Source organism: Adiantum capillus-veneris, chromosome 21 (assembly GCF_014529385.1).
Source record: "Adiantum capillus-veneris isolate H3 chromosome 21, ASM1452938v2, whole genome shotgun sequence".
NCBI classification, from domain to species: domain Eukaryota; kingdom Viridiplantae; phylum Streptophyta; class Polypodiopsida; order Polypodiales; family Pteridaceae; genus Adiantum; species Adiantum capillus-veneris.
This window is the reverse complement of record NC_140951.1, coordinates 5,795,934-5,868,022: the sequence shown is the minus strand read 5'-3', so window position 1 is coordinate 5,868,022 and position 72,089 is coordinate 5,795,934. Positions and strand designations below refer to the sequence as shown.

At 41.8% G+C, this 72,089-nt stretch overlaps 1 pseudogene; it reads left to right on the top strand.

The window, feature by feature from the left end:
* The first annotated feature begins 23,315 nt into the window (after positions 1 to 23,315).
* LOC147430491 (uncharacterized) lies at positions 23,316 to 53,954 on the top strand (annotated as a pseudogene).
* Positions 53,955 to 72,089: the final 18,135 nt, after the last annotated feature.

The window sequence follows — 72,089 nt, the reverse complement described above, 5'->3', positions numbered from 1 at the left end:
CTTTCTAGATGTTTGAATCTCTACCAATAATCTTTGCTGGTTGTAGTATAATTCATACATAGCAGCATGGTGTAAAGGTCGATGACATGACGTGACCTAACACCATATGAGCGTGAGTACACAGGCAGGAAGGGGTGAACGCCTTGATGGACATTCTGAGTTCTCGCGGCGGCATGGTTAGTATTAGGGTTTACTCTTTTCTATTTGTTGTATTGTTTTGTAGATTATATGTTTATACTTACAAGAAGCTGTCTTATTGTTTTCTTTTGCAAAATCGGACAGATACGCCTGTCGGACACGATGAGACGTTTGATTAGATGACGTCAGTCTAGCTGTAGCTAGATAGCATTAGTTTCCTTTTGTCATAGCATATGTATCATGAGATGCGTTTATACGTCTTTTTGTAACTATTGGAAAACCATGTATATTTTCTCAATACTGACAATGGTGTTGTAACTATTACATTTGCAAAGTTTAACAATGAAGTGATTTTGCCTATGATGTGTACAATTGTCATTGATTTATTTTCATCAATTTACTCTTGTCAGTCTCATATTTTTATTTTGCAAACAATACTATGGATGATGGAGTTGATGGTTATATTGTCTTGTGGGTGACTACTTTGGGTCTATATCTAAGCTTGATGGTTATATTGTCTATGGATGATGGAGTTGATGGTTATATTGTCTTGTGGGTGACTACTTTGGGTCTATATCTAAGCTTGCACTTTCTTTCAAAGGTGAATCTGGGCTTATCTTGGATTCATTTTGGTTTACTCTATCATTGAAAAATTTAATATGCTTGATGGGTGAATGCCCTGCCACCAAATGTTTTTACTCTCGGGTGTCTCTATAAGCGTCGCTACATAAGGCTCTACAGTGTCGCTATGAACGTCACTATATGTGGCCTGTAAGCAGTGCTATGATCGTCGCTATATGCATTGCTATATAGCTATGGCTATAGCGACACATATAGTGACAGTTATAGCGATCCTCGTAGCGACGTTCCGTATCGATGCCGTTAGTGGCTGTCTTAGCGATGCCACGGAGTATAAAAACCCAATGTATTTCTCTCGCTAATTAACAGCGTCACAAGTGCACACAACCTCTTGTAGTGAGATAGCTTAGGGAGTCTATAGAAGGAGCTGGTGGGCTAGAGAAGAGGCACATTAGTTCACTTCTGGCATTACATTGGTACTAGAGATTATAATTCCTTGTACAAGCATGGGAAGGATCGGAATGCTAGTGATAAAAATAGCACCTATGCCATGTTTTTTTGAGCAAAATCTATGGCATGAAAAGCGTTTAGTGAGGAGGGAGAGATATGTGATAAGTAGAGAGGCCTCGTAAAGATTGCTCAACGAGTCTAGAAAAGGAGGTGGTTGGGTGGAGAAGAGGCACATTAATTCGCCTTTGGCATTACACTAGTATCAGAATTCCTCCTACAAGCATGGGAAAAGATGATGGTGTTTAAAATAGCACCTAAGTCATGTTTTCCAAAGAAAAATATATCGTATGAAAAGCCTCTAGAGAGGAGGGAGAGAAGTTAGTGACCTGCAGGGATTAAGGCTCCACATGTGCCAAATGGGGGGTTGCCCCTTGTAAGAAACATGAAAAGAGTAGCATTCATGTTTGTGCAAGCCAATTAGCTCAAGCCAATTAGGTTCACAGGTGGGAAACTTGGAGACTAAGGTGAGTGATCACAATGTCACATGAGTAATCACAAGTTCAAAGGTGGAAAACTTGGAGACTAAGGTGGGTGATCACAAGTTCACATGAGTGTTGCACTCAATTAAGGAAAACTTGGATGATGCATGGGACAAGTAGGCATGTTGGATTATTCCTCTCTTCTCACATTCACTCTCAAAATCAGACTTCCACATCCCCCTGCTCACAAGAGATCTTGTAACTACAACGACCTCCACCAATGTATTTTAGCAGCACATGAATAGCATGCATAAGCTTTCTTTCCTGTTCTCATGTTCCTAGGTTGAGAAATGCCATGGACGCTGATTATCTTCTCAAATGCCTGCCCACAGTTTGGGTTGTTGGGCAAGTTCTATAGTAAGAGAGTTTCCCCACTGGTTGCAAGGGATCAAAAGGTCACACAATTTTTAAAATTTTGAGGGCCAAGGAGTGCACAGTTAAAAAAAGTACAAGTTTTTTCTCTCGTTTTTGAGTTTCTTTTATTGGTAAGAAAGCTCAGCTTAACACTAGAATGGTAACCTAACAGGACATAAAAGTGTCCTTTCAGGGTTTTGGGAAAAAATTCCAAAACCATAGTAGCTCCACTCATTTTGAAAACTCCTTTTTTGAGCTTATAGTTCAATAACTACTATATATGGAAAAAATGAGAAACTTGTAAGTTTTCTCATCCCTTGGTCACTACAAGCCTCCAAAGTTGATGGACCAGTGCAATTTGCCCAAAACAACAATTTCTTACGGTTGATTGCATATAAATAAGAGTGGGGATTTTTGTAGGACATGAGATAAAATGCCTCGTTAACTTCAATGGGTTGGTGACCAACACATATGGTTGCTTTTATCTCACTACTTTTTTTTTGGGTAAAAAAAAATAGGTACAAAAAAGTTGCATTTTTGCCATTCTGCAGACCTATCATCAAAGTTTCTATAGTCACGCTCAATACAGATACTATATACATGTTTTCTTAGTTCCCTTTGGGGATTTGGATTCAAAAGGAGCCATGGAGCATGTCAAAAGGATAATGGATCTCTTACAATTGGAACGTTGGGGGCAATGATAAAATGCTAAATACAGCAAGCATGAAAAACCTGGGTTTAGCATTATGACCTCTAGAAACCCATAGAAACTACTCAATATCTAGCCAAGTTTGTAGTCTATGATTAGATATGGTTACTACCTACAAAATACATACAATTGGCCTAAGAAACTAGCAATATTGAGAAAGTTATACTTGCTACTCTAAAACGTATCGTATTCTTCAGCAATCAAAAAAATCAACCATCATCATATACTATGCTATATAGCATATTAGGTCCCCCAAAACTCAAGGAAGATGAGCTTTATGTTATAAATTACACTTACTCAATCAAAATTGAATTTGGATATCAAGAAAGCCAGCAAAAAATCATAAAAGTGCTAATTTTGGCCAAAAAACAGGATTATGCAATTCTTGTAAATTGGTCATAGCTTTCAATTTTAACACTTAGCTCTCCCTACAAGCATCAAAACATGTTGAGAACTATGAAGTCCTAACCTCTGGCCATCTAAACTTCACAAACATGAAGTTTAGAGTGGTATAGTTGCCAAAAATTGAAAAAAAAGCCAAAAACAGGACCCGTTTTTTAACACAGTTTAGGTTCAAAAATGTCGTGCAAGAGTAAGGTTAATGGTGAGATCGATACTAAAAAAAAAAATGCTAAGGATTTTTCAGCTCATAAGGGTGAAAGCATGTTAACTTGTCATGCTTTTTCATGTCCCAGACAATGCTAACTAGCACAATTTTGACATATGCTAACTAGTACAATAACTTGAGCTACATCTCCAAGATCTAGGACATATGATATATCAATAGAAAGCACTTGAAACAAGGAATCCAAATATACAACCTCCGGAAAATTTTGATATTGTTTGTAAAAAATTTATCGGACGCCCAACTTTTCGAAGATTTGCTAACTTGAAACTGCTAACTAGCACAAAAAGTGCAACATGTTAACATGCTTTCACCCATAAGGCAAATTCGTGGATATATAGCACCTAGAAATTCATTTTCATACTCTTCAAATAATTGAAGCAAAATGGTCACTTAACAGGACACAAGAGTTTTCAAGGACATAAAAGTGTCCTGTTACCATTCTAGTGTTAATGGTCGAGATATATGTTGATGCATAACATAGAGAATCACACTATTTTTAGACTGACTACTTCAATGTTTTAAAGTTGTCATTCACGTTTATGACTGAGATTATGACATGTTGGATGAGCCTTATTATGTCAGGAACATAATATATATAATTTTTTTCTATCATAGACTCAATGTCGGGAAACAAGTTTCAAAGGGTAGAGGTTCTTTGTACGAGATGGTTCCCACTAGGAGAGTTTCTAGTTGAGGGAATTTTGACAAGTGTTGAAGTTTCCTTTTCATGAGGAAACTATAATAACCAATTTTGCAAACCTATGTACTTAGCACCAATAGCACCAAAACTTTTGTCACCAAATTTTATTTTTGGTCTAATTAAATGAATTTTTTCTCTCTAGAATTGGCTATTCTAGTGAGAGAAAATAAAAATAGAAGAAGGACCAATTATGTACAATGGGCAAAGGAATGTGTTTGTGAACTAGTTTTGGTGTTCTAATTTTTTAGGAAAAAACAAAATAGATGTAGGAAGGGAAAAATCAAAATAGTGAAAAAATATACACATAAATAAAACTAGTTTTTTTGGATTTTGTTGGGGTGGAGTTACACCAAATATAAGAGAAGCTTACATGAAAATATTTCTATATGGAATAAAGAGTATGAAAAATGGTAAGAGAAAATTGTGGTAATGGTGAGGCAATGTACAGAGCATAAATAACACACACCTAGGTAGAAATATTTAAATAAATACCAAAATAATTATGAAAAAATATTTTATTTAGGCCCTATATATAAAAAAATATTTACATATGCATGGGCCATAATATACTTATATATTTTTTTATTTTTTTATTTTTTTTGGCTCAACTAGCCCAATGACTAGCTAATTGAGGGTTTTTTAAGAAGATATGGGAAAAGTCCCGTGACTCACGCACGCCTATGTACAGTGAAATGGTAGGGATAGCCAGAGTGTTTGGGTGATTTTGGTAGGGTGAGGTAACTCACTGTGGCAATCACAGAGAGCCGAAAAATGGCTATCATTAGCCCTCCCCCTGGATGATGGTATATTCATGTACCATCATAGAGCATCTTTTCCAAAGAGAGTGCTTCAGAGTCCTTGACGAGATCTTTATTGTTTGGCCCCTCAGAATTTTGGCTAGAGTTACACTCATGCTTCATGTAACAATACTTACATGAGACAGTGGCCTTTTGACAGATCTTTGGTAGATCCTTTGGTAGAATGCGACTCAAATAGTGCTTCAAGCGATACCCGTTTACTTTCCTGGGGTGCTCTTTACCATTCAAGTCCATAAGTTGATAGTAACTTGAATTGAAAGCCTTCTTGACTATGTATGGCCCTTGCCATCTTGTTTCAAATTTGGCATCAAAACGATTATCGAGTCGATTGTCATACCTTAGCACAAGATCTCCTTCATTGATGCCTTTGTCCTTCAGTTTCTTGTCAAGCTTCTCCTTTGCCTGTGTGGCTTTCCTCTTATAGCACTCGTATGCTGCTTCTCTTTTCCACTCAAGCTCAGCTAAGGTAAGCAGTCGATCCATCCATACCTCTTGATCATCTTGTGCTCCTTTGCCATGAAGTCGCATTGTTGGAATGTTGAGCTCGATAGGCTGCAAAGCCTCTTGACCATAGACCAAGTGAAATGGTGTGAACTCCGTGGCTTCCCTATATGTGGTTCGATATGCCCACAAGGCACCATCCAAGAAGTCATCCCACAACTTTGTCTTGTTTTTCACCATCTTTCTAATGATGCCTGCAATGACACCATTAGCTTTTTCTACCAAACCATTTGATTGGGGATAGTAGGGTGTACTGTGACGATGTAGAATGTGAAGTTCTTCACAGACTTCTGTGAGCAATCCCTTTCTAAACCCTGGACCATTATCAGAAACAATCTCCAAAGGTGTGCCAAATCTACAACAAATGTGAGTGTAGACGAATTTTCTCACTGTCCTCTCATTTACCTTTGCCACACTTTGTGCTTCCACCCACCTAGTCATATAGTCTACAACCACTAGAATGTAGAGTTTACCATTTTTTGTCCTAGGCAGAGGACCCATGGCATCAATGCCCCACTTTTCAAAGGGTCCATTTGCAATCACTATTTGCCTCGGGCCATGCACCAACCTTCTATTTCCATTTATCTGACAATTGTGACAGATTTTACACCAATGTTGGACATCCACATGCAGACTTGGCCAAACATACCCCGCAAGCAAAATCTTCTTCACAGTTAATTCTTGGGCAAAATGACCACCACATACTTCTTCATGCAAACCTTTTAGAATGGCTGGAATTTCCTCAATAGTTGGTACTCTTCTGCATACTTGATCCCTCCCTCTTTGATAGAGGGAGCCTTCTAGGAAGAGATATGCGCTTGCCTTCTTCATGAGTCTCCTCTTCTGAGCCTTCGTGAAGTCTTGTGGAAACTCGCCCTCCAAAATGTAGCTAATAATGGGAGTCAATGACTCCAATCCCTGGTATCTCGGTTGCTTGACAGTTGCTGCCACCATGATGACCTGCACTTCTTTCTCAACACATGTAACTACTTGCTGTGCAAGTAAATCGGCATCTTCATTCTGTTTCCTAGGAATATGATATAGTTGCACTTCTTCAAACTGATTAAACATCTTACGAATGGCATGAGCTTTTGTTCTTAAGCTTTCATTCTTGCATGCCCAAATGCCTAAAATCTGTTTAACAATGAGAAGTGCATCTCCCTTTACCATGAGACGTTTTATCCCTTGGCCAATGCACATCTTCAAACCATGAAGTAGTGTGTCGTATTCTGCTTCATTGTTGCTAGTTGAACCTGGTAGATTGACCTTCTCTTTCATGACCACCTCTCCACTTGGGTTGAGCAACACTAGCCCTCCCCCTGCTTTTCCTGTGGCTCGACGAAAAGCTCCATCAAAGAACAAGGTAAAAGCATTAGGAATACTTTTTGGTGGCGGCAATGGTAGGGTCTTTACTTGAGGCACCTTAATTTCTTTCTCATGTACCCTATAAGTGAGAATCCCTGCCAATTGTGCACGCACACTATCTTCTACCTTGAAAGAGTATTGAAACTCTTACAACTCCATAATCCACTTTGAGATCCTAGTACTAAGATTCATTTGAGATGACACCCAAGGGAACAAATTTTCTGCAGTGAGAATTACAAAAGGTTTTGGTAGTAGGTAGGATCTAAACTTTCTCACCGCAAACATGAGAGAAAGCATCATGAGTTCTGCTTCTGTGTAGTCTCTCTCAAAAGCATTCATGACCCTACTAGCAAAGTAGATGGGTCGCATCCTTGTACTGTGGGGATCTTGTTGTAGCAACACAGCACCAATTGTTTCCCTCCCAACACTAGAGCTAACAAAGAATGTGTACTCCCAACAAGGAGGCATGAGTGTTGGTAGCTCTGACAAAATGACTTTAATGTTACAAAAGTACTCTTCAAGCTCATCAGACCATGCAAATTCTACTTGTTGTGTCAACTTTTTCAAAGGGTGAAGTAACTCCGAGGCTAAGTGAATGAAGCGTGACATATACTTCACCTTTTGAATGAATGAGATGACCTCCTTAAGACTCTTGGGTGATGGTAGCTCAATAAGAGCCTTTGCCTTCGAAGGATCCACTTCAATGCCTTTGTAAGAAACTTTATGACCAAGCAAGATTACTTCATCCTCACCTATATGGCACTTGTCAGGGTTGAGTTGACCTCCCATGTCGTAGAGTTTCTTTAAACCTTCTTCTACCCTTTGTAGATGCAATGATTTTGAGCTATAAATACAGAAATCATCAATGAACACCCTAATTGACTTTCCAAAGAATGCTTGAAACACCATATTCATGAAACGTTGGAATGTTGCAGGAGCATTTGTCAGACCAAATGGCATGACTCTAAAAGCATAACAACCCCAAGGAGTGATAAAGGTTGTTTTCAATTGATCCTCCAGTGCAATCCCTATTTGAAAGTAACCTGAGTAACCATCGCACACAGTGTACTTCTCATGACCAGCTACCTCATTTAGTATCTCATCCTGGAATGGGAGGGGAAAGTGATCTCTCTTTGTTGCCTCATTGAGGGGACGGTAATCCACACACACCCTCCACTTGCCGTTCTTCTTAGGAGTGACAACAATAGGAGAGACCCACTCTGAATTCTCCACTGGATAAATGAACCCTGCTGCTAGAAGCTTTCTTACCTCCTTGAGTAAAGCCTGCTCCTTGATGACTCCTATCCTTCGTAGCTTCTGAGCCTTAGGTGTGGCCTCTGGTTTCAACTCAATTTTGTGTTGAACAGCATCTACTCCACGCACATCGGTGTAGTCTTTAACAAAAAGCCTAGGAAACTTCCTTAGCACACATTTGAACTCCTCTCTTTCATCCTTTGTAAGTGTTGTTGATAACATACCTTCTAACATTCCTTCATCTTCCACCTTTTGGTTCTCTTGGGAACCTACCTCTTTCAAACCTTTACAAGAGGTCTCTTGGTTGCTTGGCTTAAACCTTACCCCCATGACTTCGATGGAAGACTCCTCTTCAGTAATGCTGCTGCTACTTTCTTCTTCTGAAGTGCTATCGGTCCAACCTTCTTCCGTCTCACTTTGAGATGATTCTTCATGGAGCTCCTCTTGGCGTTGCTCCTTCATGTCAAAGACAACCTTCTTATGATTGTCATTCCTGCAAATTAATTTCCCACTCTCCCAATCCTGCAAAGCTCGCATTTTCATTAGCCATGGTCTTCCTAGGATAAATGAATAACCACTTCCCTTGGTCGACATAACATAAAAATCCACTGCCTTCTTAATGCCAAAGGCCTCCACAAAAACATTTTTACAAATGCCTACGCACCTAGCCTTGCTATTGTTTGCCATTTTCACTTTGATTTCAGGTGTCTCATGGATGTGCATGCCTAGTCTTTGCATGAGCCCTTCTGTCATGATGCAAATTTGTGCACCCCCATCCACTAGACCTTTCCTAACCAATCTTCCTTTGATGTAACAGTCTAGCACCGGTGTAATGTCCTCATTCATTTCAGCATGTGCAATTTTTACAACAGGAAAACTCTCTTTTACCTTTCTCCTAGTGCTAACTGACTTTGTTAAATCCCTCCTAACTTGTGGGCATAATGCAAGAAACTGAGGCCATGAGATATCAGGACCCTTACCTCGCATGTCTTCCAACAGGTTGTATGGAGCCATACCATGTCCAAGAGGGAAGTCTTGGAGATTGATACGACGTCGAGTCCTCTTAGCTTCCTTGGTCTCCTTTGCCTTCTTGCCTTGTCCATGGTCACTCTGTGATGGGACACCCTCTTTCTCTTTACCTTTTCCTCGGCCACGCTTAATGCCATTGGCTTCCATGTCAAACTCATTTGAATTTGTCACCTCTACCACATGTACATTTGGATCTGGCAAAGGTGGAACTCCTTCTACCCCTTGTGGAGGTGGTCTTGGTCCATTTGGCCTTTGTAGAAGCCTTGGTTGTTGACCACTTCCTTCACCTGCATTCATCACTGGGTAATTCAAGCTAGGTCTCCCTGGCTCCCCACGGGGCCAAGGACAATTATACATCCCATGTCGAGACTCTCCGCAATTCCAACATTGCAAGACTCTCCTAGGTCGTGGATCTTGCTCTTCAGACTTCTTTGCTTGTCCCTTTGGACCTACAGCTTGTGCAAGGTGAATTGACAGGCTGCTTAAAGATTCGTTTAACTTCTCAATTACTTCCGCCGTTACCTCAGGAAGCTCCCTCGATGTTGATTCTTGTGACTTACCTTTGGGTCTAAGACCTTCTATTGGAACCTCTCCCCTTAAGCACTTGAGTTTCCTATACTTCTCAGCAGCCCTAGTTTCAGCTGCATCAAAAGTAGCAGGTGCACCCGCCTCAACTTTTACCTTAAGGTCAGGAAAGAGTCCGACTATGAACCTCTCCTTCTTTAAAAATTCTACACCATCACCAGGGTTAGCAACATTTCGTATCCATAGAGCCCAAAGACGTAGAAACTCTTGCTTGTACAAGTAGTAGTCATCTAAGTCTTTTTTCTTATGAGAAACAATGTCTTGCCATAGTTTTTGAGTGTTTTGGGGATCAAAAAAGTATCTCTTAAAACGATTCAAAACTTCTGTGTAATTCCCCTTAACTTCCTCAGGCAAAGAGTCAAACCAAGTACTAGCATCTTTCCTAAGGACCACCTCAAACATTTCTACACGTTCTTGATCGGTTACTATCCTCTTGATACGGCAAGACATCTTGAAATTTGCTAAAAATAATTATGCATCCTCTCCAGGCTCTCCAAAGAAAAGAGGATATCCAGACATTTGGCGTTGGCTCTCCATTGAATTGATTTCAAAGTGACACCCGTTTTTGTTTTTCTCTCTTAAAAAGATTTACACAATAATGTTTTCTAGCTTGCAATCTATTCTACAACAAAATAAAGATATTCACGTCAAACGACCTATGATAATCAATAAGAGGTAGGATGACAGGGTTTGGTGATGCGAGAATTTCTCCTACTCTTTGGGCACCAAACATGAACACCATACGTTGTTGAAAATGGATTTTCCTACTAATTGCAATGTTTATTCTAATGTGTGGAGTGAAATGGAAGGGGAAAACCTCTATTCCTGGGCCATTATCCATGGTCTATGCATGACCTAATGCTTAAAACAAAACAAAAATATAGACGTCCAAACTAAGGTCGTACCTAATGAGAGGCAAAATAAAAGGATTTACTGAAGCGTTTATCTCGGCCAACCTAAGAGGACCTAAAATTCTACGAATGACACGTTGAAATTGCAACTTAGTACTAACAATTATGTGTACCTTTTGCCTTGCAATGGGAATGAAGGGATCATACAAATTTTCGTGATTCATGCAAACTACTTGATTATGCTAAAGGTTGAGACTTCACAAAACATACACAAGCCTGTTCCTCAGTGGGGGCACCAATTTGAGGCGGTCCGGGGCGGGCAACAAGAAGAGCAACCTCTAGACACCCTTCAAAGCTCCCGTGCTGCTCAATGGGGCTGGGGCACAACACAACACAAACCAAAACAACAAACCCACAGCCAAATCCCAACTACACAAGGGGCACCACCTAGTTTAAGAGCGAACTAGGACGCAAAAGAGGAGAATCGTTAGAGCAACCCACAAACAAGCAAGGAATTTACACTAACCCTAACACCAATGGAACACTCTCACACACACTAAAACAAGAGAGAGAGAGAGATAGTGCTCGGGCTGCTTTGAAACGTATCGGCAATGATCAAGCAAACACAACTATATATTTAAGAAAAAGAGAGAAAGGGGGAGGGGGTGCTTGTTGCATTAATACCTTCTTACAAATCTGTCATGACAAATCAAAGTGAGATTAGTATTTGTTCAACATAGCTTGCGTAAATTTCACCATAACACATCACAAAAAAAAAAGCCACCCCAATCACTGTTTTAAAGCCAGGGGAGTCCTCTCCACCCTGTCGCCCTCTTACAGTATGTGGGATTTATGGCTAGATTGATGACAACACCAGAGACAAGCTATCAAGAACTTAATAAAAAACACCAAGACACTTACGCATCATTGTTGTCCATTACTTCACGTTGGAAGGGAGACAAAGTATCCAAGCTTAGTCCAAATCCACCCTCCTTGATTCAGCAAATGTTGGGCTTACACTAGTAGGAGAAATGATAGATTTCCTACTCTCAATTGAATGATCACTCTCTCTCTTACAATGGCATAGAGTTCCCTTGCTAATCTCCTATTACAACACATGCACATGCATAAGACAATGAGCTTCCACTCAAGAGCTCCTTCTAGAGAGGTTGAGCTTGGCTTCTCAAGCTATAGCATAGTGCTCTTGCTTATGGCTCTCCCCCTTTTGTGCTAGCTACACCCTCCTTTTATAGCAATTTTGAAGGCTAGGGCTACTCCTCTAACCATGGTTGGGTTAGATTTTCAGCAATTCATCTAATTTGTTTTGCTTGGAATTATCAAGAAGTTGGTGAGGAAAGAGAGAGGAGAGAAATGGAGGTGATAGGACTTTTCATAGTGGGTTAGTGTTAGTAGAGTTAGTATTAATTTACAAATGGAATTGGATATTTACAATGGGAGTATCCATGTAGGATACAAATAAGGAAGAAAAAAACTCTTAAGAGGTAAGAAAAGGTGGCTTTCTTACAAGGTTGATGCTCCAAGTGTCTTGAGTAGGGCCGATTTTGACGCCTGTTGACGGTCCACTAGCTTTGACGGTACATTTTTTCTCCACTCTTGACCTTCCTTGAGAGACAAGATAATTGAAGTTGAGTAATCAACCACCATGATGCTGTCTTTTAAGAGAAGAGGCTGAATTTTGTGGTTTTTTTGATAGATAGGGGTAAATTGGAGGAGGAAAAATGAGACTAGGTGGTCAATTTTGGAATGGAATTGTGTGTGGGAGGTATGAGTTCACCATGGTTTCTCTTATTCTTCAAGGTTGAGGAGAAGGTGAGTAGTGTGCAGAGAGGAGTGGTGAGAGAGATGGGGATGATGAGTGGAGAAGTGTGTGTGAAAGAGGAAAATGATAAAGTGGAAGAGAGAGTGTGGCTGCATAGCATGGGAAAACTGGGGTCCACTAAAAAAATCATAGCTCACAGCTCGTAGCTCAAAAAAATATGAAAAAATTTGAGGCAAAAGTTCAGCCCACGAGCTACAACTTTTGTTTGTATCACCTTTTCAAATTTGGAGAGCAAGTAAACTTTAAAAATTCAGCAAAACCGACCTTTTTTTTCCACTGCAAAGGTCCTTGTGGGGTCCTTCTTTGGATGATTCTTTTGAATACCTCCAAGAGTGAGCCCTCCATAGTGCATGTATGCATGCCACCTACCCTTGACCTTATTTGGTAGGTCTATAATTGAAGATATTGTTGAGATTAGGATATAAGTGAATAGTACAACTAAGAAAATCAAATATTGAGGGGTCTAAAAAATATGTACATGTCAAATATAAATAATATAAGTGGAAAAAATATAAAGGGGTCAAAAGAAATCTCTCTCATTATGAGGCTACCATAAAAAGATAAATATTTTTGGTGTTATAATTTTTTAGGAAAAAACAAAATAGATGTAGGAAGGGAAAAATCAAAATAGTGAAAAAATATACACATAAATAAAACTAGTTTTTTTGGATTTTGTTGGGGTGGAGTTACACCAAATATAAGAGAAGCTTACATGAAAATATTTCTATATGGAATAAAGAGTATGAAAAATGGTAAGAGAAAATTGTGGTAATGGTGAGGCAATGTACAGAGCATAAATAACACACACCTAGGTAGAAATATTTAAATAAATACCAAAATAATTATGAAAAAATATTTTATTTAGGCCCTATATATAAAAAAATATTTACATATGCATGGGCCATAATATACTTATATATTTTTTTATTTTTTTATTTTTTTTGGCTCAACTAGCCCAATGACTAGCTAATTGAGGGTTTTTTAAGAAGATATGGGAAAAGTCCCGTGACTCACGCACGCCTATGTACAGTGAAATGGTAGGGATAGCCACAGTGTTTGGGTGATTTTGGTAGGGTGAGGTAACTCACTGTGGCAATCACAGAGAGCCGAAAAACGGCTATCACCGGCTAAAGTTGAAGCTATTCAAAAGATGAAGGAAACGTGCTCTTTGGTTACTGAAGTTCGTCGATTATTTTTGTGTGCATGTGTATTCTATCTTATTTGGCTTCCACATTTTTCTCATGTTGCAGAAGTGCTTCATCAACTGTTGAGAAAAGGTAAAAGGTTTGTTTGGGAAGAAGTTCACACATGAGCCATCAAGAAGTTGAAGAAGATGCTTCTCAAGGCTCCTCTTGAGGAAAGTAGACTACAAATGTGGAAGGCCAGTAATTTTAACAGTTGACACTAGCCCGACAGGAATTGGATGGGCTATAGGTCAGGATGATGAAGAAGGGCATAGGTATGTGGTTCGATTTGGAGAAAAAGTTCTCAATGCTCGCCAAAGAGGCTACCCACAGGTCAAGAGAGAACTATGGGGCATTGCTACAGCTCTAAAGTCGGATAAATAATACTTTATTGGAGCTTTAGTCATGGTAGAAACAAATTGCTTTCCAGTGATAGGGATAATTGCAAACTGCTCTACTCCGGATATTGCTATGTTGCAATGGATAGGCTATATTAAGTCTCTTAACCTTAAATTTTGTCATATTGCAGGTAGACATAATCATGTTGTAGATATGTTATCAAGAGCTAGGTTTGAAGATGAAGAAGAGTGTTAGGTAAAGGCGGTGTGCCTCACCGTGCTTTGCTCGTGTCCGTCGGCCAGTGTCCGGCTACCCACATTTATCTCCCTATTCTTTATACATACAAAGAATAAGGAGCTCTCACTGACATCTCACATGGTGCTCACACATTGAGATTTGGGAGCTCCACCCCACATCCTGTGTCGTGCTCTCTCTCTCCCTCTTTCCCCTTTGCACTCTATGGGCACACGCACCGCATCCGCGATGGTGGCCGCGGAGAGCACGACAGCCTTAAGAGCTTCGAGGCAATAGCTCACTCGCTCTTGGCGGTGGAGAGATTAAGAAATCTTGGAAGATTTGTGAGAATGCAATGGGAGCTTGTGAGCTCAATTGAGAGTGATGTATGCTCTTGTGGAAGCTCAGAAAGGAGTGTGGAAGATTGTGTGTAAGTGAAGGTGCTGCCCTAAAAACTGTGTGAGCAGCAGCACTGTTTTCAGATTCTTTTTTCTCCTTGTAGAATGCAGATCTGAGAATTTTTTTCTCCATGCCCATCCATTTTGACATGGTCTACAACTTTACAGAAGAAATGTTTTGCAAATTCCTCACTGTTTTGATGATATTCATATCAGATTGCTGTATACAAAAATTGCAGGTTTTTTGTTTTTGCATAGTGTGAGAGTTTGATGCATTTTTGGAAGCACGGAAGGTGCTCGAAGTTAGGTGCATCAATTCTGAGCTACAGATGCAATTTCATCTTGTGCAGAGCTTGTGGTTTGAGGGTTCTTGGTAGATTTGGGCAACGAAGTACGGAGGCGTTTACACACCATCGAAGCGGTCTCTTGAGAGACACGGTCTTTGGAGCACACAGGTGGAGCTTCTTTCACTGGTTTTCACAGGATACTTTGGCAGTTCCTTTGTGCTTAGATTCATGGTCTATGTGAATGGGTTTGCATATGGTTATGGTGCATAGATGATGCCTATTATACATGCATTTTGGCGAGCACTTTCAAGTGCCGCTAAGCTCTCTTGAGAGCATTGTTTTTTCATTGATCAAGTTTTTGGATTGCAACTCTTTTGGCACTTGCCTATGCACGGTCACTCCGTTGATGTACGTTGAGTGCGGATTGCCATTGTATGTGAAAATGTGGAGCCATTTTGGCATTTCTACTCATTGGAAATCAGTAGTGTTATAGTTTATGGTAGAGATTGTACTTGCGTTTTTTGCTCAGTTTTGAAGGGAAACTCTACCGGATTTTTCCCAGATTCTTGCCGTAGTTTGTGATCGAGTGTTTACTCTCACTTTGACAAGTTTTGTCAGTTTGGATTCAGTTTTGTGTTTTTGTATCCACTCTGAGGAGTTGTGTATCCTTCTTTGCTTGAGATAGTGGTTTGCTCTCGGGTGGGAGCGAGAGCGTCTTGTGATCTCGAGCATTGTTTTCCATAGTTTTGGCAAAGAGACGCTTCAGGTTAGAGGCAGTTCTTGTTGACGATCGTGACTGACATGTTGGCACTGCGGCCATGATGGGCATATTAGGCGTCGTTGCTTTCGACGTTGTGAGCGGGATGAAAACACACACAGCGCCTCTATAACGACTCGACAAACACTCTAAGAATGATATACACACGCACTATGGGGCACCACTCGGCTTCCACAACACACCTGGCCGAGACAGGGAACACACCTCTGGAGTGAGAGGAGAGAGATTATCAACTTGTCCACTCCACACAGACACACACACACACACACCCAAAAACCTCAGCTCAAAAAAGGAGAATTTCTGATGTTTATATACAATTGAGCTTGGGCCAACACCAATGGGGCAAATAGCTCATACAATATGGATAAAAGATACCAGATACAATCACAAATTGGAGTAGAAGCTTCGCTCATAGGAGAAACTTACACAACCAAAACAACAAAAAAAGATTGAGTAATTTGGCAAAATGGACAGCTCCATCACGTCCAGAACGGCCCAAAACCCCAGTCTACAATGTCAAAATGCTCAAATCCAACATCGGATGAGCAGTTTACGACCAAAACAGGCTCCAAAAACCCCAGAAACACACCTACGGCTGTTCCTCCTCTCTTCTACACGTTTTTTCTCGTCTTCTCTCTGTTTTTTCAGTTCCCAAACTTAGATTTATTATTTGGGAACCCTTGGCCTTTTAGATGACCTCAAACGGACCCCGAACAGGCCAAAAACTGACCTCGCAGTGCATAGTTGTCACCTTTTTGCATCATCCGCACACCTGGCACTCATTTATTTTCAATAATGCATCCCGCCACCACGTAGAGTGGCCCCAAAAATTGATCCTCATGATTACCTTTCTGCATAATTATCACAAGAAAACACCCAAGTTGTGTCTGTACTCATCCACATGCAAATATTGACCCCATTCGGCCTCCTGACGCCACTAGATGCCATCTGACGCACTCGCTTACCTCATGTCGTCGGCCCGCGGATAGATTCCTCGAGAATATTTACGTGCTACCAACTCCTCATTATTGTAGAAAAAACACACTAGTACTGGTAATAGTGAAAATAGATGCACTATGTACATGTTGTCCTACATGTACACATGTGGGCCCCACGTAACCACCTGGCTATGGAAAATGGGCAATCCTTTAGTCGATGCACCATGCATGGATATGTACATATGCGCAATTCCTTGCTCCAAAAAACTCCTGACATAATTTGCCACCAACTAGCCTGCTAGAGCATTCATGCTTAGCAGCAGCACTAGTAGATGTTGATTCCACCTGGATCAAAAGGCCAAAGACATATCTCGCCTGATTCACAAGAAGCATCATAACACCACACATATATTTGTCACCAATCAACCAAAATGCACCCAAGGAATATCCAACTAACACATCCGCCATGTCTGGAGTGCCAAAAGCATAAATATTGCATGCCACATTCAACCCAACCAATAGAGACAACTCAAGTGACTCATCACCTGGCATCTTGGCTTCACCAGTCATAGCAACAACCTGCAAATCATGCACCCAACTAGCTAAAATCATTGTGTGAAGGTAAAGTTGTTGATATCCAAAGCACAAAAGTATCCCCGCAGCACACATATCCCTAGCATAGGCATGCACATAGCTGAGATTGGACTCATATATGCCAAACCCCTTCTCATCATCATAAGAATACTCAGCATCACACATGACTTTATCCACATCATAATCATGGCTAGCACCACTATCCATAGCTTCTAGCATGGGTTCATCAGTCTCCAAGAATACAGATCCCTGCTCTAAACCACAATCATGCTCACAAATCGATTCAATCATTGCACATACATCAAAATATGGCTTCAAAACAGGCTCCACATCCAACAAATCCACAAAATGTCTCTCAACCTTGCCCTCTTCCCTAATTTCCAAGGAACTAGTATCCAAAGATACGTGCTCATCATCAATAACCTCGACCTCACACTCACACCCAGAATCACAAGGTACACAAGTAACCAATGCATCCTCTTCAAGACTTTTCAATCCTGTATCCAAAGCATTACTCACCTCTTTAGGCTCTTCTAGAAACCTGTCAACCTGCAAGACCTCTTTACGCTTCACAATAGACCTTGGGAAGAAACGAGAAACATCATAGGATAGGCTACTTTTCACCTGCTTAGTCTTAACTTCATCTTCCATGTCAAATCCATCTTGCACATGCATACCTGTATTGATACCATGTTCCTCAAGACGCTTAAACTTCCATTCCTTGTGCTTTGCAATGCATACCTCATCTTCAAAAGACTCGGGCGTCTTCAACTCAACCTCGAACCGCAACCAAGGTGACAAACCATCAACAAAAGAACTTTTCTTCAATGAACAAGGGGGGGTCTCATCCTTAAGAGCAACACACCAACGAGTCCATAAATCTATAAAACCTTGTACATAGGCATCAACACCTTGACAAGAACCTTGCTTAAGAGCATTGAGCTCATTCCATACTGCATTTGCATCTTCCACAACCTGGAAACGCTCTAAAAAAGCTTCTATAAACTTGTCAAGACTCAAACCATAAGAAAAAGCCACTGCTTCTTTAGCTTCCAAATCCATGAACCAAACACGGGCCTCATCTTTCAAAAGAAATCCAAATAGCCTCAAAATCTTCTCCTCATCACACATATTGTTGCTTATGCATGCCACCTCGACTTGCTCCAAAAAGTCTTCCGCATCTTCACCACTTCTTCCACGAAATTCCGGATAAGAGAAAGCCATGGCTACCCAAGTTTAATGCTTTGAGAACCCCTTCGAATACACGTGCAAGAACCCAAAACTTTTCACTACCCAATCCCCAGAAACTTCAATGGAGCTCAGCTTTAGATAAGGACAAACACATGCACATCAAATGAGTTTTCATAGTTGGTCATCGAAATTACAACAGGAAAAGGACATTCCAGTATCTCCCTTAATCTTCATGGCCCGAACATAAAGACTATACGCTGCTGGAAAAAAATCTTCCTGGACACATGAACATTAATCTGGATTCTTTGAGTTAAATGAAAAGGAGTGAACTGAGGTCCATTTTGATCATCCATTAAAGCCAACCATGCAGCTCCCAAGAAGGCACACCTGTCTTATCCTCTGATTTTGCCAAAATTTCAGCAGTATAACAGCATAAATGGCTCAAAAGACCAAAAAACCAGCCATCACAATTTGGAAAAATTTTGGCAGAGTTTCCCCAGAAGTAGAGCAGTGTGAACCCAAAATATAGACTGTATATGTATGCATAAACTGCTAACAATAGAACCCGAGCATCAAATAAGAATCACTAATACATAGCCTATGGCGAGGTCAGGAAAAGGGTGCTCCAACTACCTGTATCACCGAAAGGATATCCACATTTGAGAATCCCCCAGCTCAATAAAACCTCATGCTATCGACCCTCACACGAAGGCTAATGCAAATCGCGTATAGTCAAGTCTCATAAATGACTATCTTCCAGACCAAGTCTCAGAAATGGTTGGGATTGACAAATAAAACCAAGTATGGCTCCACAAATGCGTACAATGGCAGTTTCTACAAGTAACGTACAATCCAGCAGACAATGCGCTCAAACAGACGCCAAGTGATGCATACCCACAACAATTGCAAGTGACATCACTGCTAGTATATCACTGTACTCCAGCTACCTGTACCTGTGTGAATCACCTATACCTGTACCATTACCTGTACCTGTACATGTGCCTATCCCTGTAACCTGTAATCTGCAACCTGCAACCTGTAATCCCGAATCTCGAAGCTTGAAGCTCGAAGCATAAGGTACTCGAAGAAGATCCTCGTGGGGGCGCCAAAAGAATGTGAGCGGGATGAAAACACACACAGTGCCTCTATAACGACCGGACACACACTCTTGGAATGATACACACATGCACTATGGGGCACCACTCGGCTTCCACAACACACCTGGCCGAGACAGGGAACACACCTCTGGAGTGAGAGGAGAGAGACTATCTACTTGTCCACTCCACACAGACATACACACACACACACACACACACCCAATAAACTCAGCTCAAAAGAGGAGAATTTTTTATGTTTAGATACAATTGATCTTGGGCCAACACCAATGTGGCAAATAGCTCACACAATATGGATAAAAGATACCACATACAATCACAAATTGGAGCAGAAGCTTCGCTCATAGGAGAAACTTACACAGCCAAAAGAACAGAAAAATATTGAGGAATTTTCCAAATGTACAGCACCATCGCGTCTGGAACGGCCCAAAACCCCAGTCTACAATGTCAAAGTGCTCAAATCCGACATCGGATAAGCAGTTTACGGCCAAAACAGGCTCCAAAAACCCCAGAAACACACCTGCGGCTGTTCCTCCTCTCTTCTCCAAGTTTTTTTTGGTCTTCTCTCTATTTTTTCAGTTCCCACACTTAGATTTATTAGTTGGTCACCCTTGGCCTTTTAGATGACCTCAAACGGACCCCGAACAGGCCAAAAACTGACCTTGCAGTGCATAGTTGTCACCTTTTTGCATCATCCGCGCACTTGGCACTCATTTCTTTTCAATAATGCATCCCGCCACCATGTGGATTGGCCCCAAAAAATTTTCCTCATGGTGACCTTTATGCATAATTATCACAAGAAAACACCCAAGTTGTGTCTGTACTCATCCACATGCAAATATTGACCCCATTCGGCCTCCTCACGCACTCGCTTACCTCATGTCGTCGGCCCACGGATAGATTCCTCGAGAAGTTTTACGTGCTACCAACTCCTCATTATTGTAGAAAAAACACATTGGTAGTGGTAATAGTGAAAATCGATGCACTATGTACATGTTGTCCTACCTGTACACATGTGGGCCCCACGTAACCACCTGGCTATGGAAAATGGGCAATCCTTTAGTCGATGCACCATGCATGGATATGTACATATGCGCAATTCATTGCTCCAAAAAACTCCTGACATAATCTGCCCACCCCCTAGCCTGCTAGAGCATTCATGCTCAGCAGCAGCACTAGTAGATGTTGATTCCACCTGGATCAAAAGGCCAAAGACATATCTCGCATGATTCATAAGAAGCATCATAAGACCACACATATATTTGTCACCAATCAACCAAAATGCACCTAAGGAATATCCAACTAACACATCCGCCATGTCTGGAGTGCCAAAAGCATAAATATTGCATGCCACATTCAACCCAACCGATAGAGACAACTCAAGTGACTCATCACCTAGCATCTTGGCTTCACCTGCCATAGAAACAACCTACAAATCATGCACCCAAGTAGCTAAAATCATTGTGTGAAGGTAAAGTTGTTGATATCCAAAGCACAAAAGTATTCTTGCAGCACACATATCCCTAGCATAGGCATCCACATAGCTGAGATTGGGAAAGCACATTGTCTACACGTTTTCTACTAGACGAACATGCAATTTTTTACGTGACGCCATGTCCTGATTTGTTTTTCTATTTCTCTATTGGGAGACTTGGTTGTGTGCAGTTTGTTGATGGTTCAGCATATGACATAGAGGGTGCTTGAGATGTATACATGTCTTTACCTAGCGGTGCATTGCTTACGCTACGAGATATACGTTATGTACCAGGACTCAGTCAGAGTCTCATTTCAGTGCGTCACTTGCAGAGTAGTGGACTTTGTGTATTGCTTGGAGAGTGGTCATTTCAGCTTCATAGGGGATCACTGGTGATAGCCATAGGTGCTAGGATTGGTCTGGTATACCCTTTGCATATTTCTGACATGAGGCGGTGTAGTATCTATGTATTTGCAGCCATGTTGGGAGCGAGAGATGAGGCGTGTCTCTTTTGCAGATGTGCTGCATGGAGAGTAGGTTATGCATTTGTCTTGTGGTGACATTCACTAAGACAGTGGTATCTCTGGGAATGCACAGCTTTGTCAGTCATCAGTTGAGGTGACATCAGTTGAGCCAAGGACTGGTGCATTGTTCTATGATGCGTCTGATACATTTGAGGGCGACAGTGTCCTTCAAACAGCTGCGTGTGATTGCAGTGGTGCTGATTTTTTTGGTTTTGCAGTCATTCTCAGTGGACATGCCTTTGCCAAATGATGCTGACATGGTGATGCATAGGCAGGTGGTTCCTGATGAGGATTCATATGGCACTGAGGTTGCTGATAGGGATAGGTTGGCACACATAGTGCATGTTTCATCGGCTTTTGGTTCTCTCATGTCTGACCTTTTGGTTTTGAGGCCTGATCTTGCTTATGCGGTTGGTGCATTTGCAGTGGGAGTTGTCAGTCGTGCGATGGCTGACACTGGCACTCTGCATTGTGGAGCCATGCACGTCGTCACTCGATACCTGCATCATGAGTGTCATCATAGCTCTAGCCCTAGTGGTATGCATGTTGCATCTACACTAGAGCATATTTGGAGTGAGCCAGTGGGCATAGGTTGAGAGTCGTCTTCTCTCACCTCTTGTATATACTAGCTGTAGGCTAGTCTTCTCGCCACTTACCGGCACACATCCTTTAGTGGGAGAATGTTAGGTAAAGGCGGTGTGCCTCACCGTGCTTTGCCCGTGTCTATCGGCCAGTGACCGGTTGCCCACATTTATCTCCTTATTCTTTATACATACAAATAATAAGGAGCTCTCACTCACATTCTCACATGGTGCTCACACAGTGAGATTTGGGAGCTCCACCCCACATCCTGTGTCGTTCTCTCTCTCTCTCCCTCTTTCCCCTTTTCACTCTCTCCACACACGCACCGCATCCGTGCACTCACAAAGAGATGCTGACAGCAAGTGATGATTTTTGCTTGAAGTTCTATACATCTTCTTATCTACATGCAAATTGTGGTAATATTGCTCATATTTTTGAGGTATTTTTTAAGGATTTCTATGATGGAGAGGGGATTTTGATTGGTCGCTACCTTAGCACTCTTACTAAGCATGAAGGGTGGACTGATCAAGAGTATAAAAGGATAAGAAAGGAGGCTTATTGATTGCTTACGACTATTTTCTGAAGGATGGAAATTTATGGAAGCAACCAAAGTTCCCATGAGGGGTACCACAATGGGTTATTTGTGATAAAGCGACTCAACAACAGGTTATCAAAGAATTTCATGAAATTTTATGGATTGGACACAGATGACTCTGTGAAACTTTTGTCAAGATTAAGGATCGTTATTCGTGGAAAGGTATGTATAAAGATGTGGCTCAGTTTGTGGAGACATGCTTAGTACGCCAACAATATTCTAATGTGCGTAATCAAGATGGACTGCATCCCACTTATCCACTGGCTATGCACTACAAGTGGATGGTGGACTTGATTACCATGCCAATAGGTGTTTGGGAGATGTGGTACATTGTTCTTGCCAGAGAAGATCTTACTAATCAGGTAGAAGGTGGAGCTTTGCGTACCAAAGCTACACTTCTATAGTCAAGCTCTTGCTTGAGTATGTTATTTCCAGGTATGGATGTGTTGGTAGAATTACTATTGATACAGGAGAGCTAGATGCAACTAAAGCTCGAGATTTCCTTGCTCGTTTAGGCATTAAATTGGCTTAAAATCTAGAGCGTAATGGTAAAAGTGAAACAGGGCATCCGCCTCTTGTTAAAGATTTAACAAAGGCATGCCAGGGACATAATGGGGATTGGCCTAAACTCCTACCATTTGCTTTACGGGCTGATCGAACTACACATAGTTTTATGCAATTTGAGCTAATACATGGGCAAAAAAACATTATTTCTTGGACTATAATGCCCTAAGAAGAAGGCATGTCTATAGAAGATTTGCTTGCTTTGTACATTCGCCAACTTGAAAGGGATCAAGAAGATATTAAACAAGCTAATGTGAAGCTTAAGGAAGCAAGGTTAAAGAACAAAGCTGTATTTTATGGTAAGCCTAGACTACAACCTCATGCTATTAAAGATGGAGATTGGGTCCTTGTATATGACAGTAGCTTGGAGAACCAGTACACTACTATGTGAAGGATGGTTTGGACCATATGTAGTACTTCATGTTTATGATAATGCGACATATAAGCTATGTGATCTAGATGGCACTGAGCTCCAGGTGCCTATTGCAAGAAAAAGAGTTAAGTTGTTTAAGTAACAAGAAGGTGAGATTAATATTGAAGATTTCAACACAGATCAACCTCCTGAAGATAATTATATGTATGCATCAGTCGATGAGTCTGATGATGCTCTTAATGATGATGCTACTTAAGTGCAGTTTGCACAGACTGGAGGCTATGTAGGTTCAGAGGGGGTGGATTTTGTGAAGCTCCGCTCCCATGCTAAGAAAAATATGAGGAAGATGAACATTGAGCTTACTTGAAGCTTACCTGATCCTTTATCAATGTTTACTGCTTATTAACAAGCTTCTTTTATGGTTAATGTATGCCAAATTCGGCTTTAAAGGGCCAACAGATGCCTTATTGATGCTAAAAAAGAGTATGATTGAAGTGACCACGGATAGGAGTTTATGATCTAGAACTGCAGTGCTTGAAGTGCTCTATCGGACTATCTTTACGGCTCCTAGATTGGAGTAACGGTAAAGAAGTTATGGCAGTTTGAAGTCGAGATGTTTGAAGATCTGTACCGAATTGGGTAGTTATTGATGAAGGGTCAAAGTTGATATGAATGCATGGGGCTGAAGTGCTCAATTTGTGGAGCACGTCTGTCAATTCATATTAGCAATCAAAGTTATGATTGCCAAGATATTACAGGTTAAAGATTCACCGGGGCCAGTTTTGTATCAGTTTGTTCGCCTCGGTTAGTGTGCCATCTGGGAGTTTTAAGATTCATCCAAGTTTTGGAATGTGGTACATTAAATTCTCAAGGAGAATCTTGTCCGAAATGTCATCTCTTGAAGTGCATCGAAAGAGGGGTATGCAGATGGATCGGTGCTCGGCACTATCGAGGTCGATATGGATACATTTGATAATGCTTTCCTTGAACGTATATACAAAATACTGGATATTGGAGAAATATATTGTTCAAGGAAACTCACTCGGGTGTTTCTTTTGTGAGATCACATAAAGACTATACAATAAACAAGGATTTGTACCTAGGAAACGTGATATCGACTATATTCGCGATAGTGGGTTACTTGAAAATAACACATATTAAGTCAATGCATTACTCAGTATGTATGTCGAGTGTGGTGTACTTGTCGTAGAGCACCAAGTTCTTGATGAGATTTCAATCAAGAATGTTGTCTCCTAGAGTGCATTGATTGCATTGGCCGGCATGTGTACCAAATGTGGCCACCCATTGAATTAACAAAAAAAAGCACATTTTGTGTGAAGGGAGGGAAAACAAAAGAAGAGCATGGCGCAGGCAGCAAGGGGAGAGGCAACGAGCAAAAGAACGGCTCGTGGCGGGCGCTACAAAGCTCGACGAGAGGCCACTAAAAAACAAAACATACTCAACTAGGCATGGCTCGCCCATGCAGCACCATTTGCAGCGGATTTGGGGCACCTCCACACCATCCTTGCCATGTCATCAAAGAAATTGATGCGCCACATTAGTCATGGCGCCGTGACTAATGGAATTTCAAAAATAGCGTGAAAAGGAAATAGGGGAGCATAAAACAAAAGGGTGTGTTACGAAGGGAGAGGAGGCAAGTATTCAAAATAAGAAGCAGGAGAGAACTCTCTCTCTTGTGCATGAGCAAGAAGAGGCCACTCTCTCGCTCGCACTCGGAGAAGTAAAGCCTCTCTCTCTCTCTCTCGCTCTCGAATAAGCAAGGAGAAGGGAGGATAACTTGAGAAGTCGAAGGAGGAGAAGGCAATCTCTCTCGCGTGCATGAGCAAGGAGAGGACGCTCCCTTTCTCTCGCTCTGGGACAAGCAAGGAGAGACCATTATCTTATTCTCGGACACGATCAAGGATGAAGGGAAGTCTCTCTCTCTCTCGCTCTCTCTCTCTCTCTCTCTCTCTCTCTCTCTCTCTCTCTCTCTCTCTCTCTCTCGCTTTCGGATTGAAACAAGGGAAGAGTTGAAGGAAGCTCGGTAAACCAAGGCTCAAGAAGATAGGATGGAGTTAAGTAGGCCTGAATCTGGAAGCCCAACATAGAAGAAATTTAGATCATCGACGTCAACTTAAGTTTAATTAATCCGTTTTGGTGAATCATGGAGCCATTAATGGCCTGGCAAAAGCTATAAGGGGAGTTTAAACTCCTAAACCATCATTCAAACTAAGTAATAGGTGTCGTTAACAACACTGTCTCAATAATTGTGCATCAGATTCGTCAATGTTATCATTTTTCAAGGGGTTTTTGTGTGTGGTTAGCATTCCCAAGTAAATTATAATTACCATATTGTGTGGCATGGTGCGGTAATTCTTGGCTCTCAATTTTCCCAAAGCCAATAGCGCGGCACTCACCTAGCTCATGTTTCGAACCCATATCCCCCTACAGCGTGAGGAAGCAAAGGATGAAAAGCGAGTGGGTGGGAGGGAGAGGGAGAGAGCAGATGGGAGGAGAGAAGGGGGCAGGGGAAGAGGGAGAGAGAGGGGAGGAGAAGGAGAGAAGCGGGCAGGGAGGAAGAGGAGAGAAGGAGAGGAGGGAGGAGGAGGAGACAACAAAGGTTTTTTTGTTTGTAAAAAGAGTTTGAAAAAGTGGACTTTTAGTGCTTGTAGGTAAAAAAAGAAGGCCAAAAAATGATATTTTTTATAAGTATATATGTTTGGGGGGAGTTCTAATTAAAAAATAAGTAGAAATGAGTTATTTTTTAAATCAAATTTTGGCCCCTAGTGACCCATCTTTTTGTTGATGTTGCCACACCCCTTTACTCCCTTCACCTTCAAAAGGCTAGAGAGAGAAGTGACCTCCTAGGTCCACATCCTACACTTGCCTTAAAAAAATGTTAGAAAAGCTTACTTAAAACTAGCTTCTTGAATGCCCTTGTCCCCTTAACACTAGAATGGTAACCTAATAGGACATAAAAGTGTCCTTTCAGGGTTTTGGAAAAAAATTCCAAAACCATAATAGATCCACTCATTTTAAAAAATCCTTTCATGAGCTTATAGTTCAATAACTACTACATATGAAAAAAATAAGAAACTTGTAATTTTTCTCATCACTTGGTCACTACAAGCCTCCAAAGTTGATGGACCAGTGCATTTTGCCCAAAACAGCAATTTCTTACGGTTGATTGCATATAAATAAGAGTGGGGATTTTTGTAGGATATGAGATAAAATACCCCCTTAGCTTCAATGGGTTGGTGACCAAAACATATGGTTGCTTTTACCTCACTAATTGTTTTTTGGGCAAAAAAAATAGGTACAAAAAAGTTGCATTTTTGCCATTCTGCGGACCTATCATCAAAGTTTCTATAGTCACGCTCAATACAGATACTATATACATGTTTTCTTGGTTCCCTTTGGGCCTTTGTATTCAAAAGGAGCCATGGATCATGTCAAAAGGATAATGGATCTCTTAGAATTGGAACCTTGGGGGCAATGATAAAGTGCTTAATACAGCATGAAAAAACTGGGTTTAGCATTATGACCTCTATAGAAACGCATAGAAACTACTCAATATCTAGCCAAGTTTGTAGTCTATGATTAGATATGGTTACTTCCTACAAAATACACACAATTGGCCTAAGAAACTAGCAATATTGAGAAAGTTATACTTGCTACTCTAAAATGTATCATATTCTTCCGCAATCAAAAAACTCAACCATCATCATATACTATGCTATATAGCATATTAGGTCACCCAAAACTCAAGGAAGATTAGCTATATGTTATAAATTACACTTACACAATCAAAATTGAGTTTGGATATCAAGAAATCCACCAAAAAAATCATAAAAGTGCTAATTTTGGCCAAAAAACAGGATTATGCAATTCTTGTAAATTGGTCATAACTTTCAATTTTAACACTTAGCTCTCCCTACAAGCATCAAAACATGTTGAGAACTATGAAGGCCTAACCTCTAGCCATCTACACCTCACAAACATGAAGTTTAGAGTGGTATAGTTGCCAAAAATTGAAAAAAAACCAAACACAGGACCTGTTTTTTCACACAGTTTAGGTTCAAAAAAGTTGTGCAAGAGTAAGGTTAATGGTGAGATCGATAGTCCAAAAAAAATATTTATCTTTTTATGGTAGCCTCATAATGAGAGAGATTTCTTTTGACCCCTTTATATTTTTTCCACTTATATTATTTATATTTGACATGTACATATTTTTTAGACCCCTCAATATTTGATTTTCTTAGTTGTACTATTCACTTATATCCTAATCTCAACAATATCTTCAATTATAGACCTACCAAATAAGGTCAAGGGTAGGTGGCATGCATACATGCACTATGGAGGGCTCACTCTTGGAGGTATTCAAAAGAATCATCCAAAGAAGGACCCCACAAGGACCTTTGCAGTGGAAAGAAACGGTCGGTTTTGCTGAATTTTTAAAGTTCACTTGCTCTCCGAATTTGAAAAGGTAATACAAACAAAAGTTGTAGCTCGTGGGCTGAACTTTTGCCTCAAATTTTTTCATATTTTTTTGAGCTACGAGCTGTGAGCTATGATTTTTTTAGTGGACCCCAGTTTTCCCATGCTATGCAGCCACACTCTCTCTTCCACTTTATCATTTTCCTCTTTCACACACACTTCTCCACTCATCATCCCCATCTCTCTCACCACTCCTCTCTGCACACTACTCACCTTCTCCTCAACCTTGAAGAATAAGAGAAACCATGGTGAACTCATACCTCCCACACACAATTCCATTCCAAAATTGACCACCTAGTCTCATTTTTCCTCCTCCAATTTACCCCTATCTATCAAAAAAACCACAGAATTCAGCCTCTTCTCTTTAAAGACAGCATCATGGTGGTTGATTACTCAACTTCAATTATCTTGTCTCTCAAGGAAGGTCAAGAGTGGAGAAAAAATGTACCGTCAAAGCTAGTGGACCGTCAACAGGCGTCAAAATCGGCCCTACTCAAGACACTTGGAGCATCAACCTTGTAAGAAAGCCACCTTTTCTTACCTCTTAAGAGTTTTTTTCTTCCTTATTTGTATCCTACATGGATACTCCCATTGTAAATATCCAATTCCATTTGTAAATTAATACTAACTCTACTAACACTAACCCACTATGAAAAGTCCTATCACCTCCATTTCTCTCCTCTCTCTTTCCTCACCAACTTCTTGATAATTCCAAGCAAAAGAAATTAGATAAATTGCTGAAAATCTAACCCAACCATGCTTAGAGGAGTAACCCTAGCCTTCAAAATTGCTATAAAAGGAGGGTGTAGCTAGCACAAAAGGGGGAGAGCCATAAGCAAGAGCACTATGCTATAGCTTGAGAAGCCAAGCTCAACCTCTCTAGAAGGAGCTCTTGAGTGGAAGCTCATTGTCTTATGCATGTGCATGTGTTGTAATAGGAGATTAGCAAGGGAACTCTATGCCATTGTAAGAGAGAGAGTGATCATTCAATTGAGAGTAGGAAATCTATCATTTCTCCTACTAGTGTAAGCCCAACATTTGCTGAATCAAGGAGGGTGGATTTGGACTAAGCTTGGATACTTTGTCTCCCTTCCAACGTGAAGTAATGGAAAACAATGATGCGTAAGTGTCTTGGTGTTTTTTGTTAAGTTCTTGATAGCTTGTCTGTGGTGTTGTCATCAATCTAACCATAAATCCCACATACTGTAAGAGGGCGACAGGGTGGAGAGGACTCCCCTGGCTTTAAGACAGTGATTGGGGTGGCTTTTTTTTTTGTGATGTGTTATGGTGAAATTTACGCAAGCTATGTTGAACAAATACTAATCTCACTTTGATTTGTCATGACAGATTTGTAAGAAGGTATTAATGCAACAAGCACCCCCTCCCCCTTTCTCTCTTTTTCTTAAATATATAGTTGTGTTTGCTTGATCATTGCCGATACGTTTCAAAGCAGCCCGAGCACTATCTCTCTCTCTCTCTTGTTTTAGTGTGTGTGAGAGTGTTCCATTGGTGTTAGGGTTAGTGTAAATTCCTTGCTTGTTTGTGGGTTGCTCTAACAATTCTCCTCTTTTGCGTCCTAGTTCGCTCTTAAACTAGGTGGTGCCCCTTGTGTAGTTGGGATTTGGCTGTGGGTTTGTTGTTTTGGTTTGTGTTGTGTTGTGCCCCAGCCCCATTGAGCAGCACGGGAGCCTTGAAGGGTGTCTAGAGGTTGCTCTTCTTGTTGCCCACCCCGGACCGCCTCACCGGCAGACTTGGCCTTCTACCTTCTGAACTGCACATATGCCCCACAATTAGAACCTCTGTAGCACCAAAAGTTCATTTTTGCCCTGAAAGTGTCAAGTTAACTTCTTCAATCCTGGACAAAATAGTGTCACCGTTAGCAATATGTTAAGCAACAAACTGTCGGCACCCCCTCTGATCTTTTTCCTCATCTTTGGATCCTTCCTCACATCCTTTTATTGGTAGATCATCAATAAAAGGCATAGTAACATGAGGGATAAAGTCCCTTAATACCTTATTCATGCCGTTCATCATATGAGCTACAAAATTAGTAGCACGTTGTGGCTGAGTTCACATCCTTACCAACCTGAGAGGTGTACGCATCGTAGGAAGATCCCTGCTCTCCGAAGCCAACTTAAATTGAACATTTCCAGAGTAAAGATCACCCATAGAGTAAAATTGATCTACCTGCAAAGGCTTCAACAAATTCATCTACAATTGGGGCAATACCCACATTGCGGATTGTTACATTGTTAACCGGCTACATGTCTTGTATGAATCTTAAAGTACCATTTTTCTTTGAAACAATGAACCATTGATTGGAGTATGGCGGACATGATGGCTCCAAAACTCCCATTTGTATCTTCTCATTAAGCAAATTGATAAGCTTTGGCAAGTGAGCTTTAGGAATAGGAATGGGATGCAAGCTCCATGGCATGTGAGGAATAATGAATATAACCATAGGTGAAATAACACCTGGATCCACACACTCATTCTAACTTGGCTCAAAAGCAAAAGCTTTACTGTTCGTTTCAAGCGTACCTTGAAAACACTTGATTTTCTTTTCGTTGAGAAAACCATCTTCTCCAACCTTCAGCTGCTGCAATGTCTCCTTAGTGAATTTATGCCCAATGTTCTTTGGATTCCTGAGCATAGGCTGTCAAGAAGTTTCTTTAATCACCCCATCACTTCCTTCTAGTAGAGGTGTAGGCACTGGTGTCACTTTCTTTCCAACAGTCCTGTACTTCGTATCGACCTATGCTTCAACAGATTTACCCAAGTCATCCTCAATATGCATGAGTGCCTCGTATATGTCCAACTCTTCATACATGTCCATTCAGTGCACTTTAACAACTTTAGTTCCACTTTGTAACCTGTTGTGCCTAATATCCTTAAGCTCTGACATAGCGTCAACATAAGAAATCTCTTCAAAGATTCCTGAAATCACATCATCTGGTTCAAGCACATCACATCCTTGCAATTCACTTTGAATAATTAAAACATATTGTTTCTCCCACTAAGGTAGATCATTAAATTTTGTGTAACATATTGAACCCTCAGATGTCAATCCCAAAAATCTTGAAGGGAAGGTTTCTCTTCGCGAGAACTTATCCACAATTGTACCACCATAGTCCCGCTTTATAGTGGCACCCGAAGAAAATCCTGAGAAAATTTGTGTTCTTTGAACTCTTTGCATATCTTTGGCATGGGACGATCTTCTTACTCAAGATCTGCCAAATATTCTTCATAATCATTCAAAATTACTTCAATATGTTGAACCACTTGGCTTGTGATCACTCACCTTATTCTCCAAGTTTCCCACCTATGAACCTAATTAGCTACAATTTAGAAAAAGGTAGCTAGGCAAAATGACCACTTAATAACTTTTTGAACCATCAACATAATTGCGATGCGAACCAGTAGAAGCCATAGCTACTCACATGTGTGTGTGTGTGTGTGTATTACCTTCAAAGCAATGACTCTAGGAGTATCACTCATGTTTCATTAGTGTCCAGATAATTGCATTCCATCACCTCCTTAATGTTCTTCACGATGATGCCCAAGAACAAAGTCTACCTCCATAGCAAATGCTCAAGAATCATTCGATCCTATCTAAAGCATAAACATTTTAATCTAATTCGATGATATACAGGACTCAATCCATTAAATGTCTTCAACTTCATCTTTTGGAGCAACTGTGCATTCTTTATTATGTTTGATGATTTTTTGTGTGATGTCTACGTGATAACCTTGGCTTTATAGAAGAAGGACTCTTTGTAGCAGAAGGCATTTTCAAAAGCATGGAAACTAGGAAAGCTCATAAGCAACTTGCTGATGAGGTGCAATTCTCCGAGTCACGGTTCAATACGTCAAAAGTGGATTTTCCATTTAAAAATTAACATTGAATGCTTCTGCGTGAGCGCTGACAAACAAAACCAACATAAGCCATATATACTGTCTCTGTGTGTGCATGTGTGTTATTGTGTAATTTTTGGCAAAGGTCCATGTGATTCCTTGGAATTTGGGTAGAAATTGATACATACTTGTAGGATAAAAGTACATGAGAGCAAGCTACATGATAAAAGGAATCTACATCTCTCAGCATGATGCCTTCACCAGCCATGATGCATTGTCTTCAAGTTCACCGAGCTCATATATGGTCTTAGATTTGAGCATGCCTCCTTCAACGTGGAATTGGAGCTCTACCTTTGCTAGCCAGCCAACTACAACACCCTCTAGGGCTAATTGCAAGGAACCCTCAGAATGTAAAGTTTCTCACCATCGATAGTAGATCATAGCCCCATATTACTCTGCTACAGTGTTTGTGCTAGTTGCAATGATGGAATGAGCAATGACTGAAAAAAATTTGATCTACTTATGTAACATAAGTGTTGAGTAGATCAAGAATCGTAAGGTTGGCTATTTCACTTTGTCCATCCATTTGTGGGTGATAGGCCGAAGATAAATTTAGCCGTGTACATAGATTCTTAAAGAGACCCTTCCAGAAATTATTGGTCATTCGAGGATCTCTATCCGACACTATTGATGTTGGCAAGCCATGGTGATTTGGGAGATGAACAGGGTTGCCATTTGGTGTGCCTTGATAGTCTTTTTGACGTGTCCACTATCGGCCATATTCCCGTATTCCCATGGATAGACTTGGGCAATCCAAAGATAAGATCCATGGATATGCTATATTATGGTGAATTAGGTATTGGAAATGGTTGGAATAATCCAAGTTCCTTCCCCCTATCATACTTGGCCTTTTGGCATACCACACATTTGGAAACATACTCTTGTATGTACACTTTCATGGTAGTGCAATAGAAATACGTCTCTACTGCTCAAAGACTAGGTTGAATCCTTCATTGCCCGCATAGGGAGGAGCATGGGACTCATACTTTAATTTCTCGCAAAGAGAGTGAGTAACACATAGCCGATTTCCATGGAGAAGATAACCATCCTACAAAGTGAATGTTTCTTCGTTCTTCCATAAGGCAAGGGCTGAAATTACATCTTTAAAATCTGGGTGAGTAGCATACTCATCTATCATGGAAGATAGATAATTGAGGTGCTATGGACCCCGCATTGGCCCTTGTCTCTCCCTTGGCCATCGTGTAATGAATCCGTTACTTGATTGTGCTTGCCAGCAATGTGAGAAATATGAAAATTGAATTGCAAAAGAAAATTTACCCATCTCATTTGTTTGTCGGAGAGCTAGGTTTGCATCATGAAGTACTTAAGACTTTGGTGATGTGTTCGTAGGATGAATGGTTCCCATATGAAATGATCAGTTCAATATGAGAAAGTCTTTTTGGAATAGGTAGATAGTAGATTTTATGATAGATCCTATCTAAAAGCATACACACTTAGCCTCACTACAAGAGGTTGTGTGCTCTTGTGACGTTGTTAGCGACGGAAATACATTGGGTTTTTATTACCCCTGGTGTCGCTAACAGCGTCGATATGGGAACGTCTCTATAAGCATTGCTATAACAATCGCTATATGCATTGCTATATGCGTCACTATAAAGGTCGCTATATAGGGACGCCTATAGCGACATTTGTAGGCCATCTATAGCGACGTTTATAGAGACACTACAGAGCTTTATATAGCGACGCCCGAGAGGAAATTTTTTTATTGGCAGGGCATTGAATGCCCTGCCACCCATCAACCATATTGAATGTTTCATTAATTGATTCACCTTTGAAAAAAAGTGCAAAGGTAGATATAGACCCAAAATAGTCACCCATGAGACAATATAACCACTAACTCCATCATCCATAGTACGTATTGTTTGCAAAATAAAGATACATAATTGACAAGTATGAATTGATGAAATTAAATCAATGACAATTGTACACATCATAGGCAAAATCACTTGATTGTTAAACTTTGCAAATGTAATAGTTACAACACCATTGTCATTATTGAAAAAATATACATGGTTTTCAAAAAGACGTATAAAAGTTGTCTCATGATACATAAGCTATGACAAAAAGAAACTAATGCTATCTAGCTACGGCTAGACTGACGTCGTCTAATTAGAAGTCTCATCGAGTCCAAGCGGCGTATCTGTCGGATTTTGTGATTGCATCTTCAGTCTCCATCGCACCCGGAGTGCAGTGCTCGTCGTCCCTGCTTGTGAGAACATACCTAGAGCATACGTACCTGGAGTGGATGCAAAGACCATGAAATACAATGACGCAATAATGCAATGATGCATATAAATAGAAATGGACAAAAACCCACATGAACACAATATATATTATAAAACAAAGCAAAACTGTTCAAAACGGAGAATCCTACAAGAATCCTAACTATCTCTTTTTTTTTTTTGACGTAGAACTTGAAGGTGCTTGTAGCTTTGGAATGTTCAAAGGCTAGCAGCAATAGAACGCGTTCTTCTATTCAACTTGAGTGATAGAAGAGGCAAGTCGATAACTCAGAATTTTCAATCGAAATAGAGATAGAGAGAGAGAGAGAGAGAGAGAGAGAGAGAGAGAGAGAGAGAGAGAGAGAGAGAGAGCGCACACAATCAAATCTTGCAGTCGAAAAACCAGGTGGTGGAGCTGGATGTGGCCATGGATTGCCCAAGATGTGAGCGCAAAATCAAAAGAGCGTTATACAACATGGAAGGTACTTAGAGAGCTAGAGTTTTTACAAAATGGATCAAAATTGTTCAAATACAATATTTATGGCTTTAAGAGGTCTCTCTCTCATCCTCGCATAGCTCAGCATAACTTCCTATATCTATATAGAACTCTCCGTTTAAACAGATGTCCTCCGTTTCATTTTGTAGATCCTCTGCATGCACCCCTCTGAAAAGAATGCAGTCATTAGGAAAAGTGTGGATCAAATTCTAATCCATCCCCAAGTTTCTTAAAATCTTTCTTGCTTCTTCTCGAAAATTTGGCATCACATTATCAGCTGGTAGTATGTGCTCTTTGAGCAATCTACACAACATAAAAATACGGTACAATTGTGTAAAAATCTATCAGATCATTATACATTTAGAGTTTTATTAAAGTAAACTAATTGTAATAGATCACCTGAAAAGTGTTGTGATGCTAGTGTCACTCCATCCAAACTTTGCCTGCATGTTGAGAAGAACCAGGAGCGCTTTCAATCTAGACACACGTGCTCCATTATACAATGGCGTATCGGCTCGACTTTTCATATCATCATAGATAAGCCTTTCTGAATCCATGATCGTCTCGATCATTTCATCAATCTCGGGCTCAAACATTGGCTGGTTGGGAATGTGGTCTGCATGATCATCCCCCAAGCTATCAGAGGCTACATCTTGTGGCCTCACATATACTGCTTGACCAAAGCTCCTGCGAACACGTCTATTGAGTTTCAAGATTGCTACCTATTGGCCAGCGTCAGAGTCCGACGAGTTATAATTGGCAACAACTCGATCTATAATAGATGGATCGAACTCGGTAAATTCGCGAACGTGCTGCAAAAAAACGCGTCTTGTCCGTCGCACAACATGCTTGCATTGACTACAAGGACATAAGATCCTCGTCGAGAGATAGGTGTTTCGGTTGGACGGCCCCACATCCTCGTCACTACTCATAATGAGGGTAAAAATCTTATAACCTAGACAACAAATTATATCTTCTATTGGCATTCTTCGTCTTTTATCTCTCTCTCTCTCTCTCTCTCTCTCTCTTTGTTCACACTGTAAACTACCTCACATTCTCTAGTCATGTCCAATCCCTGCACACCTCGGTCTAGAGGTGCACGGAGATCAGAACCACCGGGTTATAATCTCGTCTTTATTGGTCAATGCCTATATTTGTGGTACAAGAAATCTACACACCCACGTCTACATGATAGTGCATGTAGTGGACAAAACCCCTTTGCCTCTTGTCTAGCTGTAGCATTTCACAGCATCTTAACATCTTTTCACAGTAGATCTTTTCACCGTTCGTCTAGCTCTAATTTTTTTACCGTAATCTCAAAGTTAGACTCTAATATAAAAACTCAATCTAAAATATAAGCTAATTGAACATGTGGTGATTCGCTCTATTGAAGGGTAAAAGACATACCAATGGGGCTACTAGCTGTGTAGATGTGAATGGGCCTCACATATACAAATACTTCAATGCAAGAGTTTAATACTCTCACCTCTCCACCCCGTCGATCCATGACCCAGGTGATGGGACAAAATCCTCCTCGAAGCTGGCCCAACCGCCACTCCCCAGGTGATGGGATAATCCCGTCTTGATGCAAACTCTTGCTATGTCCCTTTGCTACCACCACCTATCTCGATTGGTCGTCCTATCCTCCCTGATACCCCTCCACTCCTCTCCTTCATGCGAGTCAGGTCTCGAATCTGTTCATCTTACCTCCGATGCTTCATGTAGTTGCGCATGCGTCTCCTCATCCAAGCATCGTCAAATGTATTCTCCATAGAGGGAACTGGAACTCCCGATGCAGTGTAGCAATAAGATAATACTGAGAGGATTTATCCTGGTCCCTCCAAGAGACCATGATAGACTACAGTGTGTCAAAAAACATGTTTACACAACTGTTGTATGCGGCCCATCACTTGCTTCCCCTCAGGGGTCAAAATGGTCTCATCGGACATACGATTGATGAGGTAGACGTATCACTTTGGCATGTCCATCCCGTGAACTACAGCAACCCTGTCCGATGAATGCTCATCATCCATGCCTCTAGGTGACCCTGACGCAGTGTTCGGGTCACTCCTCATCATCTCCAACGCAATGGTCGGGACACCACTCTCAAACGCATAAGCAGTATAATCCTTCGGTGTAGTCTGAGCAGTCTCATAAGCAGGGACACTCCTCGGTGTGTCCCAGGGACTCTGCAACACATGAGCTCTAGAAAGGACTTGCTCCTCGCCACAACAACCACAACCGCTAGACTGTCGTGGAATTGCTGGTCCGCATGGTCCATCAAACATAAATCTAGATCTAATTTAATCTTAAACTCATAATAAACCTAATTTTAATCTAATCTAACGTAAATCTAAATCTTACGTGCGTTAATAAACCTAAACCAATTTAATGTAAATCTAGCTCAAAATAAACCTAAATCTAATCTAATCTAATCTAACCTAAATAAACCTAAATCTAATCTAACCTAAATAAACCTAAATCTAATCTAACGTAAATATAAATCTAACCTTATCTTAAACGATAAAAAGAGGAAAATGGTATAACCTTTATATCACCCAAGTGTGGTAGATTGGTTATGCCATTTCCCTCTTCAATAACAGGTAAATAACCTAAATAAACCTAAATCTAATCTAATATAACGTAAATCTAAACCTAACATAATAAACCTAAATCTAATCTAATATAACGTAAATAAACCTAAATCTAATCAAACGTAAATCTAACTAAAAATAAACCTAAATCTAATCTAATTTAACTTAAATAAACTTAAATCTAATCTAACGTAAGTCTACATCTAGCCTAATCTTTAACATCTTTTGAGATAGTTTCCTACGACGTTAAAACTCTCTTCTTCTCGTGTGTGTGTGTGTGTGTGTGTCAATAAAAAGAGAAAAATGGTGTAACGTTTCTATCACCCAAGTATGATAGATTGGTTATGCCATTTCCCTCTTGAATAACAGGTCTTGAGTTCAACTTCTCGTCGGCTAGATCTTCAAGGTCTCTTGAATTAGTTTCCTACGAAATTAAATTAAACTCTCTTCTTCTCGTTGTGTGTGTGTGTGGGTGTGTGTGCACGCCAATAAAAGGAGAAAAATGGTATAACTTTTCTATCACCCAAGTGTGATAGATTGGTTATTCCATTTCCCTCATGAAAAACAGGTCTTGAGTTCAACTCCTCGTCGACTAGATCTTTAAGGTCTCTTTGGATAGTTCCTACGACGTTAAGACTCTCTTCTTCTTCTTCTTCTTCTCTCTCTCTCTCACTTCCTGTCTCTCTCTCTCTCTTTGTTTTATATCTCTCTCTCTCTCTCTCTCTCTCTTTTCCTCTCTCAATGTGTGTGTGCATTCTTTGTTTATGCATGTGTGTGTGCGTTTTTTGTTTATGCATGTGCTCTCTCTCTCTCTCTCTCTCTCTCTCTCTCTCTCTCTCTCTCTCTCTCTCTCTCTCTCTCTCTCTCTCTCTCTCTCTCTCTCTCTCAAAAACACAATGTGTGTGTGTGTATGTGTGTGAGAGAGAGAGGGAGAGAGAAAGAGGGGAAGAAAACATGAGCGTGAGGAGAGGGAAGGAGCATACATGGCTCTCCTTCCTCTCCTCGTGTGTGTGTGTGTGTGTGTGTGTGTGTGTGTGTGTGTGTGTGTGGAGAAGAAAGAGAGAGAGAGGGAGATCGCGCGTTACCTTTGCTTGCTTGAGCGCGCGCCGAAAACTGAGTTTTCGGACGCTCTCGGTTATTTTTTAACCCTTGAGGGCGTCGCTAAGTTACTATAGGTGCTATAGGCGCCATGGGTTTTCACATTTGAGCGTCGCTAATATTAAGTACGTATTGTAGTGCCTCTACATAAAAAAAAAAAGACCCTCACACGGTGATTTTTAACTGGAAAAATCCTCTATGGCCTTGGGTGAAAAATCCATCCTCATAGCCCTTGTCTTAGTGCCAATAAGTGCTTTGCTATTTTGTCTTTATTAGTTTGAACAATGTGAGCAATTTGTAGACCTTGTCTCTTACCGACAATCCACTTTCCAACATGGCCAACATCCCATCGGAACTGAAGAACCTTACAAAGCTTGTGGGCCTATGGCTTGCCAACCACAATCTACATGGCGCGATCCCTGCCTCACACGCTAACCTCTTTAAGCTATCAAACCTGGACTTATCCCAAAATTTGCTAGGAGGAGAACTACATGCGAGCCTTATGAATCTCAAGAGCATGAATCAACTTGCACTCTGTCGTAATTAGCTTGAAGGTCCCATTCCTACAAACACGCATCTCCTTCCTCCTCTACCTCCATATCTCTCACAACTACCTCATATGTCTGTTTCCCTCTGGCCTTGTATTCATTACTAGTCTGACAGAGGTATTCGCCTTCAACACCAATCTCAATGGATCCATGCCTCCAAACGTGGGCAAAGTGTGGGGAATCCATACATTGAGACAATCACATGTTATTTATTTAATTGTGCACTATATCCCTGATCATCCCAAATTTTCAAGCATACACTCCTCATCAAAGACACTACCAAGGCTAAGAGTCTTTCCATTTCCTGTACTTGTAGTAGCTAGTGCCTTCTTCTTGGAGACCTTCCGTGGTGACTGGCCCTGCTTCAATGGACACCAACTCATCATGGAGCGCTTCTGTTTTGAGCTGGAGATGGGCCTCTCTATGGACGTCTCTCTCAGCATGATTCCTTCACCAGCCATGATGACATTGTCTTCAAGTTCATTGAGCTCATATATGGTCTTAGATTTGAGCATGCCTCCTTCATCGTGGAATTCGAGCTCTACCTCTGCTAGAAGGCCAACTACAACACCCTCTAAGGCTACTTCAAGGAACACTCAAAATGTAAAGTTGCTCACCATCGACAGTAGATCATAGCCCCATATTACTCTACTACCGTGTTTGTGTTAGTTGCAATGATGGAATGAGCAATGACTCGAGAGTTCAAATGAAGTTCGACCACCCAAGCGCCGTCGCCGCATACAGAATGGAAAGCCGATTGAGGTGGACTCTTCTTGCCCAGTCTGTTTTGAACCTAATGTGGAGGATTGTGAGGACTTCTACAAGAGGTAGGAGCATGTGGTGAAGGTGTCACCTCGTCAACACCTGAGGTACGCAACCCTAGTGGTCAAGATCCTTGCCCTACACCCGACATGGATAATAACAATAGGCCAGAAGTATTTCCTTTTTGTTTCTTGCAACACATGCATGTAAACGTGTATATTGATAAGAAGATATTCTACCAGCAAAAGATTGTTTTCTTATTCGAACCCGAGATGCTTGATGAAATCCTAAGATCTCATTATCTCGCCCCTTCTGGATTACTACCACTCTTTTGATGTAAGCCTCTTTATTCTATTTTAGCTTTGCAATCCATTTTTATCATGTTTTTAATCTATCCACCCAACCCTGTAAAAAGCCGCTATGAGCCGCTACTGTCATTAAGATAAAAAAAAAGTTTGTAATTTCCTGAGTCACTACCATGGCAAGTGTTTCTTTCCCCATGTTCAGCGGAAAGAAGGGAGAAGACATCACCACCGACTTTTTCGATGATTTCGACATCGCTTGTGTGGTTTCCAACAAGGATGACGATGCCTCACGGCTTCGAATTTTTCCTCTACTGATGAAAGTAGAGGCCAAATCCTGGTACAATGCTTTGCCCCAGGCTACCAAGAATGCATGGGATGTGTTATGTGCTGCCTTTGTGAAGAGGTTTGGTGGAGGCACAACCTCAAGATACTATATGATTGAAATCACGGAACTTCATAGCCTCCATTGATTTCTTTAAGAGGGCTTGTGTAATCAAGCCAATAACACTTTATTTCTCAACAAACGGAATTTTTTTGTTAGGATTGTAAATTACCTCCCCTTTTTCATTAGCAAAAAGGGGAGGCGTCACTAAGGCCCCACCCCTTTGGGGTAGACCAAAAACAAAGTAATAGCTCACAGTGGACTCTTTCATTAGGCGACACATAAAAAGTAGGATGAATATCTTGAATCACTATATTTGTATGATGGCACGTTAATGCAAACAATTCTTGAAGAAATGAGTACTATAAGATTTCTCATCATGGAAGAGGCACCACATTTAATCTGAAAATCATGCACACCGCCTTGTCAAGAGAACATTTCTTACTTCTAAGGATGTGGTCACATGGAGCATAGTTATCATAAGATGTTATTGAACAAGTATGCCAAAATTGACATAGTTACAAAATGCCTTGCATAGTCCGATATAAGACAAATAATTGGTGCTCGTGTGACCATGCATGATGCACATTTATTTCAAAAAGTAACCAATAACTATGCATCCTGTGACCATTGCCTAAGATGGAGATTTTATCGAGATGCAACATCATGTTGTTTCATTATTAATGTGACTGTGGAGATATAAACATAGTACTGTAAAGAATTCGTGCAAACGTATTAGAACATGCTAAGCTTTGGTTTTAACAAGGTTTTGATATTTCTGGGCATTGATGTCTTGTTGTCTTGCATTCAACAATGAACTCAATACAAAGACAACTATGCTTATGAGATATTCTAAACATTAGATTATTCTTCACACATTTGGTAATTAGCCCTCAAACCTACCAAGCAATTAGTTGCCTAAAAAAAAGGTAGCTAGGTAGAATGGCAATTAATAACTTTTTGTACCATCAACATAATTGCAATGCTAACTATGCTAGCTAGTAGAATCCATAGCTATTCCATAGGTACCTCATATATATATATATATATATATATATATATATATATATATCTATGTGTGTGTGTGTGTGTGTGTGTGTAGATTACCTTCAAAGAAATGACTCTAGGAGCATCGCTCTTTTTTCACGAGTTTCCTAATAATTGCATTCGATCGCCTCCCTAATGCTCTTAACAATGATGCCCAAGAACAAAGTCTACGTCCATAGAAAATTTTCAAGAATTATTCTATCCTGTAACGGAATTGGACTTGTAACATGGAAAGTAACGGAATTAAAATAACTATAGTGATAATTTTTAAGAGAATTCTTCAAGAGTATAAAGAGAATACTTGATGATAGATAGCAACATATACATTATACCTAATTATCTTGTCATGAACAATACTTTGCGTGAGAGAATTAGAGAATTGACAACAGTTGAGGACCGGATTTACTTGGAGCCAGTCCCCCCTCCAAAAGGATTTTGTATTATAGATTCTCCCATAATGAGAGACTTGGTACATGCAATACAAGCTTTCTGTTCCTTAAGACCTAATCGATGCAATGAAGATGGAAAGATTCAGCATCAAAATTATGCCCTTAATCAACGTAATGAAAGCATTAACTTGTCTTCAAGCTTGGCTATTGGTTCGATTTGCATTCCATAGCCAAGAGTTTTTGGTGTAGGCTCTCAACTTCTCAAGCTTGGTCAAGAAGGAGATAGAGTTCTTTTTTTAACACCATCAAAGTATGTGTGTGTGTGTGTGAATAAGTATGCCCAAATCACCCCCCCCCCCCCCCCGTTTGTCTCTATCTCTCTCTCTCTTGTATTATTTAATTATATCATTTGGACAAGTGTCCTCTTTTCCCTCATTGAGAGAAAGAGCTTAATTATTTATTTAAATTCATATAATTCTCATTGAACCCCTTTAAAACCTATCCAATAGGATTCAAGAATATCATGAGGGCAAAGTGGGGAGGATCTTGACATGTTTCTTTTATGCTCTTTAAGAGACCATGTTTGAATTGAACACTTCAAGCACCTTAGTGATTTAAGGATGACAATATTTTATGCCTCTTGAGAGATCATGTTTGAATTGAACACTTCAAGCACTTTAGTCATTTAAGCATGGCAATATTTTATGCCTCTTGAGACAAAGATCTTCCCATGTACCTTGAGTAGAAGGGACTTTTAGGTCTTCCGTCAATGATTTCAAAAGGAGCCTTCCCTCTAGTGTTATGGAGAGTGTTATTGTACGCATACTCTATAAGAGGTAAGTACTACTCCCATTGGGCACATTAATCTACTTCTGTAACATAAGTCTTGAGTAGATCGAGAATCGTAAGGTTGGCTATTTCATTTTGGCCATCCATTTGTGGGCGATAGGCGGAAGATAAATTTAGCCATGTACATAGATTCTTAAAAAGACCCTTCCAAAAATTACGGGTCATTCAAGAATCTCTATCCGACACTATTGATGTTGGCAAGCCATGGTGTTTAAAAATTTGGGATATGAAGAGGGTTTCCATTTGGTGTGCCTTGATAGTCTGTTGGTTGACAGTTAAAAAATGTGGTTATTTACTAAACGTGTCAATATCGTCCATATTACCGTATTTCCATGGATAGACTTGGGCAATACAAAGATTGGATATGCTCTCCCATGGTGAATTAGGAATTGGCAATGGTTGGAGTAATCCAGGTTGCTTCCCCCTATCATACTTGGTCTTTTGGCATACCATTCATTTGGAAACATACTCTTGTACCTACACTTTCATGGTAGGCCAATAGAAATACGTCTCTACTCCTCAAAGACTAGGTTGAATCCCTCTATGCCCCACATAGGGAGAAGCATGGGACTCATACTTTACTTTCTCGCGAAGAGAGTGAGTAACACATAGCCGATTTTCATGGAGAAGATAACCATCCTGCAAAGTGAATGGTTCTTCTTTCTAAGGCAAGGGCTGAAATTACATCTTTAAAATTTGGGGCAGTAGCATGCTCATCTATCATGGAAGGTAGATAATTGAGTTGCTATGGACACCGCATTGGCCCTTGGCCATCGTGATAATGAATCAGTTACTTGATTGTGCTTGCCAGCAATGTGAGAAATATAAAAATTGAATTGCAAAAGAAAATTTACCCATCTCTTTTGTTTGTCAGAGAGCTAGGTTTGCGTCATGAAGTACTTAAGACTTTGGTGATCTGTTTGTAGGATGAATGGTTCCCACACTATGAGAGATCGATCGTGGTGTTTATCGCGGGCCATTACCGCAAAACAAGAGAGAGGAATTCAAAATGAGGAGAGAGAATCCTTTTGATGCTGAAGAGGCACTTTACCGCAAATATTACAGCCTAAATTTTTGCGATTATTGCCGCTCACATTACCGCTAAGACAGGCTGGACCCCCTTCCCCCTCCCTCTCCCTCGGGTTCCATTTAAATCCAATACAACTCCTACACTCTCCAGAATGCTTGCTCACTTCACTTAATCTCTCTTTCACTCTAAAAATTCTATACATAAATCATTGAACTCACAAAAAAACCATTACAAATACTATTCATAAGCACATAACGAAACATTTGCAAATTAATCATATACTACACCAAGTGAAAGAATGGAGAGCTTTATTAATTCTCATCTTGTATAAGATCTCTACAAGCACTAGGATCCATATTTAGACCCATAGTATTCAAATCAATAAACAAATTTAGAGATTCTTCCTCCTCTCTATCACCTCCTGTAGAATCATCATCGCTTTCTCCCTCTTCCTCCTCCTCAAGATGACTATTTGCAAGGCTTGGCTGACCTTCTTCAACTTCTACTACATCTTCCTCTACATCTTGTGGTGATGGTATGATGGGATCAATTACTGGCTCAATGTCCGTCTCTGCAAAGATAGATCTACCCCGCGGCGTGACTGGAATGCCATACCAAAGTCTTCTTTGATATATACATGGCACATAAAAGACCTGTACGTCACACACTAAGAATAAGCTGATATACATAACTTAAATTTTTAATTTAAGTTAATTGCACATAAGCTAAATTACCTGCTCAAAACTACTAGGATACACCAAGTTGTCAGTTTTTCCCCGATGGAATTGGGTAGAATCCACCATAATGAGTCCATTTTCATGTCTTTTGACCTCACCCGCAAACCATAGACAATCAAAGAGGAATTTGTGAAAAGATCTGAAATCCACTTTGATTATTCTCTCTATAGTACCACAATATATGACCTCATCTGTTGTTGTGTCAAAGTTTCCCATCACGCCACAATCATTAGTGGTCCGACGCTCATCTATCTTGCGGGTGCGAAAATGTCGGCCTTCGGACCAAATGGAGTTGAAAATGAGACCCTAAAATCACAATGCATAAGAGGTTACATCGCATTTCATTAAGTGGTTTGCATACATGCATACATAACATATACACACTCACCTTGCGCAAGCATCCTCGCACATACTCCCATTCTTTAGGGCTTATTTGTTCTCCTTGTGCTTTGGCATCGTTCATGGCATTATGGATCCACTCTACTTGAATCAAGTCGGGATATTTTGCAAGCTCTTTAGGAAAAGGAGGTGCACGTCTACCTCCATGGGACCTCTTCCATGCATCTCTATCCCTTTCTCTAGCTGCGGCGCGGGCTTCCAAGTACATATTGACCCATTTGGTCATGATAGTGGCATTGAGTAAAGAGTAGTTGTTGACTATGGCATGAAACTCTCTATCCATGACCAAGAGTGAGCCTTTTCCACTGGGAATGGTTGAGTACTTCCTAGGATCCTCTTCTTCACTCCACAGACGAGGCAATGATGGATCCACTATGATGAGATACTGTGAGACATACACAAATGCCTCATGCACCACCCAACATTCTGCCATGCTCGCCTGAAAACATTAAAACCACATATTTTTATTAGTAACTCCATAGCGTATAAATGCTATCTATATTGTATTTATTTTGCATACCTCCGGTTGTGACCTCAATCTAACAAAATCCTTTAAAGTCTTCAAGAATCTCTCCAAGAAGAACATCCATCTAGAGTGAACCACCCCACCAATGGCAATCTCCTCAACAAGGTGAAGCAATAGGTGTATTTGGCTAACAAGGATTGTATGTGGGAATGCATCCTCAATAGCACACACTGCCTCTACTGCTAGCTGATGGGCTACTGGTATGGCTTCTACTTCTATCTCCTTGGAGCTCACAAATCTACAGGGCAAACGTTATATAGTAGATGAAAAAAAATTCCAAAGTTCATGCATGCACAACATGATATAGTACTTGAAAAAAACCCATTACCTCACAATCTCACCCACTTTGAATATTGCAACCTTCACCTTAGTGTCCCCATAACCACTCATAGTTATGGGAAGTACAAACTATAAGCAATAAAACATCTTAGTGAATGTCTACCTATATATAAGGACACATAGACACCACAAACTGTTCTACTCTTACCTGAAGGATTTTATGCCAATCATGGGATTTCAATCCATACAATTGAGTGGAGCCACCCTTTTTGGTTTTTGTGAAAGCACCTTTGAGTGACCGTATATATCCCGTTGGAGTTCTGATGGATGCAATAACTTGCTTTGTCCGCTCTTGGTCTGCCTTTGACATTATCCACGGTGATTTTGGGAGAATCATCTTTCCCCACTCCCCCATGTGGGACGTGGCTGAAGGGGTGAGACGTCTAATGGCTCTTAAATCTTCCCTAGCACCCAATGAATCCTTCTTGCCAATTATGTGATCCCATATAGCTTGCCCAACATTTTTGAATACATGCATAGGGTCCAATAAGTGTTGAATTTTCAACGAAGTCCAATAGGGGAGCGACAAGAAGATTGAGTACCTCGACATACCCTTTGGCAACCCATTGGGAGGTGGTGAGGTACCATGATGCTCCTCCCAATGCTTCGCCCAATCAACCATGTTCCAATGGAACGGCTACACTCCATTGATAGGGGGAGCATATCTACGATGTGAACGAGGTAGGAAGAGATGGTTGTTGGGATAGATCACCTTCCCAAGAAGAGGAGGTCTCTCTGTCACAAGGGAAGGGCCACAAGTGGGACACACACTATGTCCAGATGTTGCCAATCCTGCCAAGAGGTAAACAAAAGTTACACATGAAACGATAAACCTAAAGGAAAGAGTACAATTAACATGGGCATACTTACCAGATACCTCTCCAAATCCTGGGTAATCATGCATGGTCCACATGAGGATGCACTTGATGACGGCTTTGCGGTCTCGTGGTGGCCGTGAAATGTCAATGACATCTATGCGTCTCCATAGTTCTTGAAGCTCATCAATAAGAGGCTACATATATACATCCATGTTTTTTACCTTGTGCTTTCCTGGAACGAGAAGTGATTGTAAAATGTTTCCCTTTTTTGTTGCCTCCCAAGGCGGAATATTTTAGTTTACAACAACCACCGGCCAAGTGCTCCATGAAGTAGAGCGGTGCCCAAATGGATTCACTCCATCACTAGCTAACCTTATCCTCAAGTGACGAGGCTCATCCCTGAACTGTGGCCATGTGTCCTCTATGTACTTCCACGCTAGTGAGTCAGGTGGCACTCTCATAATACCATCTGTGGAGCAATTTTTTGCATGCCAACTCAAAATCTCGCTCGTACCCTTCGATCTAAACATGTGTTGGATGCGAGGGATGACTGGAAAATGCCTCAAAACTTTACGTGGAATTCTGTTGCTCTGCATTCATTCTTTGAACCTAGGCTCCCCGCACGATGGACATGTGTCACAATCGGCATGCTCATTACGAAAGAGCACACAATCCTTCACGCAAGCATGAATGCGATCATAATCCATCCCTAATGCAGTCACCACTTCGCGGGCTTTTCGTCTGTTCTCTGGCATGGGATTGTCAGCTGGCAGCATTTTTCCTAGCAATCTATCACAAGAAGAAAGTACATTAGAAGCTAATTTATGCACTCCACAAGCATCCTTCACAATCTGTATATATACCTCAAAAGTGCGTCGACACTAGCATTGCTCCATCCAAACATCGCCTGAAGGTTAAGGACTTCGAGAGATGCCCTTAAAATGGAGTAAGAGCATCTATCATATAGTGCGGTGTGTGCCGAATCGAGTAGCTCACTCCTCGTTCGCTCGGAAGCTTCTTCGCATGCACACTCTGGTTCATGCATCCACGTAAGGAGATGGGATGTGGTCACTCGGAGAAGAGGGAGCAGCATTACTTGGCTGATTTGATGTGCTTCCTCCCTCTCTAATGGATTCTTGGTGCATGCGCTCTTCCACCCTCCTTTCGCCTCCTCCACCAACCACACGCCAATGAGGGGTGACATCAATAGCCGTTACAATTTGCCAATCATTTGTTTACATCCGTGCACGCTTGCGAGGATCGTCCCATAGTCCATAATCTTCTACATGGCTCAAGCATATCCGTCCAAGTCGAGCAATGGCGCATTTGCACCGTATGCATGGGCATGGTAATCGCTCGGCCAACCACCGTGATCTATCCGGTTCAGTGGACGGGCCAAAATCATCCCAAGCAACCTACATTAATAAATTACATACACTAATTAAAATCAAATTACCAAAGAATGTTAATAAAATATCAGTAAAAAGTAAAAATTAAACTTTTAGGTAAAAATGTCGTTTTCAAAGTACTAGGAATACTTTCATTTTATATATATTTTATAAAAAACATAGTACCAATAGATTTTGAGGATCAATAGTAATAATTTTAGAACGTGGCCATCTGTTTATATGGCCCAAATTTGCGCCGCGGTAATAGGTGCGCTAAGACACGCGGTAATGCTCGCGGTAATAGGAGCGGAAAAACAATTTTCAAATTTTTTTATAAATAGGGGCACACGCGTGCCCCGCGAAGTTCAAAGCCCTAAAATTCGAATTTCATCGTCTTCTCCACAGAAGCCGAGAGCACGAACCTCACAACCTTGAGCTCTACCTCCATCTCTACTCTTCTACTCTCCACCATCTCTACTCTTCCACTCTCCTACCCTCTCCCAACAAGCGCTTCAATTCCATGTAAGTTTTGTTGTTATGTTTTTTGAGTTTTTCACACGCATACACACACAGGCATACACTCATACACACGCATGCATACACATGTATACACACACACACTAGTTACACAGACTAATTAGTGCACGTGTACGTTCTTTACACACTAATTAGTGCATGTGTTCTTTACACACACTAATTAGTGTGTGCATTAGACTAATTAGTGTAAGTAAAGACACACCAAAACTTAAATTTGTTAATTATTAGTTACTTGCAAAATCTAAACTTGTTAGATTTATCAAATTTGTTAAATTTATTACTTGCATAACCTAATATGTTAAATTTGGGATTGGCCATGCACACACTAATTAGTGTGTGCATTGGCCAATGTGATTGGTCAATGTACACACTAATTAGTGTGTGCATTGTTCAATGGAATTAGCCAATTCACACACTAATTAGAATGTGTTAACACACACTAATTTGTGTGTGATTAGTGTGTGCATTGGCCAATGTGATTGGTCAATGCACACATTAATTAGTTTGGGATTAGTGTGTGCATTGGTCAATTGGATTGGCCAATACACACATTATTTAGTGTGCGATTAGTGTGTGTACAAGACAATTGGATTGGCCAATACACACACTATTTAGTGTGTGATTAGTGTGTGATTAGTCCAATTACACAAGCCAATGCACACACTAATTAGTGTATGTTAACACACACTAATTAGTGTGTGCACAAGCCAATGCACACACTAATTAGTGTATGTTAACACACACTAATTAGTGTGTGCACAATCTAATGCACACACTAATTAGTGTATGTTAAAACACACTAATTAGTTTGTGCACAAGCCAATTACACAAGCCAATGCACACACTAATTAGTGTATGTTAAGACACACTAATTAGTGTGTGCACAAGCCAATGCACACACTAATTAGTGTATGTTAACACACTAATTAGTGTGTGCACAAGCCAATTACACAAGCCAATGCACACACTTATTAGTGTGTGCACGCACTAATGCACACACTAATTAGTGTGTGCACAAGCCAATTACACAAGCCAATGCACACACTAATTAGTGCATGTTCACACACACTAATTAGTGTGTGCACAAGCCAATTAAAAAAGCCAACACTAAAACACACACTAATTATGTTAAATTAAACAAAAATCAACACAAAAACAGAAACATACCTCCATGATTAAGTCGTAGGTGACGTATTAGGCCCCAATGACCGTCCAAGTGATCGCGCAATCGGTCACACTAATCATAAACACAATAATCTCTTATTAGTCAATACACACACTAATATCTTATTAGCACTCAAGGCTTTGCAAGACTCTTTTATAGGTTGTAGACACACATTGGATTCTTTCCACATTGGATTCTTTCAACATTGGATACTATAGAGAATCCAATGTTTGAAAAAAATCAATGTGTAAATTTTTAATCATATATTCAAATTTTATACCCTAGTTTAATCTTTGTCGTAATAAATGCAGACCATGTCTTCTTCTTCCACACCACGCTTTCGCAGCATTGAGGATTTCATGGAAGACGGGATGTCATATCTCGACGCTCTCTCTGCCTATCATTCACAGCCGTCGCCTCAGCAGTCATCATCAGGGTTCGGCTAGTTTCGGGACGCTCTAGGTGGGTCCAATGCCGTACCTGTGACCGATCCAGATGTGGAGAGGACATTGCGTCTTCGGGCTGAGTGGTTAGTTTCACAGAAGACCCTTACGCAGCGCTATTCACCAGCGCAGCTAGCAGCTTTTGGATTATCAGAGGTCTCTACTCCGACTTGTGGCACTCCATACCTGCAGAGTTTTCCAGCTACAGCTCTAGGTTCAACTTTTCCTTCACAGGGTGCGACGCCACAGGGTCCGACGCCACGGGCGTCCACCTATCCATCACCTATCCAACCTTCTGCCCCATATTCACGTCGGCGCTCTTCTGGCAGTCAGCGTCAGGGCAGCTCTCACGCTAGCGGCGGTCGATCTCGATGAGGGAGCGGAGCTAGTTGTTGTTTGGGGGGGGGGGGGGTGGAAGTACTACAGATTCTCCTCCACAGTCACCGCTCCCTGCTCCAGCAGAAGATGAGGACCATGACATGCCTTCACCAAATGCTCGCGGGTTATACTACCAGGTTCATAGAGGAGGTATGGTGGATCTCGGGATAGCGCAGGGCAGGAGATTCCGCACACATGTCAACCAGTTAATCCACTCCACATATATCAATTCTTTTCTCAAATTTGATCAGCAAGATCCCTACAACCTCACATATATAGAGACAACCATGCACATGCGTTTCCCCAATCCTAAGGGGCAACAATTCTCAAGGCAATGGTTGCAAGAGCATGTCAAAACATTTCTGAAGAACAAAAAATCTAGTGTGAGGAGAGCGGCAAAGAAGACAATGGAGTCTCCAGAGCATAGCTATCGGCCAGGAAATGTCCATGATGTGGAGTGGGAGACCGCTATGGGCGAGAAAGAGGACGAAAGGGCAACGGGTGCGAGGATGTATACGCGTCAAGTTGAGGCCAGATCCCATCAGACTCCTACGCATTATGGTTCGGTAGGAAAAACGGCTTGGAAAGACAAATATGTAAGTAAAAATATTAGTTTTATTGTAAAAAATCTAATGTTTTTCATTTAATTAATTGGTTGCTATTTTTTGTCAGTATAACAGTACCATGAGTCGCCCGACCAGAGATGTGTAGAGATATAGAGAGAACCATACCGAGTATCAAACTTGGTGTTGGTTGTTTGAAAATCAAATGATCTCTCGAGAGGAGTTCAAAAATGCGTGCAGAAGTCTGCAACATGTAAGTTTAATCTTATCTAAATAATCAAATTGTTGATTTTATATCAAATATTAAATAACAAAGTGTTAATTGTTTCTTTTTTATGGTTTTGCAGAGTCAAGGAGTTCTACGTGAAATGCCGACAACTCCTCCATGAGCATCCTCTATTTTGTATACGCGGTCCCCGTTTGCCCTATCCCACATGACCATACTCTATTTTGTACACGCGGCTTTTTTTCCCTTTATGTAAATGCAATACCTATCATTTTTTGGCTCAATACCTCCCCCAATTGTAATTCCACTTATGTAAATGAAATTATCAATCTTTTTTTGGCTCAATGTATTGTCCAATTGTGATATTTTGTTGTAATTAATAATAATTTTGTAAAATAACTAAAATAAATAAAAAAATAGATGACCTTTTGGATGGTCCTGCAAAGGACAATCCAAACGGTCATCAGTTTTTTTATAATAAATCACGCCGCGGTAATGCTCGCGATAATTCAGTCGCGGTAACGTTTGTGGATATCTGTGTAGCAAAAGGCGTGGTAATGTTCGCAGAAATATTGCCGCAGCCATTACCGCGGAAGTTACCGCTAGACCATTACCGCAAACTTTGCCGCAGTATTTTCCGCGTACGGGAATTTTTATATTTCAAGTTTGTTTGTTTTTTTGCTATAATGTGAGCGATAATACCGCGCATATGTTATAGTGCCATGTTAAATGATCAATTCAATATGAGAAAGTCTTTTTGGAACATGTTGATATTAGATTTTATGATAGATCCTATCTAAAAGCATACACACTAAGCCCTCTACATAAAAAACAACACCCTCACAGAGTGAATTTTAATTGGCTAAAGCGCCTATGATCGTAGGTGAAAAAATCATCCCCATAGCCCCTGTCTTAGTGCCAATAAAGTGCTTTGCTCTTCTCTCTCTATTAGTTTGAACAATCTGAGAAATTTGTAGACCTTGTCTCTTACCGACAATCCACTTTCCAACATGGCAAACATCCCGTCAGAATTGAAGTACCTTACAAAGCTTGTGGGTCTCTGGCTTGCCAACTGCAATCTACATGGCGCGATCCCTGCCTCACTCGATAACCTCTTTAAGCTAGCAAACTTGGACTTATCTTAAAATTTGCTAGAAGGAGAACTACATCCGAGCCTTATGAATCTCAAGAGCATGAATCAACTTGCACTCTATCGCAATTACCTTGAAGGTCGCATTCCTACAAACATTTCCTTCCTCCTCTGCCTCCATATGTCTCACAACTACCTCACATGTCCATTTCCCTCTGGCCTTGTATTCATTACCAGTGTGACAGAGGTATTTGCCTTCAACACCAATGTCAGTGGAGCCATGCCTCCAAACTTGGGCAAAGTGTTTAACCTAGAAAAGGTGATTGTGTATTTTAACAACTTAATAGACTTTCTACCACCTACTTTGTGTGATGAAGGAGCTTTGGAAGACGTGCAACTTAGTGCTAGCAGGTCTAATCGAGGTATCATGTAACCATTTGAAAAATGCCGCACTCTTCACCGTGTGCTATTTGACAACAATCAGATATCTTGCTCCATGCCTCGTGGACTTTGGGGCTCCCCTACTCTATTTCTTCTGCAGCTAATTTCTCATTAGTTTGAGCTTGTCCAAATTTCTATGGCAGCTTACCCACTTCAATTTAAAGCAACCTCACTATACTTGTCTCTCCCTCTCCCACAACTGCTTTTTAGGCACCATCCCACCACAAATTGGCAAGTTAAAACATCTCTCTAAGCCTACATCCAATCGAATGAATTTTTAGGTGCAATCCCCTAGACACTTGTTTTATGCACCCAATTACATGTCCTACAACTCGCTCGTAATCAATTCTTTGTTGTGATTCCACGCTCCCTAAATTGGAAACCTCTCTACCATGACTACTGTCAACTTGTCTCACACCAATCTCAGTGTACCCATCCCGACTGAGCTCTGTGCACTAAGCCTAACAAACTTTGACCTCTCCTAGAATTGACTATCATGCCCTATTCCATTGGGGTTTTCCAACATAGCTTGGCAAGAAGCACGGATCTTTTTGGAAGTTTCCTCCTATCATGCCCTATTTTATTAGGGTTTTCCAACACAATTTTTGACAAGAGCTTGTTAAGAGACATTGATCTCTAGTTGTGGACATTTTAAGCTTTTCCATGGCACTAGGAGAAGTCCCACAACAAAATGTATCATGATGGCCTTGGAATCTTATAGATTTGTGGTGGCTTTCATATTCCTGATTGGATGCAACTTGAAGATGTACGGAATATACAGACTCCATAGAACACATATGTTTGATTTTTGATCATTCTCAAACACTTGGACGATATTCACCTTCCACAAGGTGCAATTTGAAGACCTTTACATTCTGAGATGTTTAGATTTTGACAATCCAATAGTTGGCAATGGAGGTGTTGCCACAACTTACAAGACTGTGCTGAGTAATGCGAGGCAGTTTTCGTAAAGATACTAAACAAGGTAAACAACCATGGGGGAGGTAGCGATAACAAGGAACTTGATTCAAAAGTAGAAACACTTGAAAAGATCTGACACAAGCACATTGTAAAGCTATTGTGTTGCTGCTACATAAAGACATCAAACTCTTAGTATGTGAGCACATGTCTAATGGTAGCCTAGGTGACTTGATGCACCACAACCCTCTTCTACATGTCTCAAAGAGTAAAACATTAGCTTTGGAGCATCCCAATAGATATAGAATACGTTCATCATGATTTTTGTACCCCCGTTGTTCATTGGGATGTTACGTTGGTACAGCTGAAGATGGCCGACCTATGGAAGTGCAAGAAATCCAGGCATGGTGGTTTGAAGGCAAGTGGCAGGGACATTGGGCAAGTATTTGATGCAGCTAGGGGACATGTACACAGGGATGAAACACTCGCTAGTAGAAACTGTTAGTGTTTCTTCCTATCACAGGTGACAAGATCAAATGCTTATATCATAAGGCTGGAAACGAGGCAAGGGATGCTGGATGCAAATGCCATAGAGTTTATGATATGGGATTTGGAGCGAGATGTCTGCAGCAGACTCTACTTGCCAGGGCGTGTATGCCATGTAGGCCGTCGTGATGATTGCAATTGTTTTTGATGAGGTCTCCTCTCGAGAATGCCACCATTCCAAGGTCTACTTTCAACAAGAGCAGCAGGATCTTGGATGCTCGCTATACGAAAGCTTGGATTTCGGCACCAATGGGTGACGGTCGACATCATGATCAAAGGCCATTTTTTTTGGCTCGCGGGAACCTTGTCCGAGTAGAAGTTTTTTTAAAAAAAAAGAACACAAAGGATGTTTTGAAGCATGCAAAAATATTGGATCGTCTGCAGGTAGACGAGCAGAGTGAGTAGGAAATGTCGCCAGGTGTGGGATTGGCCATGAGGGGTTGATCGCCATGCAAGATGGGAAGCCAGCAGATGGGGCATGCAAGGAAAGAGAGCCAGGCATCGCCACGGGGAACCGAGAGGTGAAGCGGCCAGGAGGACCGCCAGTTGGGGAGAGCCGAGAATGACAAGCCGAACAAGGAGGTGGCGGCAGTTTTTTGGAAGGGCCGACGAGTTTTGCAGGGGGGAGGACCTCGTTATTGGCCAAAGGAGAGCAGAGGCAGATGAAGGCGGGACCGGCATGGCATGAGCAAGCCTGGGGGGAGCTGAAAGGAGAGCATTGTGAGGAGCTGGTTTGGTCCTGAGTGAAGGCTCGTGAGGAGCTACCCTTAGGGAGGTGTAGGAGATGGTCCTGGGCTGGAGAATAGGGGAGCTGTGGGACCCTAGCCGACTGGAGGGAGAGGCGAGTTGCACAAGAGCATGTGATCTATCAAGAGGTCACCATAGGGTATGCAGGAGCTGATGGCCGCCATCTGCAAAGAGTGATGAAGACCATGAGCTGAGGGTTGGCTAGCAGACAAGGTAAGAGGAATGAGAAGGTGAGCATTAGGGAAACCAATGGGCTACAAATTGGAGGCTTCCAAAGAGGACTCTTGGGTGCCGTGAAGGGAGCTACAAAAGGTGCAGGCCATATGCAACGAGTTGGTGGGTTGCGCCATGGGAAGGATGCTTGAGGTCCGAATCTGCAAGCTGTTGGTGTGCATGAGAAGTGGGGCCGCTAGTGGCTTATGAATGGAGAGGGGAGTCGACTGCAATTGAGAGGGAAGGCTGAGAGGAGCACTATCTCAGGAAGGGAGCCGGCATGGGACTACAGACGAGGGAGAATGCCGAGCGAAGCAGGTATGAGCAGTTGTGTAGTGTTGTAAGCAACAAGAAGGGGAAAATAAGAGATAAAAAGGAGAGGGCTGACATGCCGTGAACAGCAGGTTGGCCAAGTTCTTTGGCTGCACTATATGCAGAGAAGAAAGGGCCATCAGGGCTTGAAGAGCAGCAAAGGCTGTGAGGGAGCTCTAAGAGCTGTAGAAGGCTCAGTATTGCAGATAAGGGCTACCACCTGCCGCAAAGCTTATGAAATCTTCATGGACAAGGGAAAGCATTGCTGAAGGAGGGTGTTTTTTTCTCCAAAAAAACCATCCTTGTACACTCTTCCGTGTTGCCATAATCCTTATAGTTCTGTTGTTCAAGTGAATATTCTCCCCCTCTTCCTCTCATATTCATTTGTTTGTCGCCATATATGTGCATGAGTGTGAGGTGTGGAACGTGTAGTAAAGCTTGCGGGTAGCTCATATGTGGATGTCGGTGTGTTCAAATCTCTAAGCTCGAAGGTGAGTGGGTGCTTGATGGAAATTTGATAGGGGTTGGAGAGTTGTTGGTCATTAGAATGCTTGGTGGTGCGTTTGCAGTGCTTTCAGGGGTTAAGGATAAAAGCCATGTATGCTTGATATGCGGTCGAGTGTGTATAGTCGGGGTTGGTCGGGTACGGGTTTGGACAGTAATTGTTTGTAGATAGGGAGTCTAGGTGTGTGTTTGCTAGGGGATAGGGGTGCTGTGAAATCACTGGGCTATAGAGAGGCATTCAGATTGTGCGCTGGTGGTTTTCCCATTTCCCCCTTTCCAACGTGCAACAACCTTCTCGTGGACACCCATCTCAATGCATACATAGCCGACTTTGGGACTTACCTTTTGGCACTTAGAGGTGGTCTCCACGTGTTACTTCTTTTTATGGTATTGACAGGGTTGATTTGTGTTGGTTTTCATGAATTGCACACTTTATACTCCTTTTAATGGATCCTAATGGTTGGAGGGTGCTCACTCTGATCCCAAGGTGCTTGTTGCTTGAGTGCTAGCATCCACATCATGCACCGGTGTCTGATCAATGTGTAGTTCTTTGATTCGTTTTTGTAGCCAGCCGTCAGGGAGATCATTGATAAGACATTTCACCTGAAATTGCCTGGGTTACGGCCAACATCATAGCATCTTTTCGAGTAGTTGTGATGCTGCCTACTTAGGGCTCGTGTTACACGAATATATGTCTTGCTCGCTTTTCCATACAATGTGTGCTGGTATTGAGTCAATATTATTTAAAGGGTTAACTTGGGGTTGTCTACATTAAAATTGTTTTCCTCTTCCCTTCTCAGTGCACAATCCTTACAGGCTGCATAAGTCCTCTTCTTGCACTATCCTGGGCATCGAGACCACTAGCAAGCAACGATTGAACACAAGAAGGAGATCACAAGTAGAACCGCGAGAGAGAGAGAGAGAGAGAGAGAGAGAGAGAGAGAGAGAGAGAGAGAGAGAGAGAGAGAGAGAGAGGGTGGTATTGTCATGGGGCCATGAACCCAGTAGGCTGTGAGTACAACCTTACATGTAGAATATTGACCTCTTCTTGCACCAAAGAATCACCACCCATCTGCTAACTAGGCCCTCTGCATATTCATCCTGGAGTCAACACAATTTTTTGCATGCCCACCATCTATGTTATCTACCCTTGTTCAAAGGTTAAGACCTAAGGAAGACAAGGAATGAGAAGAGGCGATTGCTGAGCTTTGATGACTATTGCGAGTGCAAAATAACTTCATTTCATTGTGTTTCCCAGATATTATTCAAGATTTTCTTCCACTCTTGAGATCAAAGGAACCCAGTACTGCGGAGATGGATGCACTCTCATTTCTTCTTACCTTGTCAATAGAGAAACTAAACAAGGTCAGGGCCGAATGGGGCTGGCCAAGATGCAGCTTCTATGGCACTTCACCATCTTTCTATACTATTGACGTGTAAAAGCAAGCTAGTCAAGGTGGAGGTAGTTCCAATCCTTTTCAATCTTGTGCAGTTGACAGAGACCCAATTGGGTGATCGAGTCGAGCGCTCGTCATTAGATGGAAGAGCAATGCTCCTATGGCTAAATGCGGACGTAGTCAAGCTACTAGCTATCCAATGAGGTAAAAGCACATGTCCAATTCTTGAGCAGGCTATCTCGTCCTTCTTGTGATGAACAACTTCAGATTTAAGTTTGTAGCACAGATGCAATGGTACAAGAGTTACTGTCAATGTTGGCACTCAACGAAGAACTTGCCGTATCCTGACAAGAGGGAATATTGAGGCTTTTGCGTGTGGCCTTGCTTTGCACACACCATGATGCTAGAAGCATTTATTAACACATTTGGAATGTAGGTCCCTTTTGAATTTCTCACACCCACCCAAGAAAAAATAGTTATTGCATGCATGTCATTTACATAAAATGAACACTCTTAGACAACAAGTCTTGATTGGCCAAAGCCCCTATGCAGATGGTAGCAAAATTCCTCCCCGTAGGCCTTGCCGTAATGACATTGCCAATAAAAATTCAAATTTAGAATATACTCCCCCCCCCCCCCCCCCCCCCTTCCCCTCCTCCCTCTCTCTCACATACACACACACACACTCTTACACTTTTCATCCACCTTCATAATTCCTTTGCATGGCTTTCCTCTCCTCCCTCTCGCCTCTGTCTACATGGTGCAACTCGCAGATAACTACATGGAATGATCTCCCTCCCCCCTCTGATAGGAGCCTCCACCGTGCTCCCACATACAATAATGGGCTCCATGTATAAGTTTTCTTGACCTTCAGCAGACCTCTTCCCAACACCTATAACTAGATCTAGACCACAAGGCTCCCTTCCCATTCCCTTCATGCTCGTGCTTGATTTTCTTTGTCTGCTGTCTACGAAACTCATCATGGCCACCACCTCTTGCAATAATGGGTGCACCGACCATGCTTCGAAAATTGATGATAAGCTACGGTGATAGGAAGGACCCAACACATTACACACACACACACACACACTTTTAATTCACCTTCATATTTCCTTTGCATGGCTTTCCTCTCCTCCCTCTTGCCTCTGTCTACATGGTGCAACTCGCAGATACCTACATGGATTGATCTCCCCCCTCTGATAGGAGCCCTCCACCGTGCTCACACATACAATAATGGGCTCCATGTATAAGTTTTCTTGACCTTCAACAGACCTCTGCCCAACACCTATAACTAGTTCTATACCACAAGGCTCTCTCCCTTCCCTTTCCCTTCATGCTCGTGCTTGATTTTCTTCTTCGTCTGCTGTCTATGAAGCTCATCATGGCCACCATCTCTTGCAATAATGGGTGCACCCATGATGCTTCAAAAACTGATGATTAGCTACGGTGATAGAAAGGACCCAACACACCACACACACACACACATAGAGAGAGAGAGAGAGAGAGAGAGAGAGAGAGAAGAAACAAGATTTGTAAGAGAGAAAGAGAGGCAAAAAGAGTAAACAAGGTTTTCGCTAACTTGCCAGTGGGGGTAGAGAGAGAGAGAGAGAGAGAGAGAGAGAGAGAGAGAGAGAGAGAGAGAACTCTAGCAGCAAACCTTGTCTTCCTTCCTACCAAGCTCGTCTCTGCTTCAGTGTCCTTGCGTTGTTGCTATTGGCAATGCTTTTTTGACGTAGGCACTATTCTTATTTCACACATGGCTCAAAAGATACCCAAAAGAAGCATCTTAAAATACCTTCAAAAAGCCTAGAAATTGTGTAGAACATTTCACAGGCTCCATGCCTATATCACTCCCTACAAGCAAGCGGTACCGACAAGCTCTATACTAGCCCTTTGATGCGCATGCCGTAGCTGCAAGCAAGAGAGATGGGCAATGGCTGGTATAAAGAGAAAAAGAAGTGTAGAGAGGAAGTGCCTATTCCTTATGCGAAGCCATGGAGAGGCCACAAATGCATTGAGATTTTTGCATGATAGAGAGAGTGATTGATATTATTGAAGCATACCTCCTTAGATTCCACTCAGTCTTGATTTTTCAACATTGTGGCCAAAAAGTTTCAAAGGTAGCAAGGGACAAGTTTCAAGTGGGAGGGGTGAAGGTATTAATAGAGAGACAACTGGGAGCTGCTACAGGTTTTGGAGCAATACCCTAAACCGGATGGAGCGACGATTGTGGCACTTGTGCTTTGTTGGTAGCGAGGCCCCTCTGCCACATTCTAGGGAGTGCTCGATTAATTTCATGAGCTGATTCAAGTAATCAATGATAGGGTCTTCAACTCAAATTAAAGCACTTGAACAAGTCGCCAATAACTTTTAAAATCAAGATTGGCTTCAGAACTCGACTAAACTCCTCATACTCCAATTTATATTAGGAGGTTACATACTGGAACAAAGGAACCTTTGTTATATTGTAAGGAGGCCTCGGGCCCAGTCCCATTAAATGCAGTCTCTGACCCCGATCTATATATTAAATAAGGAAGCCTCACTCGTCTGGAACAACACTCTACTCTAGAAGCTATTGGCAGCCTTAGATCAATGGCACATAACGCAGGCACACAAGAGTTACTGTCAATGTTTGCTCAACGAAGAACTTGTCGTATGCTGACAAGAGAAAACTGAGGCTTCTCTGTGTGGCGTTGCTTTGCACACACCATGATGGTAGAAGCCTTTATTAACACGAATGTAGGTCTTCTTTGAAATTCTCACACCCACTTTAAAAAAAAAACCTATGGCACCCATGTCATCCACATAAAATGAACACCCTCAGATGACAAGTCTTGATTCGTCAAAGCCCCTATGGGCATGATAGAAAAATTCCTCCCCATAGGCCTTGCCGTAACGATAGTGCCAATAAAAATTCAATAATGGGAATATTCCCCCCTCCCCCTCTCTCACTCTCGTTCTCTCTCTCTCTCTCTCTCTCTCTCTCTCTCTCTCTCTCTCTCTCTCTCACACACACACACACACACACACACACACACACACACTTTTCATCCACCTTCTTCATTTCCTCTGCATGGCTTTCCTCTCCTCCCTCTCGCCTTCATCTAGATGGTGCAAATCACAGATACCTACATGGATTGATCTTATCCCAGTGATACTAGCCCTCCATCGTGCACCCACATACAATAATGGGCTCCATGTCCAAGTTCCCGCGACCTTTAGCAGACCTCTGCGCAATGCCTACAACAAGACCTAGACCACAAGGATCCCTTCCTATTCCCTTCATGCTCATGCCTGCTTAATTTCTTCGTTTGTGGTCTAGGAAGCTCATCATGGTCACCACCTCTCGCAATAATGGGTGCACCCACCATGCTTCGAAAGTTGATGGTTAGCTGCGATGATAGAAAGGACCCAAAACACGAGAGAGAGAGAGATCAGAGAGATCTCAGAGAGAGAGAGAGAGAGAGAGAGAGAGAGAGAGAGAGAGAGAGAGAGCGAGGGAGAACTCTAGTAGCAAACCTTGTGTTCCTTCCTATCAATTAGCTCGTCTCTACTTGAGTCTCCTTGAGTTGTTGCTATTGGCAATGCTTTTTTGATGTAGGCACTATTTTTATTACATGCATGGCTCAAAAGATACCCAGAAGCAGCATCTTAAAATAGCTTCAAAAAGCTTAAAAGTTGTGTACAACATTTCACAAGCATCATGCTTGTATCACTCCCTACAAGCAAGCGGTGCTGATAAGCTCTATACTAGCCCTTTAATGCGCATTCCGTAGCTGCAAGCAAAAGAGATGGGCAATGGCTGGTGTAAAGAGAAAAAGAAGTATAGAAAGGAAGTGTTCATTGTCGTGCCGCTCCGCTCTCATGACAAGAAAATGAGCAAAGGAATGCCAATCAGGTGTATTTGAATCCTGCATGATTATTCACCAGTTATAAGGGCTTGCTAACAAGTCAATTTATAAGCTAAAAGTGTGCCAGATGCGGCTCTAAGGGCCAAAAGATGTCTTGGTAATGCTAAACAGTGAGTATGTTTGAAGTGGTCATCGCTGGGATTTTATTGATCAATGTTGAAGTAATTGAAGATATCTACATGCCTGTCTTTATGGCTCGTCAATCGGAGCTACGGATAAGAAGTTATGACAATTTTAAGTTGAGTCAGTAGCAGATCCGTACCGGATTGAGCACCTGCTAATAAAAATTCAAAGATGATAGGAATGCATGGGTCCGAATTGCTCACTTCCAGGAGCATGACACTCTTTCCAGTTTGTCAATGACAGTTTTGGTTGGCAAGATATGTCTAGTTTAAGTACCACCGGGGACCGGTTTTGAACCGCCATGGTCGTGTTGATCAATCAAGTTCATCTGGTAATTTTTGAGCTTCAGACAGATTCTGGGAAATGGAGTTGTCAGAGAAGAATTTGTGGCAACTGATGGCCCGTATACAGGCTTAATGCAGTGCAGTGCTCATATGTATGCCAAATGTGGGCCGATACGAAAGCATTTTTTTTTACATATAATGTCTTGTCTTGACGGACATGAAGCCAAGTTGTGGGGAACCGAATTCATGCTTGGCAATGCCTTGGCCGGGTTTGAGACGTGGTAGCATTACGAATGCACAAAAAGTTCTTACTGAGCTCTTTGTCCAAAATTTCATATCTTAGAGAGCATTGGTGACGGAAAATGCTCAACATCTTGATGGCCGATTTTTGGAAATCAAAGAAAAAAAAACTTTCTTTCCTCTGCCGGAGCCTTGACGACACTGTTGGAAGGCTCGGCAATGCCTGATCAACCTCACGACACCTCTACGGTCATGGCACATCCCCCCCCCCCCCCCCCCCCCCCCCCCTTCGATTGGCCGGCCTTATCACCCTCATGCCTCCGCTCGTCTATGCCCCAGCCTAGCCAGCCGCCCTCGGTTTCACTCTCCCTTCTCTCTTTCCCTGTAGTTTAATCCCTCGACAGGCATCGAATGAAATATTCCCCCCTCTCTCTCTCTCTCGTTTTCCCTACATACCCCTCTCCAATATCCTCTCTCTCCCTTCTCAGGACCCCTTTCCTCTCCCTCATCCACTCCTCCTCTCTCGCTGACAACTCGCCTTCCCCAGCTCTTGTCGCGGCCGCATGGCCGCAGGCGGTCTGGCCAATCCTCTCTTCCTATCTCCCTCATAGTCTACCAATGGCCGATCACACTATCCTCTCTCTCTCTCTCTCTCTCTCTCTCTCTCTCTCTCTCTCTCTCTCTCTCTCTCTCTCTCTCTCTCTCTCTCTCTCTCTCTCTCTCTCTCTCTCTCAATATCCTCTCTCTCTCTCACCCACACACCCCCTTACTGGCCACCCTCGGCTAGGAGTGGCCTCGAGCACTCACCTCGACCCCTCTCTCGCGATCCCTCGCTGTCGAGCCGCATGTGAACTCCCGCTCTCCCGTATTCTTATCCACACACCCATCCCCTCTCACACTCACCCCCTCGCTCTCTATGCAAGCCAATAGCAGCTAATATTCTCCCTCTCTTCCCCACCCGCTCGCCTCATTTCCCTCCCTTGGCCCGCTAATATTCTCCCTCACTCCCCACCCCTGGACTCTTCCCCCCCCCCCCCCCCCCCTCTCTCTCTCCCCACACCCCCCTTACCCCACCTCATGCCAAAGAGTCTCCCCCCCCCCCCCTTCCCTCGCTTGCTTGTCGGAGACCCACCAAAGAAACCCCCCCTATATTTGTCTAACATGAGTCCTAAGTAGGCAGCATCACAGCTACTCCAAAAGATGCAGTGATGTTTGCCGTAACCCAAGCAATTTCAGGCGACCTCACCTACCTAGACAAAGAGAAGCATCAAATTGAATGAAATGTCAATCAATGAGCTCCCTCACGGCTGGCTACAAAAAGGAATCAAAGAACTACACATTGATTAGACACCGGTGCATGATGTGGATGTTATCACTCAAACTGCCAGTACCTTGGGATCAGAGTGAGCACCCTCCAACCATTAGGATCCATTAAAAGAAGTAAAAAGTGTAAAATTCATGAAAACCAACACAAATCAACCTTGTCAATAGCATAAAAAGAAGTAACGCGTGGAGACCACCTCTAAATGCCAAAAGTTAACTCCCAAAGTCGGCTATGTATGCATTGAGATGGGTGTCCAGGAGAAGATTGTTGCACGTAACGTCCCAATGAACAACAGGGGAATAACAATCATGATGAACGTATTCGATATCTATTGCGCCACTCCAAAGCTAATGTTTTACTCTTTGAGACATGCAAAAGAGGGTTGTGGTGCATCAAGTCACCTAGGCTACCATTGGACATGTACTCACATACTAAGAGTTTGATGTCTTTATGTAGCAGCAACACAATAGATTTACAATGTGCTTGTTTAAAATCTTTTCAAGTGTTTCTACTTTTGAATCAAATTCCTTGTTGTCGCTACCTCTCCCATGGTTGGTTACCTTGTTTAGTATCTTTACAAAAACTGCCTCGCATTCCTTAGCACAGTCTTGTAAGTTGTGGCAACACCTCCATTGCCAAGTATTGGATTGTCATAATCTAGACATCTCACAATGTGAAGGTCTTTAAATTGGACCTTGCGGAAGGTGAAGATAGACTAAGTGTTTGAGAATGATCAGAAATCAAACATATGCCTTCTATGGAGTGTGTATATTCCGTACATCTTCAAGCTGCATCGAATCAGGAATATGAAAGCCACCACAAATCTATAAGATTCCAAGGCCATCATGATACATTTTGTTGTGGGATTTCTCCTAGTACCATGGCAAAGCTTAAAATGTCCACCACTAGAGATCCATGTCTCTTGACAAGCTCTTGTCAAAAATTGTGTTGGAAAACCCTAATGAAATACGGTCTAATAGGAGGAAACTTCCACAAAGATCCGTATTTCTTGCCAAGCTATGTTGGAAAACCCTAATGGACTAGGGCCTGATAGTCAGTTGTAGGAGAGGTCAAAGTTTGTTAGGCTTAGTGCGTAGAGCTCAGTCGGGATGGGTCCATTGAGATTGGCGTGAGACAAGTTGAGAGTAGTCATGGTAGAGAGGTTTCCAATTTAGGGAGCGCAAGTTGTAGGACATGTAATTGGGTGCATAAAACAAGTGTCTAGGGGGTTGCACCTAAAAATTCATTCGATTGGATGTAAGTTTAGAGAGATGTTTTAACTTGCCAATTTGTGGTGGGATGGGGCCTAAAAAGCGGTTGTGGGAGAGTGAGAGACAAGTATAGTAAGGCTCCTTTAAATTGAAGCACTCTATGGGTAAGCGTCTAGAGAAATTTGGACAAGTTCAAACCAATGAGGTAGTTTTCATATAGCTGCAGAAGAAATAGAGTAGGGGAGCCCCAAAGGCCACCTACAAGCTGACGCTAAAGAGCGAGTGTATGGCAATTAGCAAAATTGTAAGAAAACCATAACCACAAAATCAAAAGCTTAATCATGGCATAATGGCATAAAGATTATATAACCATAATTAAAACATGAGTCAAAAATTGCAAAACCATAAATATAACCTATTTTCCATACCTAATCATTACGATAACTTGCTTGTCATACCATAACCATAATAGCCATACCATCATTGCACAACCATAACCATTTCCATAATCATTACCATAACCATCACCATCACATGATTGCCATACCATCATAGCAAAACCTTAACCTTAACTTGACTGCCAAATCTTAACCATAACATATGTGCCATACCATAAACATAAACATAAACCATAAACATAAGCACTACAAAACTGTGCATATGCAAACATCACTAAGTGAGAAGACCCTCATGGTAATGCCTCCCAGTCGACGTCCTCTCCCCCTCCTTCAGCAGCTGGGTCAAAAGGGCCAGAAGTCCATGCTTGTACCCATACTTCTCCTCTCGGCGTGTCAAACGACACTTCACATCAATTTTTTGTAAAATTATGGTTTAATCATTAGATAAATCTTCAAATAAAATATATATTTTCCATAATTTAAAGCATACATATAATAATTACAAACTCATGTTGAAGCGTATCGTAGCCTCCACTCCCAAGATGAGACGCTCCAGCAGACTCCAAACATGCTCTGGCTGCATCTCTCTGCTGCTGAAATCTCTTAGGATTGTCTTGTGTCTTGTGCAATCCCCGCCCACTCCTCTTCATCCAAACATGCGGGCTTGGGACTGCCATCCTTGTACCTGTCTCTTGCCTCTGACCGACGGTGTGACATTGTGGACTTTGCCATGCTCAAAATCTAGGGGTTCGAGACTAGATCGTACCCCTCTAGATCTACCGGCATGTACTCTCTGTGAATGGCCTCGATGATGTAATTCTTTCTTTCAACATCAAGGTTATCCCAAACCTCCATCACAGAGTGACCAAATTGAATCGTACAGAGCTGTCAAATCCTCTATCGCATGGCCTTTTCGACCCTATCTGCCACAACAGCCCCATCCCTGCTCTTGTACACCTTGCTAGGATCATGCTCGTGTGATCCCCAAGGTGTACGTTGTGTGCCAATCGGTGAACTATCTACTGAAGAGAGTAGTGGACGCTCTCTCGATGGTGTGGACGCATCGGTAGAACCGCTACCACAGCAACCACCACCTCGAGAATGCCGCCTACCTCGTCTCGAGGATGAACCACCCGTCTACGTAGGGGGCACACGAATCCTAGGCGTAGGGGCACACTAGATTGAGGTGTGGGACCGCTCGATGTAGGGACCACACTAGTCTCGGGTGTAGGGTCGGCCATAGTAGGTCTAGAGGGGCCTGCTTCCCAAAGGTGTTGTGCCAGCACGATCTGCTCTGGTGTGAACTGAGACAAAAACGAGCCCATCTTCTCGGGTGACATGCCGGCCGGAGCGACAGAAAAACTAAAACTAGGAGAGTATGGCTCATTGCCATCAGCCATGGCTAATCGTAGACAAACAACACCCACAAAATACGTTAGTTTACAGAAGAAATGCTTAATCAATACAAATAACAAATCAATGAAGGTGCTACACAAATGAATGAATCTAAATTGTATTGTAGACTAATAAAAAGAGTTTTACAAAAGAGTTCCTAGCAAAAATTATTACTTAATCTGTCATCCTCTTTGAGATCTGATGCACCAAAGATGTCTATCTTAATCTGTACTTTAGCATCTTCGTCATCGAACTCTACTTCTTGTCGCTCTCCGCATCAGCTTGAGTATTTGACACCTCATATCTAGGTTCAGACAATTGTTCACTATTGACATCCACCTCAAAGTCTAAACTTAATGTTTTTGTCGGTCCTCCACTTTGTTCATGAATCACCTCTTCGACCTCAACGTCCAATCCTTCACACACTTGCTTGCTACATGGAGCAACTTGAACGACATAGAGCCAGCAGAGTTTAGACAGATCATTCTCATTATTTTATGTCCATGCATTTGGATGGTAAGAATGTTTGTTGGAAAGTACTTCTCCACCATGCACACTGCTTCAATAGCATTTAAGTGTGTTGCATCGATGTTGTCTTCTCTTATCTCTTTTGAACTGATCCAGCGTACCAACTCAATGATTTTGTAGATTGTTCTTCTAATGTCATTTGTCAAACAATCCTTTATGGAAATTGGTAAGATGAATTGTAAAAATTATTTGTGCCAATCATGGGACTTAAGACCACTGAGATTGTCATCTCTTGTAAAATCCATTTTCAAACTTCGCATGCACCCTGTGGGAGTCTTGAATGAAGATATAGTCTTCTTCACTTGTTGCTCTTCTGCACGACTCAGAACCCATGGACCTTTTGGTATAGCAAACTTTCCATTGGGTTTAAGTTGAGGCCACATCTCTCGCATTCAACCCACAGCCTATAGGTCATCTCTTTTGGCCTTGCTCTCCCTTTTTCCAGTGATGGTTTTCCATATGATCTCCCCCACATTCTTGAAGATGTGCATTGGGTCAAGAAAACGATTAATCAGCAGGTCACTCCAGTACAGGAGTTCATGGAAAATAGAAAGTCTTTTCATTCTAGGTGGCATCCAATCTCCCCTCTCCAGCCACATGTTTTTCCAATCGCTCCCTTTCAGTGGATGCATCTCATGTGCCAGCTCTCGTTCACCCCATCACTCCAGGGGGGATTTGTTACCATATACATGTGGTAGTGATGTGTGTGAACACACTAGGACCGCTTGGGCATTTTGTCCCTCTTTAGGAGGTTTTTTCCCCCGTGCATTGTATATACGCCCATCACTCTAGGGCTATCTATCTTTCCATTGCACACCAAGTAATACACTCTCTATTGTGTGCCTTGAGCTTCCTTCGTCTTCTCCAATCAGTGTGCGTTTCTCTGCAACCCTAATTCCAACAAGGGGTATCAGAGCAGGTTGCGTCCTCCCGAGCTTAGTCGCCAGCTACTCTAGTACACACCTGCTCACTTTCTCCGATTTCAGTGAGCTTTGGCGAGCGTTCGCAGGTCGAGAAATACTCAGATTTTTTATTTGGGCTCATTTCGGCCTCCGTTTCCACTATAGGCAGTAGTGCACAGGCTATTTCGTCATTTTGTGCAGAATTTCTGTCAATGCTGTTTTCTGCATAACAGGTGCCTCACAGTCTTCTATGGTTTGTACTATATAGCACGTGTTGTTCCCGCTCTGTTTCTCCTATTTTTGGGCAGTTTTCACATCAGGTGCAGCATTTACCATGGCTGACAACAACAACATAGATGTGTTCAAGATGTTTGTTACTGAGGACAAGTTGGATGGAGACAATTACCCTATGTGGGCTTATATGATGCAACATGTTCTTGTGTCAAAGGGCATCTAGAACATTGTGCAGGGCATTGATGTACGTCCTGGTTCTGAGGATGTAGGCGATGTTGAGGATGTTGTAGGTCTTGCTGCAAGGATTGCTGCTGTTAGAGTTGTTTTGCCTACAACAGAACAAGCTCGTTGGTATGTAAAGGGCCTGCAGGCTCATGCATTGATTGCGTTGTCTGTGAAGCGCACCATTGTTCCTCACATCTGTTCAGCAACATCTACAAAACATGCTTGGGATATTTTGGCTGGTCTTTATGAAAGTCGTAATGAGGCTAAAATTGCTTTGCTGCGTAAAGAGCTGGAGTCGAAGATTATGCATGAGGAAGATGATATAGAAACTTTCTTTGCTAGTGTCAAGGATATCAATGAGCAACTCATTTCTGCAGGTGAAGTCATTTCAGACAATTCCCTAGTGCAGACTGTTCTTGATGCCTTACCAGATTCTTACTAGAATTTTGCTAGTACTTGGAGACTTATGACCCAAGAAAATCCAGAAGTTGTCAAGTTTGATGCATTGTGCACATTGCTGTTGCAAGAATCACGTTCTAGAAAAAACAGGACTAGACAGCGTGCAGTTGAACAAGGTTTTATTGCTTCTCTAAGAAAGGGTGGTAACAGCAATGCAACCACTTCTTATGGTTCTGCTGCGAGTGGCAAAACGTCTGTTCCCAATGCTTCTTCTGGCTGCACTTCGTCTGGCAATTCTGGTGATAAGGGCAAAAAGAAGATGCGTTGCCATTATTATAAAGCTAATGATCACTTGATCAAGTCATGTCCTAAGTTGAAGGCCAAAGAGGCTAAGAAGAAAGAGAGTGGCTCCACTACAAATGCATCCACTGTTGAGTCTTCTGTGAAAGGAGATTGTAATGTTGATGTTGATGCAGAATGGGCTTTTAGCGCAAAGTGCACCTACAATCCTGCTGTCCATGAAGCATGCTTGTCAGTATGCTGCAGATTCACATGTGTGGTATTTCGACAATGGTGCTACAAAGCACATTACCTCACATCGTGAATTGTTTACCTCTCTCGAGTCTGTCCCTCAATAGGTTGTATCATCCGCAAACAAAACGTATTCTGGTTTCTCGGGATGTAGTGTTTGTGGAAGATTTTGTTCAGCCCTTGCTGTCATGTATTAGAGACAGTAATGTAAGCTCACAGGACATTTATGACACTTTGTTGCCTCTTTTCAGTGGTGGAAATACGAAAGTAAGTTTGAATGAGACAAATGTACAGCCTATGGGGGTTTCTGAAAAGGTTTTAGATCAGCCTATTACTGATGCAGATGTACATGATGTTCCTACTCGTTCAGGCTCTCGCCATGCATCCTATGCATCTGATTGTTATGCTTTGGATGCGTCTAGCTTACATGATGTTGAGGAGCCTCTGTCTTTTGATGAAGCACAAAATTTGGAAAATTGGATGGCTACCATGATATCAGAATATAATGCACTCATAGAAAATGACACATGGACTTTATGTGATTTGCCTCTTGGCAATAAGGCCATTGATACGAAGTGGGTTTACAAGTTGAAACGCAAGTCGGATGGTGAGATTGATCGCCATAAGGCTCGACTTGTTGCAAAGGGCTATGCACAGCAAAAAGGCATATATTATGAAGAGACTTTTTCTCCCACTTGTCGTATGACTACTGTGCGTTTTCTATGTGCATTTGCAGCTCATTTTCGTTGGGATGTACATCAACCAAACATTGTTACTGCTTTCTTGAATGGTGACATATTTGAGGAAGTTTATGTAACGTAGCCTCACGATTTTGTCATAAAAGGACAAGAGGACAAAGTGTGCAAATGTAAGAAGGTTTTGTATGGGTTCAAGGAATCTCCTCTTGCTTGGTATGAGAAAGCTGACACTCATTTGGTTAAACGAGGCTTTTGTAACAGTCCAACAAAAAGCACATTGTATGTAAAGCGTGAGGGTGATGTACTTCTCATTGTGGTTCTTTATGTTGATGATTTGCTAATCACTGGACCAAATGAGAGACATATTGCTGAATTTAAGGCTGATTTGAATGCTACTTTCAAGATGAAAGATTTTGGGCTGTTGCATCATTACTTGGGTAAACAGTTTAAGCAGTGTGATGGTGGTATTGCCATGTGTCAGAAAAGTTACATAGAGACATTAGTATGTAAATTTGGACTTGAGGTTTGAAAACCTATTGCCACTCCCATGGAAACAGGTTTGAAGCTGAGTCTACATGATGCTGGTGATCCTGATAATTTCACTCTTTACCGAACTGCTGTTGGCTACCTCATTTATGTATGCAACACGAGGCCGGATATTCAGTTTGCAGTCTCACAGGTCATCAGATTTATGCATACCCCAGGGTCTAAGCATTGGCAGACTGTCAAGAGGATTTTCTGCTACCTTAGTGGCACTTTACATCTTGGCTTGTTTTATCCCAAGGGGGGATCATTGCCGCCAGACTTACATGCTTTTTCAGACTCAGATTGGGCTGGTTGTTTTGACATGCAGTGTCCACAAGTGGTTTTTGTTTCATGCTTGGCAGTTCATGTATATCATGGTTGAGCAAGAAGAAACCTACTGTGGCCACTTCGAGTTGTGAGGCTGAGTACAGGGCAGTCTTCACAGCTACGGTTGAGTGTGTACTGCTCAGACGCCTTATGGCTGATTTGGGTGTTGGACAGGACACTCCCAACACTATCTACACTGACAGTCAGAGTGCATTGGCAGTTGTGAGGAGCCCAGTTTTTCATGCTCACACAAAGCACATTGAGGTGCATTACCACTATGTCAGGGAGAGGCTCTCAACAGGAGAGATCAGCTTGGCTTATGTGCCAACACAGGACAACCTTGGAGATCTTTTAACAAAGGCATTGTCTCATGAGAAGCTTGAATCTTTCCGCAAAGCTTTGGGCTTACTCCCCTTTGTGGACTGATCATGTCCTCAAGGCATGGCACTTCCCTTTACTCATGTGCCAGCTCTCGGTCACCGCATCACTCCAGGGGGGATTTGTTACCATATACATGTGGTAGTGATGTGTGTGAACACACTAGGACCACCGGGGCATTTTTTCCCTCTTTAGGAGGTTTTTTCCGCCGTGCATTGTATATACGCCCATCACTCTAGGGCTATCTATCTTTCCATTGCACACCAAGTAACACACTCTCTATTGTGTGCCTTGAGCTTCCTTCGTCTTCTCCAAGCTGTGTGAGTTTCTCTACAACCCTAATTCCAACATATATTTGGTCCACGTAGCTCACGTCCTTCAGGCAAAAATCTACCATGCTCCTTGTAAACTGTCTTGCTCAAATTCTCAGAGTGGTGGAAGCCAAGCCGAGGAGCACATTTCAGACATGCATGATTTCCCAAGTAACTCAAGCCTGAAACGTCACAAAATTAAAATATAAAAGCATTGGGATAGCCAGGAATCACATGTGTGTAAGGGTTTTAAAGGAACTTACCTAAGCACTCGCCAAAGCCTGCATGCATGGTCCACATGAGAATGCCTTGCACATGTACATTCCGTTGTCCGATTGGTTGGGACATATCAACCACATTGATTCCTGTCCACAAGATTTGGAGCTCTTCTATAAGTGGTGCCAAATAGATGTCCATGTTCTTTGCTTTGTATTTTCCTAGGATGATCAATGACAACAACAGATGGCCCTTCTTGATAGCGAGCCATGGTGGAAGATTATAATTAACCAGACAAATAGGCCACGTGATCCATGACGAACTCCGTAATCCAAATGGGCTTACTCCATTCATTGCCAGACCAAAGCAGATACATCGAGGCTCGTTCTAAAATGTAGGCCAACTTCCCTCTATGTGCTTCCATGCATGAGAGTCAGTAGAACCCGCATCACATCATCTGTTGATCTAGTATTTGAGTGCCATGTTCAACATCTTCTCCATCTCTACTTCTTGAAGGGCCCACATTTAACCAAGGAATTATCAAACTTATCTCTAAATAGACCCTTTGCTTCATGCT